Raw genomic sequence first — 71,425 nt, 5'->3', positions numbered from 1 at the left:
GAAAACCCCTTTGGGCAGCAACTGCTAATAACACACGTAGAGTTTCACTTCTAGAAGTAGGCGCATACACTTCAGTATAGTGCAGCCCTTTTCTCTGTGTGAAACCTCTAGCTACTAGCCTAGCCTTGTACTGTGATTCTCCAGTTGCTGTGGGCTTAATCCTGTACACCCAACGACAGCTCACGGCCTGCTTGCCTTCTGGCAGCGTTGTGCTGGAGAACACACCTAGAGACCTCATTGAGTTCAACTCCTTCTCCATTGCCTCATGTCACTTCCTGGCTTCTGCCTGAGGTAACTGTTGAACCTCCTCAAAACTCTCTGGTTCGCATGGAGCCAAACCAACCCACACACTAGTGACTGAAAACCTTTCAGGTGGTTTTCCTTTTGTGGTGAGCACAGAGCGCCTTGGCACCACGTCAGTGTTAGGATATTTCTGTTCCACCTTAAGAAGGGAGCAGGTTGTTGTGTCACAGCCTGCGTATTTCCTGTTCACAGGATGTTTCTGTTTTGTCTATAGCTGTTGTTTTCTCTCTCCGTGCTGGAGACATCGAAGCAGGCAGTCATGTTTTCTTTGTTCTGACCAACGCTGAATAAAGTTGTAAATAATGCTCTCCTGAGTGCATCTTTCGCTGTGCGAACTCTGCTGAAAGAGCGTGCACCAGCCTTGGAATGTGGCATGTTATTTCTGAGGCTCGTGTCGCTAATTGACTGATACTGTATCTACGGGAGATCGATGGATCGTCCGGAGACGGCATGGGGGCATGATGGCCTTTGTCTCCCTGGCAGTATCCCAACAGTCAGATGCCCCCTCTGACCCAGAAGTATGTTAGGATATTTCCGTTCCACCTAAAAAGGGAGCAGGCTTTGTGAGTCACACAGCCTGCGTATTTCCTGTTTCACAGGATGTTTCTGTTGTGTCTTTTGTTTTCGCTCTCTGTGTCCGAGACACTGAAGCTGGCAGTCATGTTTTCTTTGTTCTGATCAACGCTGAATAAAACTTGTAAATAATGCTCTTCTGCGTGCAACTTTTGCTGTGCATTATCTGCTGATAGAGCGTGCATCGGCTCGAGAAGATGGCAGGCTATTTCTGGAGCTCATGTCGCTAATTGCTGATACTGCGTGCCTACGGGAGATCGATGGACGTCCGGAGGCGACTTGGGGGCCATGATGGACTCTGTCTCCCTGGCAGTATCCCAACAAAGTACTGGGTCCAGCTAGTGTGTCCTTGTCATCAGAAGACTCCCCCTCTGATTTACTGCGTCTTCTAAACTTAACTGGACTGGCTTTGGGAGATGTGGGTGCACTCCTAGGCTCTTGCTTCACAGCCTTTGGAGAGGCCCTTTCCTGCTCCTGGTCAGGGACCTGATCCTGAGCAGGTTCAGTTACTAACTCTCCCTCCTCAGCAGAGTCAACCAAACTCTCTGAGAGAACGTCAGGATTCCCATGGAAGTGTGTCCACCTGTTTTGCTCACAGAACTCAGCACTCCTGCTGACTAGAACCCTTGACTGATTGCCCCCTGGATAGGCAAATCTCTACCCCTTTGTCCCTGGCTCATACCCACAAAAGATCATTTTCCGGGACCTGAGGCCACCCTTCCTGCATTGGGGCTTTGACACAAGAACCCACGCCTCACACCCAAACACACGGAAGAAATGTAGCTTTGGCTTCTTGGTTGGCCTTTGAGCTGATGCCAACAACTGGGCTCAACATCTGGTTCTGCCCTGACTGGGCTAGGCGAACTGGAGCACTTCCAGAGACCTTCCACTTCTGGAAAGCAGGTCTAAGTGCACTGGACCCACAACTGTCTGTTGTGAGCACCAAACATAGCAGAGTATAAACAACATGGAAGAAAGCTGTGAAGCATAACTTCTTTATTTTCTAATAGCTACTGTAAATATTGCACCCTGAAGGTCCCCCCTCATTGTGGGGACCTTACGTTTCTGGAAGTCCCTGAGGGTGAATGAGGCTGGCTTGAGTTTGGGACCCCCGTTAGGGCACAGCTCCCTTAAGGTCCATGCCAAGGTTATGGATAGAGTTGAACCCATGTCAAACTCCATTCAGCACGGGGCCCCATCTATCTGTACCTCTACGTAAATTTTCTCTGTGTTGGAATGGGGCAACTGGTATACCTGGCAGTCCGTGATCTCCATTGAGTTGCCTTGGTGCGTTGGGCCCTGGGACCTGGGGCTCTTGGGTCAGTCATCTGATGCCTGGCGTCGGGCGGGCCGAGCCTGACACACATGGGCGATGTGTCCCGATTTTCTGCACTGCCTGCACTCTGCATTGCGGAAACGGCAGGTCCTCCTCTCGTGGCTCTCCCCTCAGCTTGTGCAGTTCCCTCCCCAGGCAGCTGTGGTGTGTGGGCTGCTTGAGTGTGCCGCTGCACTCAGTGCACCTCCTCCCTGTCGGATTCTGAGTCGTTGGTGAGGTCTTCATGGTGGATCCTCGGTTGGGACGGCAGGCTCGGCTGTGCCTCTCGTGCCAACCTCTTGGGGGCTTCGGTTGCTAGGGCCTCCTCCAGTGACCTGAAACGTTAGGTCCTTCTTGGCGTAGAGGCATCGTTGCAGCTTTTCATCCCTCAGGCCACCGACGAGGTGGTCACGAAGCATGTTTTCCAGCTCTGAGAAGTTGCAGAGCCAGGTGGCTTGGCAGAGGGAGGTCACAAACCCGGTTATGGTTTCCCCGGGGGCTTGCCGCTTTGCGTAGAAGGCATTTCAGCAAGCTACCACTGAGGGCTGCAGCGAGAAGTGCCCCTTCAGCCTTTCCATTATTGTTTTGTAAGAAACGGTAGCGACGACTTCAGGCGCAAGGAGAGCCTGGGCGATTTCAAACGTCTCCTCTTCGCAAACGCTGAAGAATGTTGCCCTCTTCTTGGCATCATTGGTGACCTCTTTAGTTTCTAGGAGGAAGTTGAAACAGGTGGCGTACCCTTCCCGGTCTCCTAATGCTGGGTTGAACGGCGAGAAGCTGCTGTCAGTTGCCATTCTGAGTTCGCTGGGTCCTGGAGCTGAAGCCTGGATGCACGGTGCAATGCAGCGGTGCGGCAGGCGGCAGTGCTGTGGTGCTGTGCATGGCAGTTACTTCAGCGGAATCCCACCTTCATCGCCAGTGAAATATACTCGGAGTCGAGTGTGAATTTCATGCTCTTTATTCAGCTCATAGTAGCAATGAATGAAACTTTCCACAAAACGTCTAGCTGTTGTTGTTTAGTCGTTTAGTCGCGTCCGACTCTTCATGACCTCATGGACCAGAGCACGCCAGACACTCCTGTCTTCCACTGCCTCCTGCAGTTTGGTCAAACTCATTTTCGTAGCTTCGAGAACACTGTCCAACCTTCTTGTCCTCTGTCGTCCCCTTCTCCTTGTGCCCTCAATTTTTCCCAACATCAGGGTCTTTTCCAGGGAGTCTTCTCTTCTCATGAGGTGGCCCTAGCTTCATGATCTGTCCTTCCAGTGAGCACTCAGGGCTGATTTCCTTCAGAATGGATAGGTTTGATCTTCTTGCAGTCCATGGGACTCTCAGGAGTCTCCTCCAGCACCATAATTCAAAAGCATCAATTCTTCGGCAATCAGCCTTCTTTATGGTCCAGCTCTCGCTTCTATACATCACTAATGGGAAAACCATGGCTTTAACTATACGGACCTTTGTTGGCAAGGTGATGTCTCTGCTTTTTAAGATGCTGTCTAGGTTTCTCATTGCTTTTCTCCCAAGAAGCAGGCGTCTTTTCATTTTGTGACTGCTGTCACCATCTGCAGTGATCATGGAGCCCAAGAAAGTAAAATCTCTCACTGCCTCCATTTCTTCCCCTTCTATTTGCCAGGAGGTGATGGGACCAGTGGCCATGATCTTTGTTTTTTTGATGTTGAGCTTCAGACCATATTTTGTGCTCTTCTCTTTCACCCTCATTAAAAGGTTCTTTAATTCCTCCTCACTTTCTGCCATGAAGGTTGTGTCATCTGCATATATGAGGTTGTTGATATTTCTTCCGGCAATCTTAATTCCGGCTTGGGATTCATCCAGCCCAGCCTTTCGCATGATGAATTCTGTATATAAGTTAAATAAGCAGGAAGACAATATGCAGCCTTGGAGTACTCCTTTCCCAATTTTGAACCAATCAGTTGTTCCATATCCAGTTCTAACTGTAGCTTCTTGTCCCACAAAGAGATTTCTCAGGAGACAGATGAGGTGATCAGGCACTCCCATTTCTTTAAGAACTTGCCATAGTTTGCTGTGGTCAACACAGTCAAAGGCTTTTGCATAGTCAATGAACCAGAAGTAGATGTCTTTCTGGCACTCTCTATCTTTCTCTATAATCAGCTCGTGTGTGTGCTAGTGTGTGAAATGAGTGCAATTGTGTGGTAGTTGGAGCATTCTTTGGCACTGCCCTTCTTTGGGATTGGGATGTAGACTGATTTACTCCAATCCTCTGGGCACTGCTGAGTTTTCCAAACTTGCTGGCATATTGAGTGTAGCACCTCAACAGCATCATCTAAAACTAAAAATTTAAATAGTTCAGATGGAATGTCATCACTTCCACTGGCCTTGTTATTAGCAGTGCTTTCTAAGGCCCATTTGACTTCACTCTCCAGGATGTCTGGCTCAAGGTCAGCAACCACACTACCTGGGGTGTACGAGACATTCATATCTTTCTGGTATAATTCCTCTGTGTACTCCTGCCACCTCTTCTTGATGTCTTTTGCTTCTGCTAGGTCCTTACCACTTTTGTCCTTTATTATGGTAATCTTTGTACGAAATGTTCCTTTCATATCTCCAATTTTCTTGAACAGATCTCTGGTTTTTTCCATTCTATTGTTTTCCTCTATTTCTTTGCATTGCTCGTTTAAAAAGGCCTTCTTGTCTCTCCTTGCTATTTTTTGGAAATCTGCATTCAATTTCTTGTATCTTTCACCATCTCCCTCGCATTTTGCTTGCCTTCTCTCCCTCGCTATTTGTAAGGCCTCGTTGGACAGCCACTTTGCTTTCTTGCATTTCCTTTTCATTGGGATGGTTTTTGTTGCTGCCTTCTGTATAATGTTACGAGCCTCCATCCATAGTTCTTCAGGCACTCTGTCCACCAAATCTACCGTATTTTTTGCACCATAGGGCGTACCGGACCATAGGGCGCACCTAGTTTTTAGATGGAGAAATCAATTTAAAAAATCTTCCCCCCCCCCCAGCCCCAAAGAGCAGTGTACAGGCTGCGCACAACCTCTCTCTGCCAGAGGGGTTGCGCGCGGCTATGGCACAAGCCAAGGCAGCCAGCGGGATGGATCCCTCTGGCTGCTTTGGCTTCCTCTTTAGCTCCGCGCAATCTCTCCCTGCCGGGAGAGGCTGCGCAGGGCTAAAGAAGCCATAGCCCCGTGCAGCCTCTCCCTGCCGGAGGGGTTGCACGCAGCTATGAAACAAGCCAAGGCAGCGAGCGGGATGGATCCCGCTGGCTTCCTCTTTAGCCCCGTGCAATCTCTCCCTGCCAGGAGAGGCTGCATGGAGCTAAAGAAGCCATAGCCCTGTGCAGCCTCTCCCTGCCGGAGGGGTTGCGCCCGGCTATGGAACAAGCCTGCATTCGCTCCATAGGACGCACACACATTGCCCCTCAATTTTTGGAGGGGAAAAACTGCGTCCAATGGAGCGAAAAATATGGCAAATCCTTAAACCTGTTCCTTACTTCCACTGTGTATTCATAAGGGATTTGATTTAGATTGTATCTTACCGGCCCAGTGGTTTTTCCTACTTTCTTCAGTATAAGCTTGAATTTTGCTATAAGAAGCTGATGATCTGAGCCACAGTCAGCTCCAGGTCTTGTTTTTGCTGACTGTATAGAGCTTCTCCATCTTTGGCTGCAGAGAATATAACCAATCTGATTTCGATGCTGCCCATCTGGTGATGTCCATGTGTAGAGTCGTCTCTTGTGTTGTTGGAAAAGAGTGTTTGTGATGACCAGCTTGTTCTCTTGGCAGAACTCTATTAGCCTTTGCCCTGCTTTGTTCCTTTTATCTCTTGACTCCCTACTTTAGCATTCCAATCCCCTATAATGAGAAAAACATCCTTCTTTGGTGTCATTTCTAGAAGGTGTTGTAAGTCTTCATAGAATTGGTCAATTTCTTTTTCTTTTTTTAAAAATGATTTTTATTGAAATTTACAATCACCAATCAACCCCCATCACCCAACACCAAAACATCACATCTTGTTACATGTATCCTACTTTGTGTTTCATAGATCCATTAGCTTCTGTCCTTCCCTTCCACCAGTTTTCCTATTCCATTCTATAATTTACAGATTCTTTAATTATAAATTATACCATGACATGAGATTTATTTCAATCCTGCCAACATTTTCATATTTGTACAATTCTCACTTATATAAACCATAAATTTACTCCATTCTTTTTGGTACTTTGTCTCCTCCTGATTGTGAATTCTGTGTGTCAATTTAGCCATCTCAGCATACTCAACCAACTTTATCTGCCATTCTCTTATCGTCGGCATCTCCTGTTGCTTCCACTTTAGAGCTATCAGAACTCTGGCTGCAGTTGTTGCATATAAATATAATCTTTGATCTATCTTTTTAATCCCTTCTCCCACCAAACCTAGCAAAAATTATTCCGGCTTTTGGGGAAAACTGTACTTAAACATCTTTTTTAACTCATTGTAAACCACATCCCAAAACTCTTTTATTTTATTGCAAGACCACCACATATGATAGAAATCACCATCTTTTTCCTTGCACTTCCAGCAGGTTTTACTACTTGTTCTATACATTTTTGCCAATTTGGTGGGAGTGAGATACCAACGATGAACCATCTTCATAACATTTTTTTTTAAGGCAGAACAAGCAGTGAATTTTATGCTCTCATTCCACAGTTTGGCCCATACATCATATTCTATGTTATGTCCTAAATCAATAGCCCATTTTATCATAGCCTCTTTTATAAATTCATCTTTTGTGTTCCATTCTAGTAAGAGATTGTACATTTTTGATAATAGCTTGGATTTACTCTCTAAAATATCTATTTGAAATTTTGATTTTTTTGTCCTCAAATTCTATTTTTTTATCCTCTTTAAAGACATCATTGACTTGATGGTATTGCAACCATCCTGTCAATTTTTCAGCAATACACTCATAGGGCTTTAATTTCCAACCTTTTTCGGCCTTCATCAAAATTTCCTCATATGTGGCCCCTCTCCCTGGTATGTTCAGTTTTTTAACTGTTAATATATCAATTGGTGACAGCCACCACGGTGTTTTCTTTTCCAAGAAATTCTTGTTTCTTTCCCAGACTTCAAATAAGGCACCTCTTATCACATGATTTGTAAACCCCTTATGCACTTTTGCCTTACCACACCAAAGATAAGAGTGCCATCCAAATCTATTGTTGAACCCCTCCAAATCTAACAAGTCTAGGTTCTCCTGAATTATCCAATCCTTTGTCCAACATAAACATGCCGCTTCATAATAGAGTTTCAGATCAGGTACTGCAAACCCCCCTCTTTCCTTCTTATCTGTCAATATTTTAAATTTAATTCTTGGTCTTTTCCCTTGCCATATAAAACGCAAGAGGGTTTTTTGCCACTCTTTGAATTGTCTTAAACCTCTTATTATTGGAATTGTCTGGAACAAAAACAACATTTTCGGTAGTAAATTCATTTTAATCGCAGACATTCTTCCCATCATTGATAGCTTTAATCTGCCCCATATTTCTAATTCTCTTTTAATCTCCTTCCAGACTGGTTGATAATTGTCATTAAAAAGATTTATATTCTTTGCCGACATCCAAATTCCCAGATACTTGACTTTTTTGACCACCTTGATTTCACTTTCTTGTTCCAACCTTTCTATCTCACTTTTTCCCTAGCACTTTTGCCTTTATCTTCAGTTTAAACCCAGCCAATTGCCCAAATTTTCCCATTTCTTCCAGTGCTATTTTAACACTTTCTTGAGGTTCTTCAAGGGTTATTACCAAATCATCCGCGTAGCCCTTAAGTTTGAACTCCTTGGCACCTATTTTGACCCCTTTTATCTCTGTTTTTCCTCTCAGGCAATTTAATAATACTTCTAATACTATAATAAACAACAATGGAGATAATGGGCACCCTTGTCTGGTGCCCTTTGTGATATCAAATGAGTCTGTTAAGATGTTGTTCACGATTAATTTCGCTTTCTGCTCTGAGTAAATTGGCTCAATTCCGTTTTAAAAGGTGCCGCAAATCCCCATCCTTTCTATACTCTTCTTCGTAAATGACCAGGATACATTATCAAATGCTTTTTCAGCATCAATGAACATCAGTACGGCTGGCTTATCATTTCTTACTTCTAGGTATTCCAGTGTATTGATAATATGTCTCACGTTATCCTTCAATTGCCTACCTGGCAAGAAACCTCTCTGATCTTTATGAATTAAAGCATTTAGTATTATCTTCAGTCTGTTGGCCAAGATGTCCGCGAAAAGTTTATAATCATTGTTTAGCAATGATATCGGCCTAAAATTTTTAACACTCTGATGATCCGTGTCTTGTTTGGGGATCAGCGTTATGTAGGCCTCCTTCCAGGAGTTTGGGATTTTTCCTTTCCCTTGTAAAATAGCATTCATTACTTCCCCCAGAACCGGTATTAGCTGCTCATCAAGTGATTTATAATACTTAGAGGTTAACCCATCCGGTCCTGGAGCTTTACCTTGTTTCATCTTTTTTATTGAGTTTTGGATTTCTTGATTTGTTATTGGGGCGTTTAATTGTTCTCTTTCCTCTGAAGATATCTGTTTTCCTTTATGAGTTTCCAAATATCTTTCTATCCTTTTTATATCTTCTTTTTCTTTCCTATAGAGTTCCTTGTAATATCCTTGAAAGGCTCTTCTTATTTCTTTTGGGTCTTCAGTCAACTGTTCCCCTAATTTTGACTTTGACGTTTTCTCAGCTGCCATGCCAATAACTTCCCAGTTTTGTTTGCTGATTCAAAAATTTTTTGTCTCATTAATTTTACTTTCCATTCCACTTCTTGATTAACCAACATAGAATACTGAATTTGTAGCATTTTAATAGTCTGTTTAATTTGTTCGTCTTTTGGTTTTATTGTCATTTTTTTCTCGTTTTCCATGAGTTGAACCAGAATTTCCTCTTTTTTCTTTTCCCTTCCTTTTTTTAAGACTATTTTGCTGAATTAGGAAGCCTCTCATGACAGCCTTACTCGCGTCCCACACAATATCTAAGTCAGTTTCTTTATGTAAATTCCATTTAAAATACTCCTTTATTGTCTCTTTCGCTTTCTCTACTGTTTTTGAGTTCTCAAGTAAAGTGTCATTCATCCTCCATCTAAATGAGGATAGTTCTTTCCCTTTTAATTCCATGTAAATCGAATTATGATCCGATAGAGTTCGCGGGGTAATCTCAATTTTGTTTACTCTGGAAATCAATTCTTTAGAAACCCAGATATAATCTATCCGGCTCAAACTTTGATGGGGCTCTGAAAAAAAAGGGAACTGTTTTGTGGTTGGGTATTTCCACCTCCAAATATCTATTAGACCAAAATTCTCAACCAATTCAAAAAAAGTCTTGGGGAGCTTACCCTCATTTATATTTTTTCTTTTTGAAATTCTGTCCATTTCTAGCCTTACCACTCCATTACAACCCCCCCATCAAAATCATCTTCTGATCCATAAACTCCATCAGTCTTTCCTCTAATCTTCCAAAAAATTCAGCTTTATTTCCATTAGGGGCATATATTCCCACAAGAATTATCTTCTCACCCTGTACTGTAATTTGCACCACAATCACTTTCCCCTCCTCATCTTTGGAAATCAATTTGGGATCTAATCTCTCCTTAATATATAGCACCACCCCTCTTTTTTTTAAACATCAGACGTTACAAACTCTTTTCCCAATCTTTTGTTAATCAAAATATGTCTATGTTTTTTTGCAACATGTGTTTCCTGTAAACAGATTACATCAACATTCTTTTTTTAAAAAACATTGTCAGGGCTGCCTCAAGTCTCAGCTCACAAAAGACCAACGCCTTTCTTTTCTTATATACAAAAGTGTTTATTGCAGTTCATTGTTTGCTTCAGATCCGAGGCGCGCAGCCCTACGTCTGCTAGGCTTAGACCGCTGAAGTCCCTTCTGAATCTGTCCCCGCCCTGCACCAGTTTAAGAGGCTTGCGCTGCTCCACCTCTTTCTCTCTTTCCTTTTCCGCAGGGTCTTTCTGCCCCCTGGGGTTTCGCCCCTCCTGGATTCCTCCGACGCGGAATCAGACTGCTCTTGCCCCCTCCTGCGGGCTTTGGGACCTGGCCCCTCCTCCGGGCTCCCTGTACTTCCGCGCGCCTCTACATTTGAACTTGGCGCGCGCCCCCAACCTCTAACTTTCCTTTTGACAGCTACGCTACTCCCTTCACTACTCCCCTCCCCTTCCGGGAGGGTGGCTTGCTCCGACCTCCCTCCTTTCTCTACTGCCGGAGCCGCCTCCCCTGATACACTGGAACCTCCACCCCCTTCGCTGCACTCTGGCGGGGAGGCTGGTCCTGACGCCCAGCTGCCACTTTGGGATCCCCCGCTGGCCCCCTGCTCCTGACAAGTCCCCCCTGGGGCTCCCCTGGCCTTGACCACCGGCGCCCCCTTCTGGGAATCCTCTGATTCGCTGGAAAGACTCATGGAATCTCTAGAGTCATTGTCATCCTCTTCCTCGCTGTCCTGGGATTCATCCCCATCGCTCTCCATCTCCTGCCTACCCTGTGCCTCTGTCCCTGAACCCCTGACATCCATCCCCCCCTCGAAGCCCCCCTTCCCCCCTCCCGCTGCTCGGGCGCAGGTTCCGGGAGCTCCGTTGTAGCGGGGGTAGACGCTGGATACAGTTCATCGACGTCGATCTCCTCTGCTTCCAGTTCAGTGTATGCGTGCTCGAAACCGGGGTCCTCCCCCAACACATCCAAACCCTTCCCTCCCCCTGTTACTTCAGGCGATGCTGCTTGCTAAGGCCCCCTTCGCCACCCCACTTCTGGTTGATCGTCCCACCAATAAGAGCGGTCCGTGTCCACCCCCGAGCATGATCCCCTTGGAGGGCTCGATTCCGGCGTGGTCTCCTCTGCGGAGGAGAACCCCCGGAAGGTGCTGCCTGAAAGTGTGGGCGTAAAAAGCCAGTCGTCAAAATACTCCTCTGGCATGGGCCTGTGTGGGAAGAGTGCATGGAACTCGTCTTTAAGAAGAGGTTCCTCCAGAGCATAATCTGGCACCCAACTGTTGGCGCTGGCCGGGGTACCTTCCCTGGCGAGGAGGTATTCCACTCCCTCCTCCCCCCATCTCGAGTCCAGAATTTCCGTGACCTCGTTGAGTGTCGGGGTCCTCGGTGACTCCCCCCCCGGTGATTCTCTACGTGGGTCTGGTGCCGTCCCTGGCTCCTGAAATCTGTGTGGGGCCTTGTAGGGTGTAAGCACCGACCTATGAAAGACCGGGTGCATTCGGGAACCTTCTGGGAGGGTCAACCGAAAAGCTACGGGATTGATCCTGCCCTCAACTTGGTATGGCCCTAGCTGTTTGTGTCCTAGCTTCTTCTTAGCTAACGACTTGGCCGGCACCGCCTGGGCTGCTAACCATACCCAGTCCCCCACCTGGATGTCTTCTCCTGCCCTCCTGTGCCTGTCTGCCTGCACTTTGTAGGCGTGTTTAGCTAGTTCCAAGTGCCGTCGTAGCTCCTCGTGGACCTCCTGCAATTCTGCTGCTAAATGCTCAGCTCCCTGCGACTCCCCCTGCGTCGTTGTCTCCAACGCCGGGAAGGTTCTGGGATGTCGCCCATTGTTGGCGAAGAACGGTGTCACCCCCGTTGACGCGTGCTTCGTGTTGTTGTAGGCAAACTCGGCCATCGGTAAGTAGTCCACCCAAGTTGCAGGCTTTTGATTGGCGTAACATCGCAGGTACTGCTGCATGATGGCGTTGACCCTCTCCGCTTGGCCGTTGGTTTGCGGGTGTCTCGCCGACGCTAAGTTGATCTTGACATTCAGGATGCCCAGGAGCTTCTGCCAGAAACTGGAAATGAATTGGCGACCCCGGTCGGACAGGATGGACCGCGGTAAGCCGTGCACCCGGAACACGTGGTCTATGAACAGCTTGGCGGTCTGTTCCGCTGTTGCCACCTTCGCGCAAGGAATGAAGTGCGCCATCTTGGTGAACAGGTCTACAACCACAAGCACCGCCGTCTTGCCCCGCGAACTGGGCAGATCAGTAACAAAGTCCAGCGCCACCCGTTCCCACGGCTGTAGTGGCGTCTCCAGCGGTTCCAGCAATCCCGCTGGCTTCTTGTGCACTGGCTTGGACCTCTGACAAATGTCACACCTGGCGACGTAATCTGCGACCTCTCCCCGCATCTGGGGCCACCAAAAGTCTCTGGCTACTAAGTCCGCCGTCTTTTCTTTGCCGAAGTGACCCGCGCTGGGTGCGTCGTGTAACTGCTGTAAAACCTTCGCGCGGAGATCGTCTCCGGGCACGTAGAGAGCACCTTTGCGGGTCAGCAGACCGTCGCGTATCTGGAATTCGCCGTCCTTTGCTGTCCCTCTTCGCACCTCCTCCATCTTGGATTGTGCGAACGGATCCGTCTGCAGCGCGCGTCGTACCGCGTCCAGGTCCACGGCGGCGGAAGCGCACGCCCACGCTTGCGGTGCGAAAATGTGCCTGGCTGCCACTGGTGCCGCTTCCTCGAGATACTGCGGTTTCCTGGAGAGCGCATCCGCTATGACGTTGTTGTCTCCCGGGATATACTCTATCCGGAAATCGAAATCCGCAAAGAACTCCGCCCATCTCATGTGCCTCTGGCTCTGGAGCTTCGCCGTGCACCAATACTCTAGGTTCTTGTGGTCCGTGCGGACCTGCACGGTGTGCTTGGCTCCGATAAGGAAGTGCCGCCACGCCTTGAAAGCCGTGTGGATGGCCAACAACTCCCTGTCCCAGATGGTGTAGTTCTGTTCCGACTTGCTGAGCTTCCGGGAATAGAAAGCGCAGGGCCTCCAGTTCCCTTGCGGATCTTCCTGCAAGAGGACGGCCCCCACTGCTCTGTCAGATGCGTCAGTCTCAACCCGCATGGGCCTGCCGGGATTCACGTGTAGCAGCTGGTCTTCGGACGCGAAGAGACTCTTAAGTTTCCTGAAGGACTGCTCCGCCTGGTCCGTCCAGGTGAACTTTTTCTTCTTGGAACTGAGGGTGTCCGTGATAGCTGCCGTCTCTTTCGCGAAACCCCTGATGAACTTGCGGTAAAAGTTGGCGAAACCGACGAACCTCTGGACCTCCTTCCGATTGCGCGGACTATTCCAGTCCAACACCGCGCGGACTTTGGCGCTGTCCATGGCTAGTCCCTTGTCTGACAGCCGGTAGCCCAGGAAATCCACCTCCGTCACGTCGAACTGGCACTTCTCCAGTTTGGCGTAGAGCCTGTGCTCCCGTAGCCTCTGCAGGACCTCCTTTACGTCTCTCTCGTGAGTCTCCTGCGATTCTGAGAAGATCAGAATGTCGTCGAGGAAGCATACGCACTTCTTGTAGAGGAGTCCTGCTAGCACGTGGCGCATGAATGCTTGGAAACAGTGGGAGCCATTTTGGAGACCAAACGGCATAACTCTGTATTCATAGGTGCCCAGCGGCGTGAACATGGCCGTCTTCCACTCGTCACCTTCCCTCATGCGTATTAGATTGTATGCTCCGCGTAGATCCAACTTGGTGAAGATCCTCCCCTTCCTCACCGTCGCGAGCAGGTCGTCAATCTTGGGCATGGGGAAGGCCTTGGGCTTTGTCATCGAGTTGATGGCCCTATAGTCCACAATGAGCCTTTTTTGGGGCGTGTCCTTCTTCTTCACGAAAAACACAGGACTGCCCCCCACGGCCTTGGATTCTCGGATGAATCCCCGCTTCAAATTGTGATCTATGAACTCCCGGAGTTCCTGCATTTCATCTTCAGACATGGAATACAGCTTCGCAGTCGGCAGCGTCGCCCCTGGTAAGAGGTCAATTGCACAGTCGTAGGGCCGGTGGGGTGGTAATTGGTCAGCTTCCTTTTCACAGAAGACCTCCAAAAACCCCTTGTACTTGTGGGGCACTGCCTGCACCATGCCTAGATGCAACTGCTGCCCTTCCTCCTGGCCCTCCTCCTCCTGGCCTGTCTGGATGCAATGTTGTGCGCAGTAGGACGAGCCAAAGGTGAGCTGCCGCTGGTACCACGCTAATGATGGGCTGTGTCTATCCAGCCAACTCATGCCTAACACTATAGGCGTGTCTGACAGTTGGGTGACATTGAAACTGATGACCTCGCGATGATTCCCAATTTTCAGCAGCATGGGTGGCGTCTGTTGTACCACTTGCCCACCCAGCAACTTTCTGCCATCTACCGTGACGACGTTCAGAGGCAGCGTGGCTGGTAGTAGCGCTATGCGATGCTGCTTGATGAACTGCATCCCCACGAAGTCTGCGTTGCTCCCTGAGTCAATCGTAATGGGGACTTCCAGGGTGAGTCCATTAGGTAGCTGGAGAGTAGCAGTGAGCTGCACCACTGGCTTGGGTGGTAAGGGGTCTGTAGGCTGCAAAAGCGCTGGGGACTGCTTCACTGACTTGCCTGGTGGAGCCCCAGCATCTCTGCTTCCATCCAGGCATTCTCGTTTCCCTGAAACTGTTCTCCTTGGAACTCTTCCCCTGTTACTGTTGCTAAGGCTGCAGTGTGCTTCTGGAGCCTCTGGGGACACTCTTTAGCCATGTGCTGTGGGCTGTCACAGATGTAACACTTCCTGGTCCCTCTAGGAGGCTTCGCCTTGACTGCTCCGGACGCTGAGGCTCCGGCAGCTGACTGAGCCTTTGCACGACCCAGCTCCATTGGCTCCTCCCCTCCCTTCAGCATAGGCGAGGGATTTGTACGTCCCAGGTCCCTGGGAAGAAGAAAAGGAGGCGCTCTAGCTGGTGGGCGGACGTGACGCCCCTCCTCACTGTGCCAAGGGCGTTCTTCGTGGCGCACCCCTATCGTGAGTGCCCTCTGGACGACGTCTGCTAGGGTTTGAGGTCTGTCTCCCCTAGCCAGCTCATCTTTTACTGAGCCATGAAGCCCCTCCCAAAACAAGTCTCTCACTGCCAGGGAGTCTTTTTCCCAGCCCAGCACATTCAGCAATGCAAAAAAGCGAGAATGGTACTGACGCACTGTAGCCTTGCCCTGCCGCAATCCATGCATCTCCTGGCGCGCCACATCAACGTCAACGGTAGATTGGAAGCAAGCGTCCATGGCTTTGATAAATTCGTCAGAGTCCCTGCGGGCAAGACCATCTTCGCGCCACAAATTGCGTAACCAGGTTCTAGCTTCCCCATGCAAATGCGACACAATAAAGCCTACTTTCTCCTCCTCATCTTTGAAGTCTTTTCGAAGCAAATGCAGCGCGTATAGGACGTCTGCTCTGAAATTGGGATAATGCTTCAGGTTCCCATCGAAGTGGGCTACTAAATTGCCTCCCCTTCGTCCGAGAGCGATTCCCTCTGATCTGGACCCCGGGAACCCCTGTGTGCACGCCTGATCCCACCTGGCTTGCAGATCCTGGCATCGTGCTTCTGCTTCGGCAACTGTCTTCTGAGAGACCCGTACTGCAACGGAGAGTTCAGCGACTGCGTTTTGCAGGGTCGTTATCTGCTCCTCAGTAGTCATGTCTGCCAAACTTCGTGAGCTTTGCAAAAAAAATTTTTTGCAGTTTTTTTGAGAAGGGACTTACTGTCAGGGCTGCCTCAAGTCTCAGCTCACAAAAGACCAACGCCTTTCTTTTCTTATATACAAAAGTGTTTATTGCAGTTCATTGTTTGCTTCAGATCCGAGGCGCGCAGCCCTACGTCTGCTAGGCTTAGACCGCTGAAGTCCCTTCTGAATCTGTCCCCGCCCTGCACCAGTTTAAGAGGCTTGCGCTGCTCCACCTCTTTCTCTCTTTCCTTTTCCGCAGGGTCTTTCTGCCCCCTGGGGTTTCGCCCCTCCTGGATTCCTCCGACGCGGAATCAGACTGCTCTTGCCCCCTCCTGCGGGCTTTGGGACCTGGCCCCTCCTCCGGGCTCCCTGTACTTCCGCGCGCCTCTACATTTGAACTTGGCGCGCGCCCCCAACCTCTAACTTTCCTTTTGACAGCTACGCTACTCCCTTCACTACTCCCCTCCCCTTCCGGGAGGGTGGCTTGCTCCGACCTCCCTCCTTTCTCTACTGCCGGAGCCGCCTCCCCTGATACACTGGAACCTCCACCCCCTTCGCTGCACTCTGGCGGGGAGGCTGGTCCTGACGCCCAGCTGCCACTTTGGGATCCCCCGCTGGCCCCCTGCTCCTGACAAGTCCCCCCTGGGGCTCCCCTGGCCTTGACCACCGGCGCCCCCTTCTGGGAATCCTCTGATTCGCTGGAAAGACTCATGGAATCTCTAGAGTCATTGTCATCCTCTTCCTCGCTGTCCTGGGATTCATCCCCATCGCTCTCCATCTCCTGCCTACCCTGTGCCTCTGTCCCTGAACCCCTGACAAACATGTTCAACTTTATTTCGTTTAGATTTTTCATTAAGTCCACAAATGTTCCAAGTAATCAATTTCAGCGTCATCTCTTTCTCTTATTTGTTACAGATAGAGAAAGTTAAATTTGGGTGGTTTTGCTAGTAACCTGTTCGTCCTCCCGTTCTTCCTCTTCCTCTTCTTCTCCTCCTCCTTCAGCTTCCCCTTCTTCTCCCTCTTCTTCTTCTTCTCCCTCTCCTCCTCCTTCTTCTTCTTTATTTTGTTCTTTCTTTTTCTTCTGTTTGTTTTCATCTTTCCCATAGAGGTCTGCTCCAGTGGCTCTGGACCCGACAAGGTTTCCTTCTATCTTGCCTAATTCTTTCTCATATCTTCTGGAGAATTTCTTTACCTCTTGCAGATCTGTTAATCTGAATTTTTTATCCTTATAGTAAAAAGAGATTCCTTCAGGAAACTCCCATCTATGTTGGATTCCGTTTCTCTTCAATAAAGTCACCAATTGTTTATATCCATCTCTTTTTTGTAGGAGTCTAATAGGAACCTCTTTAAAAATGATAATTGGTCTGCCATCAATTAATAACCTGTTGTTATAGCTCATCTTCAAAATTGCATTTTGCATCTCTAATGAATTAAAGATCATTAAACAGTCTCCAGGTAATTTTTTGGTTTTGGCCTTTACAGATCTCACCTTAATTCTGAAAACATTCTCTATTGTGTACTCAATTTCTTCTTCCTTCATGTCCATCCACCTTGTCAACTCCTCAATCATTTTTGTTTTAAGGTCCTCATTTGGCTCTTCAATAATCCCTCTAAATTTTAAGTTTTTCTGTTTCTGCCTCATCTCCATCAGAGCCATATTGTCCCAGATCTGTTCTTGCATTTTGCTGACCTCAACCAGATCCTCTTTTATTCTATCTGTCTCTTTTTTATTTTCCTTGACTTCTTTCTGAGTTCGTTTAGCTAATTCTTCTGTTGTTTTAGATCTAACCATCAAATCTTTGATTTTACTTGACAATTCCCCCACCACTCCCTCTATTTTCTTATCCAGGGTTTCTTGCACTTCTGCCAATTTTTTCTCCATGTATTGTTCATTTTGTTTAAATTCTTCCTTTATTTTTAGCCAAAGTATATCCAAATCCTTAATTTCGTCCTGTTTTGACTGTCTTCGGTCACCTGGGGTTCCTACAATTTTTTTTCCATTTTCCCCTGACATTTTTAAACAGATAACTCAATGTTATATACTTTCACCACTAGGGGGAGCAGTTACACCAGAGAGCTAGAAATTGTATTTATCACCAATTATAGTTTAAACAATGGCCCCTAGGGGTCCTTCTTTCCTTTCTCTTCCCAGTGACTTTTAGTTCTTGTCTTAACCACACACTTCAACATTCACCCCTTTAAACATATATCAACTGTATATCAAATATTTTTTTCAAACTGTATATCAAATATTCTTTCAAAGAAAAGGAAAAGGAGAAAAACAGGAAATGACACACATCAAAAATATATAGACATTGTCCCAAATAATATCGCAATTTAAATGTCCCCTTCTACACTTTCATCATTTATCAACTCAGTCCTAAATGTTTATTCCAGCATGGATTGACCATCTGGTAATAACTCAGATACTGTTTCAATTTAAGGATCCTCTTCTGTCCTCTTCTTTTCTTCCACCTCTTGTGGGCTCAATCCAACATATGAGTCCAAATAAAAATCCATACAAGTCCCTATAAATCCATATAAATCCAAATATAACTGTAATCCAATCAGGGGGCCAGAATGTTAATTTTCTAGCCACTTGAAGGCTTAATCCTCACAGAGTGTTTAAATATAGGAAGATTTTCCCCAGTTAATCTTTCTTTCTCCCTTCGTACTCCAATGGGGATATGAGAATAGTCACAATTTATTTTCAAGCCTCTTCTATATCCATTTAATCAAAGGGATGTGGAAAAACATAGGTATGGATGTTGCCAACTTCTCCCCCTTTGCATTATATAATGACTTATACAAAGTATCTAAATCTCTGGGCTGAGGATTAAAACGCTTTTTCTCCAGCCAAGTCACCAAGTTTTTGCAAAAGAGGAGGAAAAACAAAGTTCCTTTTGAACTCTTATCTCTCTTCCAGCATTGTAAAATGCCTCAGAACACTGCCTCTGAGGACTTTCAGCTTGCAATTACTCAGCAGTGAACTTTCACTTCCGTCTTGTTCTCATGTCTTTGTTCTCTGCGCCATCTTAACACCGTGGCCGGGACGGACTCCCTTCTTATGTCCCTCAGCTGACCAAAATCTTTGAACTCCTTCCAGTAGTCAGATTTCAAATATATCTTGTTTCTTGGAATTCAAGTTCCTCGTGGAAGTTTAGCACTTCTCATCAGAAGCCTGAGACTGCACAGCGTGAGTTAGGTGCTTCCCCTTTGTGCCTGCAGCTCTATCCCGTCCTCAGATTCTTACTAAAAACCCGAGAAGCAGGAGAGCAAGTTTTGGCACCACTGGGTGCTCCACCCCCCAAGGTATTCCCCTTGAGGTTTTGAGGTCTGTAGAGCCCTTACAAACCTCAAAAAAATCCCCATGCTGCTCGGAATTACCAGAGCGGTCATTCCGCGCTTCTCTTTGATGTCCGTGCTGAACCGGAAGTAACTTGGATTACTGTGATGTTAAAAGGTTTGCCTTGGATTCGTATCAAGATCATTCTATCATTTTTGAGATTGCACCCCAGTACAGCTTTCGCTACTCTTTTGTTGACTATGAGGGCCACTCCATTTCTTTTACGGGATTCTTGCCCACAGTAGTAGATATGATGGACAGCCGAACTAAATTCGCCCATTCCTGTCCATTTTAGTTCACTGATGCCCAGGATGTCAATATTTATTCTTGACATCTCATTTTTGACCACATCCAATTTACCAAGGTTCATGGTTCTTACATTCCAGGTTCCTATGCAATATTTTTCTTTACAGCATTGGACTTTCCTTTCGCTTCCAGGCATATCCGCAACTGAGCGACCTTTCGGCTTTGGCCCAGCCGCTTCATCAGCTCTGAATCTACTTGTACTTGTCCTCCGCTCTTCCTCAGTAGCATGTTGGACGCCTTCTGAACTGAGGGGCTCATTTTCCAGCGTCATAACTTTTATATGCCTGTTGTCTTTGTCCATGGAGTTTTCTTGGCAGGGATACTGGAGTGGCTTGCCGGTTCCTGCTCCAGGTGGATCACGTTTGGTCAAAACTCTCCACTATGACCTGTCCATCTTGGGTGGCCCTGCACGGCATAGTTCATAGCTTCTGCGAGTTATTCAAGCCCCTTCGCCACGGCAAAGCAGTGATCCATGAAGGGGAAAACATCTAGCTATATATACATTATTTACACAGTGGGCCCCATGTGATTGGCTAATTCCGGGCTGCTCCTGTAGGCCAATCAGGTCACTGATTCACTTCCACCTAGAGTTGGATTGGGTGGCTCCTGCAGACCAATCAGACTGCTGCATTCTGGATCCTATTGTTCTAGGATTCAGCTCAGTACATAACAATATCCCAAGTGTGAAAGGAAACAGCAGATGTGCAAATTGGGTAGATGCCAATCCAGGTAAAACTGAATGACATGACTTATGTTCTTAAAGGTACTGTGGGCTTCTGGGGTAGTCAATCAACCATTGTGAATGCCATGGGGCACCAGGGGTGCCAACTTGAATAAAATATTGGGCGGGCCCAGGGAAGCCGAGGCCTGCATAATCAATCACATGACACAGTGCACACAAACCATTTGAATGGATATGTCCATCAATTTTGGGGGCCCTTGCCCCCTCAAATATTTTATGGGGGGGACTAAAGCCCCCTTGGCCCCTAGAAGTTGGCTCCTATGTGGGGCATGATGTGGCATATTGTCAGAGACATGCTGACCTGTGGTAGGAATAGGACAACCTAGGGAACAAGAAGTCATTATGCAGTAAAAACAAATCATTTGTTGTCTTCTGATTTACAGTGTATAGAAACATACAAGTTTGGTACTAAGCTTTTTGTATCTTTATGAAGCTAGAAAACAGAAATGCTTTGGCAACTGAGCCATGAAATATTGTCAATGGATGTTCCCATTAAACATGCTATCTGTGGGAATGTTCAGGGATGCAGGAGAGGATATATTGTCTGATTATATCCTTATCCATCTTGTGTTAACAAGTTCCCCAATTTCAGCAGAGTAATACATTCCCCTTTATTTTAAGTTTGCAACGGCAGCATTTGCTCAGGCTCGCTAAAGCCTCTATAATAACTATTCTGGTAATTTCCCCTTATTCCCTTATAAAATAGAAGAGACGACACAGTCTTTCACAAAAGTATAAAAAGAGTTTACTCACATTCTGTTCACAATCAGATCCCAGAAGGCAGACTTAAGCTTAATGAAGTAACATACATTTGAAATCTATCTTATAAGAAGACAGTCCCTTTGTCCTCTCTTGGCTGGGAGCCAAGAGTGCATCTTTCACTCAGTAGATGTTGCTTCTTCGATGCATGTGGTGAAAGAGAGAGAGATGGCTGCCCTGCCCTGTGCTTTTGTCATTACCTGCACAGGTGAGGCCACACCCACCTCTAGTCACATGTAGAGGAAGTTTGTCCCAGCCCAGAGGGAAACAGGAAGTTTACCTGCTGGCTGGACAAACATCCCTCACCATGTCTAAACATGTTCATTCTAGGAATGTTGTACCTGACTGCTCTTGTGTTTCACATCCCACACTATCTTCCCGGAGACTCAAGTTTATAGTATGTTGTAATTTCTAAATGATGTCTCCACAGCTTTTTAAAATATGGAATCTGCAGACATAAAGCTTCCACATTTCCGAGTCTATTCTGTTTTCACTACTGACTACACATTGTACTTCTTGAATACTTGTAGGTTCTAGTGATTCCAACTTTAACTGCTGAAAATACTTTTCTCAATAATTGAATAATTAAAAAATAATTAGAAAGTGTATGTGTGTATTGATATGTGCATCTGATGCTTGTATGTATGTCTACATTGATGTGTGTGTAAATGTTTGTTTCTTCTCAATCTAGAAGAATCTCGAAGAATTCTTTTCAGTTACATTAAAACTTCAGTACCATCACCATCTATATTTGCATTTTCAACTTCAATCCAACATTTTATCAATTACATTGCAGGGGGTTGGACTAGATGTCCCTTGGAGTCCCTTCCAACTCTACAGTTCTATGATTCTATGAAAACACATTTAGAAAAAATGTAAGAGGAGAAGATGGGAGTTCGCATAGATGCCAAAAAACCCCACCCAAAACCAATAGGTTTGGATGCAATTGGGGAGACCAGAAAGGCTGCATGATGAGTAGGTCACATTTTCTACTGCATCACACTGTTTATTCATGTTAAGCTTGTGGTCTAGTAAGACCCCTAGATCCTTTTCACATATACTACTGGCAAGCCAGGTGCAGGGTCGCAGTGGGAGGGGGGGTGCAGCTGGGGTGATTGCCCCAGGTGCGTGGGGGGAAGAGCTGCTCACACCACCCTCCCCGAGCCAACCCTGCATGGCTTTGTGAAGCTGGCCTTGCAAAGCTGCTTGGTGAGGGTGGCATGATAAGGACCCCCAAGGGCACATGGCGGTGTAGCTCCAGCAGCTGGTGTCACTTTGGTTTCAAGGTCTGGTCTGGCACAGCAGGCTCCATTCACCCTCCGTGCCCCACCATGGAAACACTCCTTGCAAAGTGCCCTCCAACCCCACCCTTTGATCAAAGCCTGGGATTGAAGGACTCATGGCTGTTGCATCCTTCTCATTCTGCCCTCCCAGAGCGCTCCAGGGGTGTCGGGCGTGGGCACCTGTGCCTGCCCCGGGCACCGTTGGAACATGCTCTGCCGCTGACCAGGTGTCCTCCATCTTATACATTATCTGTGCAGTTGATTTTTCCTGCCGAAGTGCAGAACCTTACATTTGTCCCTATTGAAATTCATTTTGCTAGTTTCTGCCCAGTTCTCCCAATTGGTTTAAGGTCATTTTGAATCCTGATTCTGTTTTCTGCGGCATTAGCTGCTCCTCCCTGTCATCTGCAAATTTTATGAGCATCCCCTCAATTCTTTCATCCAAATCGTTTATAAAGATGATGAAAAACAATGGGCCCTGTGCCCCCAGGATGACAAGGAACCATAAGTGAGCACTCTTTGGGTTCTGTCAGTCAGCCAGCTACAAATCCACCTAACAGTTACCTCATCCAATGCTTGCTGAGGTCACTTGGATGATGATGTTGTGCATTCTAGCACTCCGGTGTCCAGCCCTTTAGAGTACTGGAAGAGTTCCCTAGTAACTCCTTACTTGGACTCTTCATTGGAGCAACATTTCTCAGAAGAGCATTTGCCTGCTTTTTCACTTTTTCACTTATACCCTATTATCATGTTGGAGATGACCATTCAATACTTCAAGATGAAAGTCAAGCAGTTCTCAAGTTTTTATAAGTTGCAAGACTTTGACTCCAAAGCTGAACTATGGCACAGCATGTGGAAGGAGAAGAAACTCAGCAAAGAGCAGTTAAAAGAGCTGAACATAGCAGACCTAGTAAAAGAGGCAGAAATCTTTTAACCTACCACAAGAAAGGCTCTGCTCATCTCTCTTGCTCAGCCACGCATCACTTGTACCGTAGAACGGTCATTCAGTACCTTGAGGCATGGGCATATCCAACTTGGGGGAGGGGGAATATGCCCATGCCTCAAGTAAATAAATAAATCAAGTAAATAAACATACTTAACTAACTGACCAATCGTGTTGGGGAGGGGGTTCTGCCCATCCCCAACAGTGATCCTGCTACCCCCAACATGAATCCTGGCTATGCCCATGCCTTGCAGAGAGTAAATACCTGATTAAGGTTGAGATGACAGGGGAGCGTCTCAATAGGCTATGCTTATTGTGTGTGCACAGAAAAACAGAATTGGAAAAAGGAGGAATTTAAGAAGGAAGTGCTGAAAAGGTTTTCAGCAAATCCAAGGAAACTTGTTTTAGTTTAGATTCTTTTAAAATAATATGAAAAAGGTGTGTTCTTTGTAGTTTTGTAAAATATATTCGTTAACCGCATGAAAGTGTTAATTTTTTAAAATCTAATATCCTAGTTTTCAAATTACTGAAGATTTTGACAGATTTTTCTGAGCACTTGGGGTCAAAAGAGAGTAATTTAAAACATCTATTGTTGAGACATGTCATTCTGAATCTGCTAGACAGAGGCAGACAGAGGATGGTGACAGGTGGGTGTCCTGCTTACTGCAATCAAGATACACTATATCCACAGTATCTCAGATCCACCAAGCTTGTAACTCCACAATCTCCTCTCCCCTTTCTTTCTTTCTCCAAAGTGGTTTGTGCGTTTGTGTGCTCCTTTTTTTGCTAGAGGGTGTTATTGTGAATGAATGACTTAACTACTTCTAACCAAATAGGCGTGGGGCTATGCTTAATATTCATAAGTCTTTAGGCCAGTGGCAGGGCGAGGAGGTTGTTTTAAACGGCAGAGCCCTACAGCCAATCAGGCCGCTCTCGTAGGCAGCCAACGCGAGGCTGAGCCGCAGCTACTAGCGCTGAGTCCTCTGCGTGCGCCTTGCTCATTTTCCTTGCTTATCGCCTAGGTTAAAGCGAACAATACAGGTAGGTTTCTGGAGCACTTTGCAACTGTTTTTGGGGCGGCTGCTCTGCTCGCCCTTTTAAATGCCCCCCTTTAAAGAAAAACAGTTTTAATTGTTCTTTTTTTTGGGGGGGGGGGGGAATCCTTTTGCTTAAAGAAGTTTCTCAGTTTTTAATTTTTGTCTGTATATATGTATTCCGATCAACTTTAACTTGGTTTTCCCAAACCTTCCTCTTAAGTAGGCGTGGGAAATCGAGACTTGTCCCGGATCCTGGTGTAAATGGAGCTAGGCTTATTTTTATATTTCTGATTAGGGGTGCGTGGGCGACGACGCCCAGATAGGCGCTTAAAAACACACACATACAGCCATTATCATTTAGGGGTGTCTCTTATTCTGCAGGGAAAATTAGTAAGTCCACACACATGGGTTTTCTGCTGCTACAGTAGAATATGGCTGGTACATTAACTTTCCCGCATGGGCGGGGGACCTCCCGCTTAACTGTCATGTCAGCCCCGTCTCCGCTTCTCCACGTGTGTTGCCTCTCACCTTGTCTCGCCTTCTTGGGGACAGCGGGCTGTTCTGGTGCCTGGTGTTTATTCTGCGTGAGTAATGGCTGCCGCTTTAGAATCTGAAAAGGATAATCTCTGCGCATCCAGGACATAAACACCCCGCCTCTCTTCTCCCTCTTTCTTCCCCACCATGTCTTCTCCTCGCCTTCTGATCCGCCCCAAGCCTTTCGTTTCCTCAATATTTTTATTTACCCTGTACATAAATGTGTCCCTCGTCCCCTTGTGACTGCCGCTAAGCCCTGAACCGTCCCCCCCCCTCGCCCTTTGCCATATGCTTGAGCTGAGGTCTTGTGTGCGTTAATATGGCTGGCGTTTTAGTGGTACGACTAAAGGAAGAAAAACATAAAGGCAACAGAGAGGCGGGAAACCTGAGCGACGCGGGGGGAAATGGGGGGGGGGGTGCAGAGACCCCCCCCACCCCTCCTTTCTATCAGTTCACGCCCGTGGTGGGGTGGTTGGGGGCCGGATTCGGCTTTCTTGCAGTTTTCCTCCTTCGGCGCGGCTGAGCGTTAGCCAGGGTTTGTAATGGCTTCATGACAGGCAGTCTTTGTTACAGACTACTGAGCTGAACAGGGAAATGGGGGTGGGAGGCTGCTTCAAAGCTGCCCCCCCCCATTTCCCGGACCCCGCCTCATAGGAAAGAGGACAGCTTTTTCTACGGGGCTGGTTGGTTTTCGGGAGCCCGGGTGCCTCGGCTTCCTTTCCTGCAGTTTTCATCCGAGCAGACGGGTGCCGGTGGCTTTGTTAGGGATACCAGTCTCGGTGCCTTGTAGAGAAGCCATTTTAGCGTATGGAGCTGGCTGGCTATGGGCGAGGGGGGAACCCTTCTCTCCATATCCCTGCCTTAGCAAAGCATCAAAACTATATAGCAAGGGCAAGTACCCCACAGCTTGCCCCAGCTCCAGCCAACTTTGACCCTTATGGCGAAAGGCGAGCCGAAGGGCTTATTTGCGGGGCACTTTCTTTCATGAGTAAGCATTACACAAAATGGAAGATGAATTATTGGTGTCTTTAGTGACCCGTCAGTTCTCCCCCACCCCGCCTTTTCACTCAGCTTCTCGGAGTCACTCCAGCAAATATATAGCGACCCCGGGCATATCCCAGCTGTATTTGTGAAGGCAATAAAAGGGCTTTTAAAAAACAAATTGCTCCAATGTAGTAAGGTGAAAAGGAAGGAAGATCCCTGCCACACACACCCCGTCACGCCTATTGAATCCTATTGAAATAGGATTATTGATTAGAAGAAAGGGGAATGTGAGGATTAGGTGTGATTTTTAAGAAAAGTGGGTGTTGATCTTTTTTTCCTGGAGAGGAAGAAATCAATAACAAAATTAATTAAAACTTTTAATGATATTTATTACCAATGTTCATTTAAATACATTTAAAAAAACATAATGAGCAAATTTCCCACCCCTGCTTTTAACCTCATAAATACTTGCTTTTTTCAGGAGATGAGGTGGGAAAGATGCTTTCATATCTGAAAAGTTAGCAGCCGTTCTGGGCATTAAAATTAATAAATAGTGACCACTCTGACATCAAAACTATAGATCCCTTGGTGGAGTAACATCAGTCTTATAAGTCATGCTTTTATTCAATAAACTCTTTGGTTTAAATACGTTTAATTTCAGAGACCTGGTTTTATAATGCTGAAGTAAAAGGTGTCCATATGAGATGCATGACAGATATTCTGACATGAAATGCATTTTTTAAGTCTTGAAGAAGTAGGAGAGTTTTCCTATTGAAGGCTAGCCAAAGACTACAAGTTACAACTATGTGTATTAGTTAACCCTTTAATACAGTTTTCAACCAATGTGCCGTGGCACTCTGGGGTGCCTTGAATGATAGTTTCCTTACCTCTGATGCCATCTTGTGTCTCTGCCTCCCAAAGGCTTGCACGACTGTTTGTTGCAGCAGCCTACAAGGCGAATGGTGCCTCTGGTTGCCAGGAGCTGAGGTGGCCTCAGAGTAAGGAAGTAAGTGGGTGAGGGAGCCCAGCTAGCCAGTCCACCAGCCCTTGCTGCTGGAAATGGACGGACAAGTGGGAGACCGGGCAGGCAGGTGCCACACTGGCCTTTCTTTTGCTTGCTGGCCTTTCCTTTCAATGCCTGCCTAGGAGCTGAGTGTCTGGTGTGGAAAGGAAGCCTTTTCACCATGCAGGCTTGGCGGTGCCCGCTGTTGCCACTGCTGCCTCCCAAGGTAAGGCACTGGCCTCATGTTCACCCTTGGCCAGTCTCTGCCGGGCCATCAAGGCTGGGAGCATCCTCTTCCCAGGCCCCTGTGGGGCATCATGAAGAGGCACCTCTCTTTGGGTTGGGGGGGAGGTGCTCAGAGACTGGGGAGATGGCAGCTGCTGCCCGGAGGACTTTCAAAGAGGGGAAAGGAGAGGAGGCTGAGGGAACACTCCACAAGGGAGGGTGATTGAAAAGGGGTGAGGGGCTGCCAGCTGTGCAGGAAAGGGGTAACATAACTGGGATTCTGAGGCCCAGAGTATGTTTCACCACAGGGGAGCAGCAGAAAGAATGTAGTTGGTCAAGGGAGCCTTGAACTCAAAAAGGTTGAAAACCTCCCTCTAGTATTATGGGCTGGTTCAAACATGTGCTTGACATTGGAACATAGAAAACTGCTTTTTACTGAGTCAAACCCATTGGTCCATCTAGCTCAGTATAGTCTACACTGACTGGCACAGGCTCTTCAGGGTTTCAGAGAGGAAGTCTCTCCCCAGCCATACCTGGAGATGCCACTGGGGACTGACTCTGGGACCTTCTGCATGTACAACAGATGCTCTAGCACTGAGCTACAGCCCTTGACCATCAAATGTAAGCAAATAAGCTCAGTCAAGGGAAAAACTATGCAATAATGCTGTGGACAGTGGCAGAAGAAGGGGGCGGGGGCGATCCACCCCGGGTGCCGTCTCTGAGCGGGGGTGATAAAAAGGAACCCCACAGGGGGCTCGCACCCCTTCGGGCACGGTGGTGCTAGCCACCGCCATCGTGCCACCGCCGCCACGTGCGGGGTATCCTCCACTCGTGGCTGCACCCTCCACCGCCGTTCGTATAGCACTCGAGCAGCGCTGTTGGCAAACCACCCAGTGGCACATGCACATGTGCCATACGTACCTTGCATGCACAGCAGCGCTCGAGTGCTGTATGGATGGCAGCGATATCTGCGCCGCTTACATACCACGCATATACGCGGCATATGGGTGGCGACGGGATACCGCCAAACAATCCCTCCACCGTCGCTGCAGCCGCGAGCAGAGGATCCCGCCAGGGTACGTATGGCGCATGCACTTTACGTAGCGGCACACACATGCGCGTTACGTAGCGGCGCACGCTCATACGCCGTACGTACGGCGCACGCGCATGCGCTGGTGGGAGGTTTGTCACCCTGGGTGCCGGTTCTCCTTCCTTTGCCACTGGCTGTGGCAGTAGAGAACTTGCACAATGTCCATGTCAGCTCAAGAAAAAAACCCAACATCCCAGTGGACAGAAATTATCTGGTTTTGGCTGATAAGATCTTAAGATGTATGCGAAAGTCAGTCTTACACTATGTCATTTTTAACCAACCGAAGGGTAGCCTGACTATAGGTTTGGTTGCCTAGTGTACACAGCATAAATTGCTTGTTGGAATGGTAAGTGGTGATCTTTTAAAATACCTTTCCAGAGAGTAAAAATGGCTAAAGGTGACCCGAAAAAGCCAAAGGGGAAGATGTCTGCTTATGCCTTCTTTGTTCAGACCTGCCGTGAAGAACACAAGAAGAAGAATCCAGAAGTTCCTGTCAACTTTGCAGAGTTCTCAAAGAAGTGCTCAGAGAGGTGGAAGGTATTGTCTCCCAGACCCAATTCCTCACACTTGCTATAAAGACAATGGCCTAGTGAGAGAAATCTATGTGTTCACTGCATGAACACACTTTCAACTTTAAAACAAAATCAACTGTCCTTAATTCTGTTAATTACTGTCCCCCTCTGCCATTTAAGCTTATTGCCATTATCTCAAATTACTGAATAGAGATTCACAGCCCAAGTCAAGGAGTTACAGAGCAATGAAGGAGTCTAAAACCCAGCTTGTGTCCCTTTTAGCATCTGAGAATTCACTGGGCATTGCCAGCACACTTTAAAGCATTTGTTGGAATCATAGGGACTACAAACTCTTGCTTTTTTTTTTTTTAAAAAAAAAAGAAAGTTCTTAGGAAGATGAATTCTGCACCATCTACTTCAGGGAAGCCATGACCCTCTATGGACCTTGGCCATGCTGATTGGAGCCGATGGCAGTTTGAGTCCAACAACATCTGGAGGGACACAGGTTCCCCACACCTAAAGTAGAGGATGCAGGATCTCTGAGTAGCCAACATGGCAGCTGAAGATGATGGGAATTGGAGTCCTAAACATTTGGTGGGCATCATGTTGCCTACCCATGCTGCTTTGTCTAGAACAGCCGTATTTGCACATGCAGGGTTCAAACAGAATAGGCGCTTTTTGAGACTCAATAGTCCCACCTTGTGACCAAGTTTAGATTTCCTGTCACAACCATTGTGACTAAAGTCTCCAGTGAGGGCAATGTCCCTAAGAGGGAGCACAAAAGCTGAAAACCTGTGATCAGGTTGTTGAGCTTAAGACACTCTGCAGGAAGAATAAATCTTACTCCATTGTGGTACCATTTGCATAAGCTGAAAAGCAAGTGGTCTGTCATAGCAAAAACACAGCCCCTCCTCCGCCCTGGTTCCTCAGGCTGAAGCAGCTGGTTTTTCAGCCCACCCCCACACCTCCAATCCAGAGCTGCTTGTGTTTAAGCCAGCAGTCTTTTGCTCCTCTTTTAAAGGGGCACCGTTTTCGGAGAAGGGGTGGATTGGTTTCTCTCTTCTTCTTCCTTCTTCTCCAGGCAGTTGACTCCCCCACCCCACTTTGCCACCCCCCCCCCTTTTGTCAGAAAAGAAGGGGTGTGTATGGGTGTGTGTTTTTTAAAGCAAAATGAGCTTTGCTTTGGGAGTTGGAGGGAGAGAGAGAGGCTGGCAAGTTCCTTTCATGTTTAAGTAAGGCTGGAAGGCTGCTTTGGAGAGATTTGAGACATCATCTGTTCCCCCAACCCCATTATTTAGGAGGAACTGCTCATAGAACTATATTTCTACTTCCGCTTCCTGCACATTTGTTTCATTTTCTCTCTCAAATTTCTTTCAAGTTCAGTAATAATAGTAGTAATAATTTATATGTTGCTTAATTGTCAAAGTTGGCCTCTATGTAGCTTAGAAGTATAAAACCAATTACGAAATAATATATATGCATGTAATAAATGTGCACAATAAAATAATTTCATTGAAACATTAAAATAAGCATCCACGTATAAAAAATAGAGTAAAGCAAGCACATTCAAACAATGCAACAGTTAAGAGTTAAAACAACAATTAAAAATTAAATATAGTAACAGTAATAAGTTTTTGCATTGTGTTCAAGTGTTCAGATACTACAAGTATGTATTCTTTTAATCCTTACAACTTCTCTGTCAAGTATGCCTCGCCTCACCTTGCCTTCCCTGCCCACCCCTTCCTTGGAGGTTTTTAAGCAGAGGTTGGATGACCATCTGGCATGGATGCTTTAGCTGATATTCCTGCATTGCAGGGGGTTGGACTAGATGACCCTTGGGTCCCTTTGAGCTCGTAAGTTTCTATGAGATTATGAGATTGCTGTTAGATCACTGGCTGCTGCCTTCCATGTGCTGCTTTGCCTCTCCTCCCCACCCAAAGCATGTTAGTTCAAATCTAGTGCAGTACTTTACATAACACATCACATATACACACAGAGAGAGACTGGTATTTGAACATATTAATTATTCAAATGACTTACGGTTTTTGCTGCTATTGCAGGAGTTGACCTATGTTTGTGGTTTCCAATAAAGAATTGCTATTAAAGTGTGATATTAACAATGTATCACTGATATGAATTGTGAATCAGTTCATGTGTTTGAAAAAATAAATAGAAGGTGCTGCTGTATTGGGGGGGGGATGGCAACTAGCCATTCTGTTTTTGCGCCTGTAACCCATGTTCCAGGGGCCATTTGGCTCCTAGCTTTTCTATCTCAGTTTCTAACACTGTGTGCAGGTATAGCTATAGTTGATCTGTCAAGAATATGCTCTTAAAATTTGCTTTTATCTTTATCTGGGAAGCTTGGGAGTAACATACAGAAGACGGAAGATACAAGCCACTGTATCTGGTCTTAATTTTGAGTCTGTTTCCCTTGGAACTAAAGCATGCAAGGGTGAACCAATGGCCTTACAGACTTGGGCTTTGGCAGGGAGTGCTTGGTTATATTTCAGATGGTTGAGAGCATCTCAGCTGTATTTTTGGAACATAGGTCTGGTGTTGCCTACCTGGGCAGGCAGCATCTCCACAAGGTCTCTGGTAGAAGTCTGTCTCCTCAAAAAGAATTTTATTTGGGACCTTTTGCCTGCAAAGCCTTTTTTCTACCTCTTAAGCTATGGTCCTTTCCTCGTGCCTTAGTTTGTGGCTTGTGTACTCTTTTTGGGAAGGTGCATGAGTAACTGTTTGCCTTTCAGACCATGTCAAACAAAGAGAAGGGTAAATTTGATGAAATGGCTAAAGCTGATAAAGTACGGTATGAGAGAGAAATGAAGGATTATGGACCAGCAAAGGGTGGTAAGAAGAAGAAGGATCCCAATGCCCCCAAACGGCCACCGTAAGTAACTTCCCTACATAACTGTGTACATAAACTTATTCGCATATTTGTTAGGTGGAACATTGCAAGCCTGCATTTAAACAAAGTAAGTAAGAAAGAAGTAGATCTGACAGTGAGAAGTTGCCTTAAACCAAATCAGACCATTGCCCCATCTAGGTTAGTATTGTATTCTGACTGGCAGTGGCTCTCCAGGTTTCAGGCAGGTGTCTTTCCCAGACCTACCTAGAGATGCTAAGAATTGAACCTGGGACCTTCTGCATGCTAAACAACTGAAGAAAGCACTTTTAAACAAACCTCTTCAGAGTCTCAGTCTGCTGCATTGGGTGAGAGTTAACCTATTAACAAACTATTGGAAAGACTTGATTGTTTTCAAGATAGCAGTACAACTGTTAATAAAAAAAAGTTAATGCTTTTGAAGGCTACTAATACCTGATCACCTAAATCTTGGCACTGAGTAGTTGATTGAGAGTGGCACCATTTGCCACTTCTGTGAGTATCCTGGAGGTGGGAGAAAGAAGCTTGAAATTTGTCTTCACTTAATGACCCTGATCTCCTAATTCTGTTATTTATTTAATAGCACTCTGGCGTGTTTGGTGTTTCACATAACATTAATACTTACAACTGTCCTGGAAGATGAGCCAGAAGTTGAACTGAAAGTATCTTCATAAGACAGCTTGGAGGTGGGGGTGCTGATGCTGAGGGCTAGTGGCTTGCCAAGGTCCCCCAATGAGTTTTGAGTTGAATTTAAATTGGGGAATTACTAGCTCATGCCTAGGTTATATTTTCTAACTGGTTTCACATCAGTCAAACTGTTGTGGTTTTCTGCCACTCTATCCCCCACCGAGAGTCCTTGGATCTGTAACACTGGAAAAATTTGAATCCCTAGTGCTACCTTCACACTGAGCTCATTTGAATGCAATGTTAAAATGGTTTAGCTGGCAGCCTTCCCCAACTTGGTGCCAACCAAAGGTTGCTGGGCTGTAACTCCTATCAGCCCCACCCCGTGTGACTGGTAGTCAGGAATGATGGGAGTTGTAGTCCAGCAACATTTGGAGTGCACCAGGCTGGAGAAAGCTGTTTTAGTACTATTTGTACAAGCCTCATTCTCATTAACTCCCCACTTCTCTGCTGGTATGGCATGCAAGGAGGAGATAGTTGAAATCTTGAAAGCTTTTGCTTCTAACAGCAGTGTCTTGTTATGTCTGAGCCCAGATAAACTGTGGTTTGGAGCTTCCAATGGTCTGGCGGCCACGCCAGGAGAGCATTCAAGTCCAAGACTTGTGCATGTAACACTAAACTGTAGTGTGGCATCTGAACCAAATAACTATTGTTTATTGGGGAGAGGAAGCTACTGTTTAAAAACTAGTTTGCTTGTAGTATAGGTAATAAACCCCTGGCCACCATGCCAGCTCTCAACTGCAGTTTGTCTTCTCCCTCCCATCCTTCACAAGGTCTGGATTCTTCCTGTTCTGTTCAGAATTCCGTCCCAATATCAAATCCACTAATCCTGGCATCTCCATTGGAGACGTGGCAAAGAAATTGGGTGAAATGTGGAACAACCTCAGTGATGGGGAGAAACAGCCTTACAACAACAAGGCTGCGAAACTGAAGGAGAAGTATGAGAAGGTAAGGCTCAGGTGGCTTCTGTCCATATGCTGCAAATTCTTGCTTACATTTGCTCCAAAAATGAAACAGTCTCATGACAGACACTTTAAAGCAGACTTTTTTTAACCTGGTGCACTTTCCAGATCTTTTGTTGAACTACCAGTTCCCATCAGCACTAGCTAGCGCAGCTGGCTGATGGGAGTTGGGAGTTCTGACAGCATTTGGAGGGTGCACCAGGTTGGTGAAGCCTGCTTTAAATGTAAACTGTGCTAACACATGTGGTGTTCCCAAATCAGTGGAGTACTTCCCAGCTAAGAGGGCATTCCAAGCCTACTGATAGTTCCTTCACTGGAAACAAATTCCAGTAACATCGGTGAGTGCATGTTTATCAGGAAACTGTGCTTAACAATTTACTTAAAGGGATTTCAGCTGACTCCAAGGCCTTTTAACTATTAACACTGACAAGATATGGCATGTTTATCTTGCTGTCTTTATGTCACTGGAGGAAACCTTGGCATACCTTCCTTTTGCTAGATCGGAAGTGTATTATCCCACCTCATCCCAGAGTTTCAGAGCAGATAACTGAAACGAAATACTGTAATACTCTCGGTACTGAAATATGTAAAGCTTTCCTGCCATTTCCAAACTTGTCCCTGTCTCAGAAGCCAGCCCAAGCAGGAATATTGTATTAATTTATGTGTTTTTATGTTGTAAAGATGCAACTTCTTTTTCTCTCTCTCTCCTCTGGCATCAGCCATTGCAAATTAGCAGTGATGGGCTCTGCTAAAAGGCATAAAAAGCTCATAATTTGAACTAAGAATGTAAGAAAAGCCCTGTTGGATCAGGCCAAATGTGCATCTAGTCCAGCATCCTGTGGTCCAACCAGATACAAATAAGAAGCCCACAAGCAGAACCTGAGCGCAACAGAACTCTCTCCACCTATGATTCCCAATAGCTGGTCTCCACTGCCTCCTGCAGTGGAAGTAGAACATAGCCACCATAGCTTGTAGACATACATAGGATTAGACAAAATCATGAAGGATAAGACTCTTTTAAATCCATCCATCTTGGCTGGTGTCACTGCCTCTTGTGGAGTGAAGTCCCTAGTTTAACTATGCAGTGTGAAGAAGTGCTTCCTTTTGTCTGTCCTGAAATACAAAGAAATTCTAGAGAGGTAGCTGGGCTGTATCCTATGGCATAATATTTTAATTTTAAAAAAATTATACTCCAGCAACAAAGGAGTTGCTCATAGCAGCTTACAAATATAAAAGCAAGCATACAGATTGCAGTGCTTCCACCTTTAAAATGCAAATTATCAAAACTAAAAATAGCAGTAAAAGATACAAGTACTAGCATTTGTTGTAAATCAATACATTTAAGCATCAGCACATAATCAAAAGTTTGTTTTTAAAAGGAATGTTTTCAATTGCTGGACAAACACAAATAAATGAGAAAGATAACCTTGCCTCTTGTGGCAGGGAATTCCACATATGGGATGCCTTACTTCAGAAGCCAATGGTGCATGCAAGAGATATGTAAAACCCAAACTTGGAGGATGGGCAGATTCACGTGAGAGAGCCCTATGGGTAATAACACCATCTTGAATTGCACTTGGAAAGCCAATTCAGTGGGAGACTACTGAGCAGGGTACAAATAATTTGAAACCAGTTCTGCTGGTATAGATTGGGGGGATGGGGTGGAACTGATAATACAGAGTTCTGATCTCACAAACTAATCTCATTTCCCAAAAAACTATAAAGGGCTTTTTAGGGACAAACCTTTAAAAGTAGCATACGTCCATGTATAGGAGGAATGGTATAAGATTATTTAGGCACATCAGTTAGGTGTAAAAATTACTACAGGAGAGGTGTTTGAAATCACACAAGTGTATAAACAAGCATAGGTTAATTGGAAGGGGCCACCTCTTGTGTGTACCTTGCCTGTCAAAGCAAGACCGCCAAAGCAGATCTCGGTGTATAGGCAAGGCCATATGGGTAAAGCGACGGTCTTAAAGTAACCCAGTTAGCACCAGCATGTTGAAGTGGGTTGGGAAACATACCAGGAACTAAGCTCCACAGGAAATTGTTTCTGTGGCGCTTATGCTAAACTCAAGTTTGAAAGTTGGCGGTGCCTTCTGTAAGCAAAGGGGCAAAGGGTGAAGATGTTACGGGGTTGAGAGTTCCAGGACCCCTTTGCTCTTTTTCCTAGCTATTAGGGCTGGAGAGCATGCAACTTTCCTTAGCTTGTGTAAGCCTGTATGGTAGGAATGAGAAACCTGTGGCCACCCAGATTATTATTATTATTATCATTTATCATTTATTAATTTTTATACCACCCTATACCTGCAGGTCTCAGGGTGGTTCACAGGATAAGATCACAATATAAAAACACACACACACACATACACACAATTTGTGTGTATATGTATATACACACACACATATACATACATATAAACAAAAACAACCCAATAACACCACCCCCAAACACATTTTAAAAGGGCATTGGGTGTGAATCAGCCAAAGACCTAGTTAAAGAGGAACGTTTTTTCCTGCCGTATAATGAAGGCACCAAGCAAAACTCCCTGAGGAGAGCATTCCAGAGACGGGGAGCCACAGCAGAGAAGGCCCCGCTCTCGTGTTGCCACCCTCCGGACCTCTCGAGGAGGATGCACACTAAGGAGGGCATCAGAAGATGACCTCAGGGTCTGGGTAGGTTCATATGGAAAGAGGCGGTCCTTAAGGTACTGGGGTCCTGAGCTGTTTAAGGCTTCATAGGTCAAAACCAGCACTTTGAATTGAGCCCAGAGACTAATTGGTAGCCAGTGCAATCGGGTCAGGATTGGTGTAATATGCTCAAACCGTTTTGCCCCGGTGAGCAACCTGGCCACTGAATTCTGCACTAGCTGGAGTTTCCGAACAGTCTTCAGAGGCAGCCCTACATATAACGCATGGCAGTAATTAACCTCAAGGTTAACAGCATAGACAACAATACTTGGGCTATCCCTGTCCTGATAGGGTCATAGCTGGGCCACCAGCTGAAGCTGATAGAAGGCACTCCATGCCACTGAGACCACCTGAGCCTCAAGTGACAGCGAAGCATCCAGGAGTACCCTCAAGCTACGAACCTGCTCCTTCAGAGGAAGTGAAACCTCATCAAGAGCAGGCGACCCCCCCCCCATCTGGTCTAGGGAACCACCCACCAACAGTGCCTCAGTCTTACCTGGATTGAGTTTCAGTTTGTTGGTTCTCATCCAGTCCATTATCAAGGCAAGACCATGGTCCAGCACTTCCACTGCCTCACCTGCAGATGTAAAGGAGAAGTAGGGCAGAGTATCATCAGCATACAGCTGACAATGTACTTCAAACCTCCGAATAACCCCACCCAGCGGTTTCATGTAGATGTTGAACAGCATAGGGGATTGGATCGAGCCCTGCAGAACCCCACATTGAAGGCTCCACAGGACTGAAAAGCACTCCCCAAGCAACACCCCCTGGGAATGACTATCCGAGCAGGACTGGAACCACTGCATAGCAGTACCACCCACCCCTGACTCGGACAGCCTCTCCAGAAGGATACCATGGTTGATAATATTGAAAGCCATCAATAGGTCAAGGAGAATTAACAGGGGCACCTTTCCCCGTCTCTCTCATGACACAGCTCATCATAAAGGGCGTTCCAAGCAGTTTCTGGGCCTAAACCCTGGCTGAAATGGCTCTACAAAACCAGTGTCTTCCAACAGTGCCTGGATCTGGTACACAACCACCCGCTCCAGAACCTTGCTCAGGAAAAGGAGATTAGCAACTGGCTGGTAGTTAGTTAGATTTTCTAAGTCCATGGAAGGTTTCTTAAGGAGTGGTTTTACCACTGCCTCCTTCAAACAGGCAGGGACCATCCCATCTTGCAAAGAGGCATTGATTACCTCCCTGGCCCAGCCAGCTGTTCCCTCCCTGCTGGTTTATATCAGCAAGAGGGGCAAGGGTTTGGAGCACAAGTGGTTGCCCTGACCTATCAAAGCACCTTGTCCACATCCTTGAGGCTTACCAATACCATGGCTCCGAAGCATCCTCTCCGATTGCATGGAGCCCGGACAGCCCCATGGTTTCCCCTGGAGCTGATGGTGATGAAACAATCGCTGAGATGGCTAGAACGCCGGTGGTGGAAAACTCACTCTGAATTGGACCGAACACAGGTTAGAGCTCAACGTCAAGCCTACCAAGTGGCGATGGCGACAGCAAAGAGGACCTTCTTTGCCGCCTCTATTGCATCTGCAGAAAACAGCAGGAGGAGACTCTTTCAGGTGGTTCGCAATCTATCAGAACCACCTTCATCATCGGGGCCGGGTAGGGACCCCAAGATCTCATGCAATGCTTTTGCAAAGTTTTTTGCAGATAAAGTTACTCAGATTCGGAAGGAGGTAGACTCCACTGTGGGAGCAGGGCTAGGGCGGGAGAGTGCTAGAGTCCTGTCTAGTCATATTGTTGTTGTTGTTTAGTCGTTTAGTCGTGTCCGACTCTTCATGACCCCATGGACCAGAGCACGCCAGGCACTCCTGTCTTCCGCTGCCTCCCGCAGTTTGGTCAGGCTCATGTTTGTAGCTTCGAGAACACTGTCTAACCATCTCATCCTCTGTCGTCCCCTTCTTCTTGTGCCCTCAATCTTTCCCAACATCAGGGTCTTTTCAAGGGAGTCTTCTCTTCTCATGAGGTGGCCAAAGTATTGGAGCCTCAGCTTCACGATCTGTCCTTCCAGTGAGCACTCAGGGCTGATTTCCTTAAGAACGGATACGTTTGATCTTCTTGCAGTCCATGGGACTCTCAAGAGTCTCCTCCAGCACCATAGTTCAAAAGCATCAATTCTTCGGCAATCAGCCTTCTTTATGGTCCAGCTCTCGCTTCCATACAACACTACTGGGAAAACCATGGCTTTTACAATACGGACCTTTGTTGGCAAGGTGATATCTCTGCTTTTTACGATGTTGTCTAGGTTTGCCATCGCCTTTCTCCCAAGGAGCAGGCGTTTTTTAATTTCGTGGCTGCTGTCACCATCTGCAGTGATCATGGAGCCCAAGAAAGTAAAATCTCTCACTGCCTCCATTTCTTCCCCTTCTATTTGCCAGGAGGTGATGGGACCAGTGGCCATGATCTTTGTTTTTTTGATGTTGAGCTTCAGACCATATTTTGCCCTCTCCTCTTTCACCCTCATTAAAAGGTTCTTTAATTCCTCCTCACTTTCTGCCATCAAGGTTGTGTCATCTGCATATCTGAGGTTGTTGATATTTCTTCTGTTGGGAGCCCTTTACCCATCAGAGGGGGTGCAGGAAAACGTCCTGGAGGCCCCGTGAGCAGTGGGGGGGGGGGGCAGTGAGCAGTGAAAGCTCAGAGACGCCTCTTTCTCCAAAGAGAAAGTGGTGCCTCAAACTCGTTGGTGCCATTGTCGATTATTACAGCGAGAAAGTGTTGTTGTTGACATTCCTGGGTCGCCAGGGCAACAATCTCCTCGCTACCCCCCTCCTTGGGGCTTCTGCAGATGTCCTCTCTGGTTGTCATGGCAACATCTTCCGGCGATCTTAATTCCAGCTTGGGATTCATCCAGCCCAGCCTTTCGCATGATGAATTCTGCATATAAGTTAAATAAGCAGGGAGACAATATACAGCCTTGCCGTACTCCTTTCCCAATTTTGAACCAATCAGTTGTTCCATATCCAGTTCTAACTGTAGCTTCTTGTCCCACAAAGAGATTTCTCAGGAGACAGATGAGGTGATCAGACACTCCCATTTCTTTAAGAACTTGCCATAGTTTTCTGTGGTCGACACAGTCAAAGGCTTTTGCATAGTCAATGAAGCAGAAGTAGATGTCTTTCTGGAACTCTCTAGCTTTCTCCATAATCCAGCGCATGTTTGCAATTTGGTCTCTGGTTCCTCTGCCCCTTTGAAATCCAGCTTGCACTTCTGGGAGTTCTCGGTCCACATACTGCTTAAGCCTGCCTTGTAGAATTTTAAGCATAACCTTGCTAGCGTGTGAAATGAGTGCAATTGTGCGGTAGTTGGAGCATTCTTTGGCACTGCCCTTCTTTGGGATTGGGATGTAGACTGATCTTCTCCAATCCTCTGGCCACTGCTGAGTTTTCCAAATTTGCTTGCATATTGAGTGTAGCACCTTAACAGCCTCATCTTTTAAAATTTTAAATAGTTCAGCTGGAATATCATCACTTCCACTGGCCTTGTTATTAGCAGTGCTTTCTAAAGCCCATTTGACTTCACTCTCCAGGATGTCTGGCTCAAGGTCGGCAACCACACTACCTGGGGTATACAAGACATCCATTTCTTTCTGGTATTATATGGGATCAATTTCAATCTGTTACCCCCGAGGATGTGGACAGGCTGCTTGGACGAATGAAACCAACCACCTGTCTCCTTGATCCTTGTCCATCCTGGCTGATAAAAGTAAGCTGGGAAGGGCTGGGCGATGGGCTCTGTGGGGTGGTGAATGCTTCCTTCTGTGAAGGAGCCTTCCCAGTCCCACTGAAAGAGGCGGTCATTAAACCGCTTCTTAAAAAAACATCTTTAGACCTCACCACGGGACTGAAACTGTCTTGGTCGCACTGGTCGATGATCTCCGGCGGGCTAGTGACAAAGGTGAGATCTGTTTCCTATTTCTGCTGGATCTCTCAGCGGCTTTTGATACCATCGACCATAACATCCTTCTGGACTGTCTTGAGGGGCTGGGAGCTGGGGGCACTGTTATACAGTGGTTCCGCTCCTTTCTCCTGGGCTGTGTCCAGAAAGTGGTGTGGGGGATGAGTGTACAGACCCCTGGGCTCTCACTTGTGGGGTGCCTCAGGGTTCCGCCCTCTCCCCCATGCTTTTTCACATTTACATGCAGCCGCTGGGAGAGATCATCAGCTCTACCTCTCTTTTAAATCAGAACCAGTGAAGGCGGTGAAGGTCCTGTGTGAGTGTCTGGAGGTGCTTGGAGGATGGATGGCAGCTAACAGATTGAGGATGAATCCTGACAAGACAGAAGTACTGTTCTTGGGGGATGGGGGGGCGGGCTGGTGTGGAGGACGCACTGATCCTGAATGGGGTAACTGGGCCCCTGAAGGACCAGGTGCACAGCCTGGGAGTCATTTTGGACTCACAGCTGTCCATGGAGGTGCAGGTTAATTCTGTGTCCAGGGCAGCTGTTTACCAGCTCCATCTGGTACGCAGGTTGAGACCCTACCTGCCCGCAGACTGTCTTGCTAGAGTGGTGCATGCTTTAGTTATCTCCCGCTTGGACTACTGCAATGTGTTCTACGTGGGGCTACCTTTGAAGGTGATTCGGAAACTGTAGTTAATCCAGAATGCAGCAGCTAGACTGGTGACTGGGAGTGGCCGCCGAGACCATATAACACCGGTCCTGAAAGATCTTCATTGGCTCCCAGTACATTTCCAAGCACAATTCAAAGTGTTGGCGCTGACCTTTAAAGCCCTAAATGGCCTCGGTCCTGTATACCTGAAGGAGTGTCTCCACCCCCATCATCCAGCCCGGACACTGAGGTCCAGCACCGAGGGCCTTCTGGCAGTTCCCTCACTGCGAGAACTGAGGTTACAGGGAACCAGGCAGAGGGCCTTCTCGGTAGTGGTTCCTGCCCTGTGGAACGCCCTCCCATCAGATGTCAAGGTAATAATAAACTATTTTACTTTTAAAAGACAACTGTTTGGGGAGGTTTTTAATGTCTGATGCTGTATTGTTTTTAATATTCAGTTGGAAGCTGCCCAGAGTAGCTGGGGAAACCCAGCCACATGGGCGGGGTATAAATAAATTATTATTATTATTTATTATTAGAAATTCAACCAAAACAACAGGACTAGACTGTGCTCTGGACACCCCATGAGATTCCTCTGCTATAACAACAGAGTCAAGATCTTTGTGGATGCAAATGATTTTATCCTCCAAATGCTTTGCAAACAAGTCACAGCAAGCTACCATTGGTTCCACCACCTCCTTTGGGCCAGCCTGTAAAAGGCCCCCATACTACCTGGAATAGCTCTGCCAGACAGCATAATGAGGATGCAATGGAGGCAGCAAAGTATGTCTTCCTTTCTGCCTTCCCTGCCACTAGGTAGGCTTGATAATGAGCCCTTACCAGTGTTTGGTTGCATTCATTCAGATCTTTTCTCCACTTGCATTCAAGCCGTCTCCCAGCTTGTTTCCTCGCTCTAAGCTATGGGGGCTTACAGGGGGCCAAAGGGGCTCCACAAAGTGGGAGAGGATACTCAGGGGTGATCGTGTCAATGACCTGAGCTATTTGGAATCCCACTGGATCTATCAGCCTCCAAGGGCGGACCTTCCTAATAGGTACCCCACCTCTGTGGAGGGGAAATGGTGATGACAGCCTAAATCTCAACAGGAGATCTGACCATGAAAGGGGACAGATGTCAATGTCCCCCACTTTCAAATCACCCTCTTCCCGCCCAGTTGAGAAAGCAAGGTCCAGAGTGTGGCCTGCCACATGCATTGGGTCGGTGACATGTTGGGAGAGCCCCATAGTTGTCATGGCAGCCAAGAAGTCCTGAGCCGCCCTAAAGCCAATTGCCTTGGCATGGATGTTGAAGTCCCCCAACACCAACAGTCTGGGAATCCTCAACACCACCTCTGAGACCAGCTCTGTCAGCTCAGGCAGGAGGACTGCTGGGCAACAAGGTGGGCAATAAACCAGCAGAATCCCTAATCTGTCCTGATTGCCCAATGCCAGGAACACACTCTAGATTACACACACACACACACACCCCGACTCAACAGAGAGCCTGGAGAGAGAGAGATTGAATCTCTATAGACCACAGCAACTCCCCCTCTCCGACTCTCGAGTCTGGCCTGATGCTGCACTGAGTACCCAGGTGGGCACAGCTGGATGAGACCAACTCCACCCTGTTCACCCACCCAGGTTTCAGTGATACATGCCAGATCAGCCTCCTCATCCATAATCAAATCATGGATGAGGGAGATTTTATTCTGGGCTGACCTGGCATTCAACAGCAGCATTCTCAGACCTGAGGGCTGACTGATACGACAACCACAGTTCCCCAGGTTGGAGGAGGGGCTGGCATACGGCACAGTCACTAGCTGCCTGTGCCGTGTGCTCCTAACCTGGTCTACCCCTCCTCCCACACCATACCTCCCCCTATCCAGAACCGCTGTAACTGGGCCTCCCCCTGCTCTCCCACGCTCCTCTCCTCTCAGGCACATGTTTTGAAAATATAAGAAAAACAAAAACAGGGGAAAAAATCCAAATGGGAAAAAAAAATCACGAACTGCCTGGGCCGCGTGCCCCATACATGACATGCCCCTCTTCCCACACCATACCTCCCCCTACCCTCAAACCACTGTAATTGCCACCCTCCCCTGCTCCTCTCCTCCCAGGCACATCCCACAAAGAGCCCTTACAAAACTAGTTAAAAATCATTAAAATTGTTAAAACAATTACAAGCAGTTTACCAGTGTAAACAGTGTTCTCTGCTGGGCAACCCCAGTGCTTTGTAGTCTGTCAGGGTCCCACCCTAGGCCTGGTGGAAAGAGGCAGGTCCCATGGAACTTGCAGCAGATGTTGTTGGATCCCAACTCCCATCAGCCCTGACTAGCACAGTCCATTTTCAGGGCTGATGGTTAGTTCTTAGTTCAACTACATCCAAGAGGGGCTACTCCTACTTTTGGGGGGGAACAGAGTTTTGGCTACTTTGGCACTGAATTTTTACTTTTAAAAAGCACAGAATGAGTATGATATCACTTGCTTAATGCATAGAGCTGCTTGTGTGAATGGGAGGGGGTTTCTCGTGCAGGTGGGTCTTCCCTCCTGTGTTGCATTATGTACAGCTCCATGGGAAGTGGAATTTTGCGGGGTGCAAGAGACTGGAGGCCCATTGTTCAAGTAACACCACACCTACAGTTCTATGTATCTAAGTCATTGTTTTGCAAGTGTTAATAGTTGCAGTTTGCTAACAACCACCACCAGTTTCCAACTGAGAAAGTGGCAATGTAATAAAATAACCCTCCTTACTGGCTTAAAAATAAATAAATCAGTCTAATCCTGCGTATCTCCCCACCTCCCCCAAGGTGTTCAATAGTGATAAGTGAAATAGTGCCTTTAGCTTATTTCATGTGAAATAGGCTATTTTGAAAGCCCCCCCAAACAAGGCAAATAGGTTGATAACACAAAGGCCAGTGAAACTCATCCTCTTGCTCTTGCAGGATGTCGCAGACTACAAGTCTAAAGGCAAGTTTGATGGTGCAAAGAGTGCAGTGGCCAAAGCGGCTGTTGCAGCTCGGAAAAAGGTAGAGGAGGAGGAGGATGACGAAGACGAGGAGGAGGAAGACGAGGAGGAGGAGGAGGAGGAGGAGGAGGAGGAATGAGAAACTGTATAATACTTGTCTCCATGTGAATACCATAGAGTAGGGGAAACACCATTTGGAAAAGAGAAAATAAACAGGCACTTCTTATTTAAGAGGGTGTCTTATTTGCCCTTTTTATTAGGTTTAATAAAATAATTTAGATTTTGACCACACCAGCGGTGGGAGCTTAAATTAAATAAAGTTGCTGTAGGAAAATCCAGGAAAGAAAAACTAAATATAACCAAACCATGGTTTATATTAAGTGTCCATAGGCACTCTGAAATTGTAACAAAGTTGTACATATTTCCAAGTATTTTTAAAACAAAAAGGTGGAAGCAAGACACTCTTGTGTTCTCCTCAACTCTGTGCACTTTTCCTGTTGGTGTAACAAAGCATTTATAAATGTTTCTCAAGCATCTTATTTTTTAATTTGTAAGGTGGTGTTTAACTATATGGTTATTGGTTAGAAAATCCTGGGTTATAAAACTGTACATATCTATAGTTTGTAAAAACTAGACAGATTCTTGTGGTTCATGCTTTCAGTGGTGATGCCTCAGAGGGGGATGGGCAGTAACTCCCTGAAGGTTGTAACACTCTTCCACAGAGGGACAGAGGGGTCGTATCTCAAAGCACACTCTGCAAAATTAGATCTATTTACAGTACAGTGGGCATCCATTTAGCCTAAAGTTTTATTTCTGTATATAGTGAAACTAGCATTCTGCTGCCATTCTTAGTTGCAGAAGGGGAGGAGGAATTTCAGCTGGCATGAGAAATTGTATGGATACTTTTCTTTCCTTTTTTAATTAAGTGGGGTAATTTTTAAATGGAAACTGAAGATCTCTTCGTTTTCAGCTTAAAATGTGAAGAGAGGGCACAGAAAATTGAAGTTCAAAAACACCCTGTATTTAAAAAGATAAACAAAAATTTTCAAAAAACGTTATGTTGGGGTTTTTTGTATGTTTAGAATGCTGAAATGTTTTTGAAGCAAAAATAAATAGTATTACATTTTTAAAACTTCTTGACAATATTCTAAATCTTTCTGCTTTTAACAAGGTTCCCTGCAGCAGCAAAAACACACACACAAAAAAACAAAAAAAAACCAAAACAGAAAGTTCTTTCAGCGTCAACCCAGCCAGTGAACCATTTTAAAACTTTAGTAAAGCTTTACTTTTCCACTTCCCCAAGAAAGGAGCATGATGGTCTAGGAAAGGACTACTTGAGTTAAAGATGTTGTGCAAGATTGAGTCTTACTCCTTTGAAACTGGGACACTTGTGACCTTAAATGTGTGTATACCACTGTTTGGAAAGATAGGTAACTAAGAAGGAGCAAGTGTTTCTTTTTAGCTGTGTTGGGTACCTTTATAGCCCAAATTCTATGATTTGTAAATATTAAAATGTGCCTCTTTTTTGTCCTGTGTTGAAACTGCTTCAGACTTGTGTATTCCCACTCCTTGACCACCAGCAGTTCAGTTACTGGTAGGAAGAATATTACAGTTACAATCAAAATTATTCAACCCCCATTGCAAATCAGGTTTATTATCAAAAATTATAGACTTTCAGCTGTTTGCAATTGTTTTGCATCGTTTTGCAGTGCAAACCCCATGTTTTACAGCACCCCCCAAAAAGCACAGCAAGTCATACATCAAATTGGGGTTCCAGGATAATGATAATCATCCACCCAACCTGAAAAGAAAGTTGTTCTAAGTAAAGGGAAGCTACCAGAAACTTGGCAAAAAGCATTCATAACTCTAATACCTAAACAAGGTCTAGACCCAAAGTCGGTACAAAATTATAGACTAATATCGCTCCTGAACAATGGTTACAAATTATTTGCAGACATTCTAGCAACCAGATTAAAAAGGGTATTAAAGGTCATAATAAATGGAAGACCTAGTGGGGTTTTTTACCAGGCAGACAAATGAAGAACAATATAAGAATGAGAATTGATATTCTGGAATATTTGGAAATGAGAAGTGATAAGCAAGCAATATTAATGTTTGTTGATGCGGAGAAAGCATTCAATAATATATCTTGGGATTTCCTTAAAAATGATGGGGAAAATGGATCTAGGTGAAACCTTCAATAGAGGAATAAATGTGATATATCAGAATCAAAGAGCCAAACTAATTATAAACAACGGACTAATAGAAAATTTTAGGATAACAAAGGGTACAAGGCAGGGATGTCCATTGTCCACACTACAGTTCATCCTGATATTAGAAGTTTTGGTGAGCAAAATAAGAAAGGACAGTGAGATCAAAGGAATCGTAGTGGGAAACAATTCATTTAAATTGAAGGCATTTGCAGACGACTTAGTAATTACAACAGAAAATCCAATGGAAAGCCTATCCATAGTGTTAAGAAGAATTGCAGAATTTTGTCAGGTGGCAGGATTTAAACTTAACAAAACTAAAACTAAGATGTTAGTGAAGAACATGTCAGAACAAGTTAAAGAGGAGCTGCAAAAAACCTCAATTACCAAAAAAGTAAAATACCTCAGAATTTGGCTCACAATGAAAAATATAAACCTGTTTAAAGAGTTTGACCAAACTGCGGGAGGCAGTGGAAGACAGAACCTGGCATGCTCTGGTCCATGGGGTCACGAAGAGTCGGACATGACTAAACAACAACAACTTTAAAATGTGGTTAGAGATGTAAAAAGATCTAGAGATATAGAATAGGTTGAACCTCTCACTATGGGGGAGGATATCCGTAATAAAAATGATGGTACTACCCAAGATGTTACATCTTTTCCAATCAATTCCAGTGGTAGGAGGAGCAGGGAAATTTAAGGATTGGCAAAAGGACTTATTGAGACTTATCTGGCAAGGAAAAAAACTTAGAATAAAACATAAATTGCTGATTGACATTAGAGGGGGGGTTGCATTACCGAATTTAAAATTGTACTATGAAGTGGCTTGTCTCTGCTGGTTGAAAGACTGGATGAATTTACAGAATACTGATTTATTAACTCTTGAGGGATTTGATAACCTATATGGGTGGCATGCTTATTTGTGTTACAGGAAAGTGAAGGTCCACAAGGGGTTTTTAAATCATGTGATAATAAAAGCATTGTATGGCGTATGGGATAAATATAGGAATTTATTAGAACAGAAAACCCCCTGGTGGTTATCCCCACTTGAAGCCTTCTCAGTAAAGAAAAAATAAATAAATAAGAATTGGGCAACATATAAGGAACTGTTAGAGGAGGACAAAATCAATTAAAACTGAGAAAGTTTGAGGATATAAGACATCATCTCAGACTGGTTACAATACCACCAATTGAACGACATCTTTAAGGTAGATAAAAAATTGGTTTTGCTACGGAAATATCAGAATTAGAGAGAGGTCTATTAAAAAATAGAGACAAATTGCATTCCAAAATGTACAGACTATTACTAAACTGGGAAATAAAAGAAGAAGAGGTAAAGTCGGTTATGGTTAAGTGGGCGATGGACTTTGGATATAACATACAGATGGTGGAATGGGAAAATTTATGGAGAAGGGAGCTGAAATTTATGGCTTGTTTTACTATAAAAAAAGAAACCTTTATGAAGATGCTATACAGGTGGTACATCACCCCCAGCAAACTAGCTAAAATATAGAAAACCAACTCAAATTTATGCTGGAGGTGTAGAGAGTTAGAGGGAACAATGTACCACATGCGCTGGGCTTGCAAAAAAAAATAAAGAGCTTTTGGCAACTTATATAATGAATTTTTAAAAACTGTTCAAAATAACGTTTATCAAAAAACCTGAAGCCTTCCTCTTAGGCATTATGGCATCAGACATCTCAAGAGAGAAAAGGAGGGTCTTTTTGTATGCAACAACGTCAGTAAGGATGCTGATTGCCAAGGGTTGGAAAGGAGATAAAATTCCATCAAAAGAGGAGTCTGATCTCCGGGCAGACCTGAGCCCCACAGAGGTTAGAGGGGAGCGCGCCAAGGCGCCCCCCCCAAGCTCCGCAAAGGTGTGTGGAGTGTCAAGTGGTCCAGCGGAGTGCCAATCTCCCGCCCCCCCTGGAAAAACCGCTGCCGAAGGGCAAGCGGGGGGGGGAGCGGTTGAGAGCGCTCTCAGCTGTACTGTGACTCTCGAGCTGCCTGCTGTCAGCAGGAGATTCACAACTAAAAATATTCAAGCTGAAATAAAAGGGTAAGAAGAATTCTGCATCTTCTACAGTTTTGCTTGAAGAAAGAAATATAATCAGATTGGATTTAATTAGACTGAATTTGGCAATACATAAAGGGTTAAAACAGGAGGTCCACCCTTCACTTTCTGGGTAAATTACATTGCATGGAGAAAAGTTGCAAGTAGGATAACTTATTTTACTAAAAAGGTATGGGCAAGTGCCTGTTGATGAGCCACCAAAACCCATCCTTCACTGATTGTCAGTATCAGGAGATTTTAAAAGTGGCTACGATGCTGTATTGAGAGACAGAAAAGGGAAGGTAGTGCCAGACTTCTGGGAGCATCAGGGAGCCCTAACACCACTTTCTCAAACCTTTCGCTTATGGTTGTGGAAAGGAAAGTTCTTAGCAACTGAAATCTATTCATAATTGTGTATTATCACTATTGGATTATAAAATTGGGAATTTATTTTTGTACTGTGTTGAGGAACTTGGCAGAAGAGACTTTGATTAAATATATGAAGAGCTCTGCTGAGGATTATAAGATATCCTGCTGGGAGGAATAAAAGAAGGAAGAAGCTTGAAGTTGGCTCAACAAACACAACTGAGACTTTAAGGAACAGTTTGCAAGTGACTTTGTACCCCACTCTGAGACATTTTGGAAAAGTGGACAAGTGGTTTTAATATGCTTCCTCTGGAAAAGTACTGGATCTCCCTGGTGTTTACTGGGAAACTCTACTGAATAGCCTTGGACTTAATCAGGTCTGATAGAGGAATCTGGCTGCTCTGAAAACATTGGAAGGATGGGCAGGGCAGCCAGAGATGAACTCAGATGCTGAAATTATGGCATTCTTGTACCAATGGAGAAGAGAATTTATGGAAACCATGGCGAAGATATCTGAGACCATCAGTACCAGATTGGATCAGTATAACAACACAGCGGAAGAACCTGAAATGAGAATAGACACAGGGGAGACTCTTGGGCAAAGACAGGAGGGAAAGTTTGTAAAGGTGGAAAGGCTAATTGTTATGAAGAAAAACCGAAAGGAAAGAGCAGGGGGATTTGAAGGGCAGCATACACAGAAAACATTTGAGGAAGTATTGGTAAAATCACCAATGTTAAGACAAGAGGAGCTGAAATTGGAAATTGTCCTAACTGGTAGCAGCTTCTTTGTCAGGGAGCCTCCTGCCTTCCCTGACATGAGCCAAGATGAAAATTCTGAGCAGGAGGGAGAGACAGCTGCAGAGAGAGAAAATGAAAGTGAGGGGGAGGAAGGGGGGGGGAGAGAAACACTGTCAGTGAAAACAAGCAAGCAGAAGAAGGGCAGGAGTTAAGTTCTAGCAATGATACTGTTTATGAGTCCCCTCGTGCAGGTTGTTTAGGGAGAATAAGGGAAAAACGTGACACATGTTGCAAAGCAGGAAAAGGGTGGAGCTCTTTACGCTGGGGTCGTAAAAAGAGACTAATCGTGCCAACATCTAGCTCCAGTGAGGATTGATTACGAGTGTGGTGGAGTTCTTGTGTAAATAATAATAAAACTAAGACTATAAAACTGTCCAGAGTGTCCAGCCTTCTGTGTGAAGAGAGCTGCTTGTTAATCCTTGACATTCTTGAGGAGCTTTAAATATGAGTACAGACAGGAAATAGAGAAATTTTGGTGAAATCACAACCGTGGAGACAGAGAAATTTGGAAGGAAGGAGGGCTGAAATTGGGAATTGTCCTAATGGGAAGCCTCTTCCAGAGGAGATTTAAATATGCCAAAGTAAGAAAAAAGAATGGGTAACAGTCTGGGAAATGGTTTTTATTAAGGGGGCAGTGGTTGTAAATAAATCGGGACATCATCAGACATGGATTAAACGCTTGCAAAAAGTAACAATAAGCATAATTTTAAAAGCGGAAATCGTCCGTAAGCATAGATGTGTAATGTAGAAAGCGGTTTTAATGTTTAAAATATCTGTGCAGTATATCACAAGTTTAATTGTTTAGTAGTTGGAAAATTGGGTAAAGGTATCTGGAATGTAAGATGATTTGGTTTATTTAAAGAACCAGAAGAGGGGGTGGAGGGAAGTCTGGGGATTTGGGGGGTGTGTGTGTAAAAATGTTTTCTTTTTGGTTATTTTTTTAATGTTAATGAGAAATGTGTGGGGTAATCTGGTATTGATACAACATGGCATATATTGGATTTTTGTAATTGAAAACTAATAAAAATTATTTAACAAAAAAGAAGAAGAGGAGTGGCAAGTAAAACTGCTTGAATAATGGAACTAGCAAATATGATAGAAAAGACCAGGGATTGAGCAACCCAAAAGTTTAAAAAGGAATTGGAAATTTATAGGCAATATTTAAAAGAACATTGTACCCACATAAAAACTTTAGAATGCTTTGAATAACTCGTGGAATTACATAAGGTAAAAATAACACAAATAAGATTTAATAGAGGCTAAGTTTATTGAAAACAGAGGCAAGTAATAAGGAAACAAAGAACCCACACCAAGGAGGTCAGAAGTTGATGGCTGAAATATTTTTGTATTTTTGCATTGTATTGTTCTATTTTCTTTTTTATTTTTGAGTTATGTGCTGTGTTTTGTGTTTTTTAAAAAGTTTTCCTTGTGTGTCTGTGTCGATAATAAACCAATAAAGATTGAACTGCAAAAAAGAAAGTTGTCCAGTGTTTCAAGAGAGAGAGCTGTTAAAAAAATGGCAACTGAAAACCTGTCAGCAAGTGCTGTTCACCTTTATGCAGATGCCACAATAGTCTAAGGAGGTTGTTGTGGACATGTCCCCAGCTCTCATGTCTGCCTGTATCCAGGCATTCACACAGTTTCCATCCCTGTCAGGCTACCTGAATGAGTGTGCTAAGATTATGAATGAAAATCGGGGATTGATTGCCAAATTTGCCCTATTGCTACATCAGGAATGATGTAGCACACATGATTAATCTGATGGCAAAATGGCCTTATCTTTGAGGTCAGCATCATCTAACTCACTACTTCTACTTAAGGGGTATGGCTCAGGTTGTGCAAGCATATAATATATATAAAAAAGTGAAGTCTCTGCTGAGACACATCATCATGGTTGCTGTGAATGAAGCTGAGGGAGAGGGCAAGGATACAAGCCTACTAACAGATTGTGAGTTAAGCAAACATACTTCTGCAAATAATTGGAAGGTTTCATCCCCAAGGAGATGTAAAGACAGAAGAAGAATGCAATGAAGTATGTTTTCCTGCTGGTCCCATGGAAAGATGCAGGGGTAATGTTTTCACACTCATAGTAGAGGAAATAAAGCATACTGTTACCGTGAATGTTCTTGGAACTAGGGGTAACCAGCAAATGCTTCCAGCTTAGTTCTCGAATGTTTTGGCTCCTGAATGCCACCAACCCGGAAATGAGTGTTCCAGTTTGTGAATGTTCTTTGAAACCCGAATGTCTGACACGGCTTCCGATTGGCTGCAGAAGCTTCCTGCAGCCAATCGGAAGCCACACTTTGGTTTCTGAACATTTTGGAAGTTGAATGGACTTCCAGAATGGATTCCCTTCGACTTCTGAGGTACAACTGTACTACCATATGTGGAACACATCTGTGTGTATAGGTTACTCAACCAAATGACACGAATCTGCTTCAGTATATTGTGCAAACTGGGAAGATACCAATCCAGGTAAAACTGAGTGACATGATTTATGTTCTGAGAGGTGCTGTGGGTTTCTAGAGGAGCCAGTCAAAGACCTGATGACACATGGGAGTAACTGTTAGTATTTGTACTGTATTAATTAGAAAATGTATTTTACAAATAATTGTACTGGGGAAAAGAAAACATATATACTGTAACCTCTGCAAAGCCGGTGACTCCAATCAAGGTCACAGACATGCTGAATTAAGTTAAGTGGCTTTAAAAATGTGTGTGTGTGTGTGTGTGTGTGTGTGTGTGTTAGTGTTAGAACAAAATCTGGGAGTTGAGGGTTGGCTGGTTGTTTTGCCATTGCTTTGTTGACTGAGAACATGGGAGTATGAAGACTTCAAGTAGACTCTGTCTGAAAGAGTTTATGAAAACAGGCAAGCTATGGACTAATTATTTATGCATTGCTACAAAAGACTGTGTTGTTGGAGCAAGAAGACTAAACCCTCTCTTGGGCTCATGGGACAGAAACAAATTGTGTTGAACTTGATATATAAATAATACAGCTTGTTACATTGTTGCCATCCTGACAAGTAAAGATTCATCTCAAACAACTCTATGCAATTCTATAGAAATTCCCAATGACAAAATACAAGAATAAGACATTTATATTCCACCAAGTGTCCATTTCTTTAAATATATACTTTACATAACATATACAGTACCACAATCATGTTCAAGTGAAATATGAGATGTCCCGAAACCAAAATTCAGTCCAAATATTCCATCCAAATAGTCCAAACATCATAGCTTTACCATCGCTGATGTGATAGTATGATAGCTCACAGGGAAGGGAGGCCCCTTTGCCACTTTATTATTTATTGCACAGCAATTTGAGCTTGACATATATTATGCCTGTTTTTTACACTGACCCTCTATTTTAGTTCTTCTGGGGGGAAAAATCGGCTCATCTAATAGTTCTCAGGTTTTCTCTACGAAGGGGGGGGGGGGAGCTTTGCCTGATGGAAGGAGAGGGGGGGAAAGATGCAAGAGGTGGAAAGAGGATCTTTCGATGCTCCAAACAGCTTTATGCCAATTCCCCTGCACCTTCCTCCACACTTCCAAACACCTGATTCACCCAGCAGTGTGGCAGCACAAAAAAGAAAAGAAAAAAGACTTCTTTTGCTGACTGCAGCCAGGCAGATGGAGAGACACCAGGCGCAGAGATGGCTGCCAGACATCTTCATCCAGCTGGAAACGGTGGGTTGCCTGTATGGGCTCTGCTATTTTTATTTTTATTCCCCGGCCAAGACCGGCCTTTGGGCAGCAAACATCAGGTATAAAAACAATTGATTAAAATACTACTTAAAATGCAGCCTCATTTCAGTGGAAGCCCAGATCAAAAACTGTTTGGGGGGAGAAAACATCAAATCTTCACCAAGGCTGGTTCTACGTGGGCCAGAAAAACCAGGGAAGTCCCCAAATAGGGGTTCCATAACAGAAGGAAAAGGAAAGAGGGGAAGGGGATCAGGCTTGTTCCAAGCCAAAGGCCAGGTGGAACAACTCTGTCTTACAGGCCCTGCGGAAAGAAATCAGATCCCACAGGGCCCTGGTCTCATGAGACAGAGTGTTCCACCAGTGTTGAAAAGGCCCTGGCCCTGGTTGAGGCTAATCTGACTTCCATAGGACCCGGGACCTCAGATGCTACGTATGCCTAAGTCTACTTCCATTGGGACTTCCGGTCTGTTGTGGGAGCAGAATGGCAGCTTGTTCTGTGTTGTCTGAGTAAAAAGACAACCGGTTCAAGCTGTTCGGGCTACAGAGGAGAGTATCCGGGCTAGATACCACCCTAAAAAAACCCATGGAAGAGTGGGGTCTTGAGGGGACCATCAGAGTGGGAGAACTCGCTGCGACCTCTCTGCAGCCCATGGCTGCCTCGGCAGCGAGTGGGGGGGGGGAGGGAGGAAAAGCGGCTTGAGTCTGCTCATGGCTCCAACACACCCATCAGCTGTAGCCACAAGCCGCCACTGGTAAGCAACAGATCTTCCAATTAAGATAATCAATTGCCAAAATTCAGCTGAGAAGAATTTGGACTTTAAAAGTTTAATTTGGCAAAAAAGGAGTGAAACAGGAAGTCAACTTCCATTTTCTGAATGACAGGCTCTGCAAGCTGCAATTTGTGAATGAGAGAGGAGCGTTCTTTTTTTCGTAGCCTTTGGAGTGACTTTAACATCTTAACTGCATTTTAGGAATATTACTGTTTCTCCCTCCTGTTGGAATTGGATGAATATATTTGAACTTGAACTATTTTTCTCTGTTTGTGCATTGGAACCAAACAGCTCTGTTAACAGAAAGGTTGAGAAAGCAAAAATAGAAAGCAAACAGCAGTGAAATATATTTTGGCATATAGTGGAATTCTGCTGATTTAAAGGACTCTGGAACTTCACAATTGGAACTGAAGCTTGGCAGGAGAACACTCAGCTAACTTTGGGGGTTAACCCAGAGGAAGCAGAGTGCCTGGAATAGCTGGAGTTAGATTGGCTTTTAATCTTATACGATTACTGAAGACCAGGGTATATTAATTGGTATATTGATATTTGCTACTCATTGAGGGAAAGCAATATTTGGATTACAACTACATCTGTGGAAATTTTGGATTTACAAAATAAAGCAAATGCAGTAAAACTGAAGAAAAGAAAAGACTGGATTATAATTTGTTTAGAGATTTGGAATAGGAGGGACCTTCTCATCGCATTATCTACACCAGCCATACAGGAGAAGAAGCCATTAACAAGGTTAACAGCTTTCAATAATTTTGATGACTTTGAGCAATCACAGGTATATTTAGTACTCTTAAGTATTTTTAGCATCTTCCTATGGTTTATTATTTTTTGCCTTTACTCTTGCCTTTACTCTTGCTCATAATTCCTTCAGCAAAGTATAAGTCTCTTGAGTTTTTATGTTGATATGTATTAATTTTTTGTATTTTGGGGGATTCATTTTTCATAGTGTATTGTTTTAAGCGTAGGTTCTGTGAGGGAGGGGGTGATTATGTATAGAAATGTACAACTGGTTGGCCTAGGAGTGGAATTTTCCGTTGCTGAGCTAATCAGTGAATTTGCAACTGTGACCTTGAGTACAGTTAAACTGAAGCATTTGTTTTGAGAACAGACATGGATAAAAATAAACCAGAAATGTCAGTGGCAACAAGAAAAGCTGTGGCTGTGGGTGAAGCGAAAAGGGGGGCTTCTGTTCAAGAGGAAACCTCTTCAGAAAAAATGGGTAAGGCTGATTTTGCTGAACTTCTTTCACTTCAATTTGCAGAATTCCGGAAGGAGATGGCACAGACCCTGCATGGGTTGTCCCAGCAAGTAAAAACTGATATTGAGAATAGTATGAATATACTCTCCCAGAAAATTGAAATTGAAAAATTAGATGGAAGAATAAAAAATTTGGAATCAAAAACAGGAAAATTTGAAAAAACAGTTGAGGAAGTGGAACAATTAAAAGAAGATCAGGGAGCTGCTATGGGGGCTATTGGAGGTATCTCTAATAGACAGAATGACCTAGAGTACCAAATTTTGATGTTACAACTTAAACAAAATGCAAATATGGTGAGACGACGAAAGACTTTCGAGAGACTTCCGCTTTTACCACAGCTGCAACAGTGTGAGCTCTGATCGCAGTAAGCAAGTACACCGGTACTGTGAGGGGCAACGTTTGGCTAAACGACCCCTGAAAAGGCTTGGAAGGAAGCTCAAGCCAAAGGAACTTTGGCAGTGTCTTTTTGGAGTCCCGGCACCCCTCGCCAAAAGGAAAAAAAAGGCTGAGGTGGGGGGAATCCAGGCACAGAGAATAACATCAAACAGACCGGTGAAAAGCCTCACATCACTGAAGCAGCGACAAGATGGTAAAATCTCTATTTCTATATTAAAATAAACGTAAAGTGGTAGCAGCAGCAATAAAACCTAAAAGGAAATAAGACAAGGGGGGGGGGGAGGGAACTCAGGGGCGGAAAACCCCTCACGGAGTGAGTAAACCCAAAACAAAATAAAGAGTAAAAATAGCGGAGGGGAAGTAATGCTACCACAAAAGTAAATGGAAGACAGAACAAAAAAAATACAAAGAGAGTGTAAAGAAATCACTCACATTGCAATTAAACCATTTGAAAAGCATACTATCTGAAACGGACTTACTACAAAGTGCAAAGCGGTGCAGGCTGCCTGTTGTTGGAGCTGGGTGGAGTAAAGCAGCCGCTTTGAAACTGAAGGTCCTTGAAGGAAAGACAAAGACAAAGGAATAAGGAACGTTGTGGGGAAAAGGAGGGGAATTTAACAGATAAGATGGCGATGAGGGTCTGAAGACGCTGAGTAATCACCAAGAAGGAGGAAGTGACGAAGACAAAATATTGAAAGAGCGGGTTAAAGGAGGACAGAAGCTGGCAAGCTGAGTAAATAAGAACACAGTGACACCCAGTGGACAAACTAGGAAAAGCAACAATAAAGGAAAATTGAAGCAACAGAAGGACACCTGGTGGTTGAAAAAGAGAATGCAAAATGTCTCATGCAATTAAAAAACAGACGACTGGAACTGGAAGTCAACAGCAACAATTAAGAAGAAACTCAGGCTTTGAAGAAATGGATTTGAGGGAGCTTATCATAAGTTTGAAGTTGGACATTGGAGGAATGAGAAGAGAGTTGGAGGAAAAAATCAATACAATTGACGGGAAATTAGAAAAATTAGAAAACACAATAAAAAAAATTAAAAAGAAAATGAAGAAATAAAGAAAAAAATAACAGAAGTCTTAGAAGGAATGAAGGAGACAGATAAGAAATTACAAGAAATAAAGAATACAAATCAACAAATGGAAGAGATGGTGAATAAAATTAGCAAAGAACAAAGGGAACAAAGAAAAGAAATGGACAAATCGAAAAAGGAGATGGAGGAACAAAAAGCAATCCAGGAAGCTACTGGGGATGCGCTAGCAATGATATAGATGCAGATTAAAGAGAAGACCTTGAGATTCAGAAATATTCCAGAAGAGGAGAGGGAGGATATTTGGAAGAAGATGATTGAAACTTTAGCAAAGTGGCTACATTTACAGGAAAAAGACATAATAGAACAGACAGAGAAAATCTTCAGAGTGAACTCAAGAAAAGCAAAAATGAACAAATGGCCGGCAGACTGCATCATTGTATTCACATCAAATTGGATGAAAGATAAGCTCCTCCAAGCAAAGAGTAAGAACAAGTTAACCATAGATGGAAAAGAAATAATAATTTTACGGGAAGTCCCACCCAGGTTGATAAAAAAGAGACAGCAATTCCAATTTCTAACACAAGCACTAAAGGCCAAATCAATATCCTCCAGATGGGAATACCCAGTGGGGATTTCCTTCAATTTCAAAGGAAAAAGAAGACGAATTGAGACATTTGAGGAAGCAGATATGTTTTGGAGGAAATATTGAGGAGAATTAGGAGGAGGGAAAAGCGAAGTAAGAAATGAGGAAGGAAAAAAGGGAGAGCTATCGGATGAGGTGGAAGAAGAAAGAGCTCAGCAAAGGGTGGAAGGATAAAGAACTACACCAGTGGTAAATAATCAGACCAATAACTATTACAAAACTCTTCTCCTTTACCACCGCAGATAACTTAAACACTTTCTACTAACTTTATATTTTTTTTAACTAACAAAGAATGAAATTTAAATTGTTATCTTGGAACGTAAATGGTTTAAACAATAGGAGGGAAAGGCAGAAAATAGAACGTATCCTAGAGAGGCAGAAGTGGGACCTTGCTTGTTTACAAGAAACCCACATCAGTACTAAGCATAAAAGATTATTGGTAAAACCAAAGTTAGGGGAAGAATTCATCGCATCTGATGTAAGAAAAAAGAGGGGGGTTGTAATGTATGTTAAAAGCAAATACGAACCAGAATAGTTATATGAAGATAAAGAGGGGAGGATTGTAATAGTCAAAATATCACTAGAGGGGGAACCAATTGTGGTAGCGGGAATCTATGGATCAAATAAAAGAAAATCAGAATTCTATGTTAAAGTAAGATCATTATTAATGGAATATATAGATGCACGTAGATGGCCCCTTTACGGATGAGCAAACCATCTCGCAGCTGGAACTCGTCAGTCGCTGCCGTGCCCCTGTGCACCTCTGCCATCTTTGCTTGCGCGAAGGAGTCATCCTGCAACGCTCGTCGCATCGCATCCAGGTCAACTGTTGCCGCCGCGCACGCCCACACTGTCGGTGCGAAGATGTGCATGGCGGCCGCTGGCGTTGCCTCCTCCAGATACTGTGGCTTACGGGAGAGAGCATCCGCCATGATGTTGGTGTCCCCCGGGACATACTCTATTCGGAAGTCGAAATTCGCAAAGAACTCAGCCCAACGTATCTGCCTCTGGTTCAGGAACTGTGCCGTGCGCCAGTGCTCTAGATTCTTGTGGTCCGTGCAGACCTGCACCGTGTGCTTGGCGCCGATCAGGAAGTGCCTCCACGCTTTGAACGCTGCATGAATGGCCAGCAACTCCCTGTCCCAGATGGTGTAGTTCTGTTCGGACTTGCTGAGCTTCCTTGAGTAAAACGCTCCCGGCCTCCAAACCCCCTGCGGGTCTTTCTGCAGCAGGACTGCTCCCACGGCTCTGTCCGAAGCGTCTGTCTCCACCCTCATCGGCCTGCTGGGGTTGACATGAAGCAGCTGCTCTTCCGACGCGAAGAGACGCTTGAGTGCCTGAAAGGACTGCTCCGCCTGCTCTGTCCAGATGAACTTCTTTTTCTTGGAGCTGAGCGTGTCCGTGATGGCCGCTGTCTGCATCGCAAAGCCTTTGATAAACTTGCGATAGAAGTTCGCGAAGCCGACAAACCGTTGGACCTCCTTCCGGTTGCGTGGGCTTTTCCAATCCAACACTGCTCGGACCTTGGCGCTGTCCATGGCGAGCCCTTTATCAGACAACTTGTAGCCCAGGAAATCCACCTCCGTCACGTCGAATTGGCACTTCTCCAGCTTGGCGTAAAGCCTATGTTGCTGTAGCCTGCTCAGCACTTCCTTGACGTGTCTGTCATGCTCCTGCTGCGATTCCGAAAAGATCAGGATGTCATCCAAGAAACAGACGCACGTCTTGTAGAGGAGCCCCGCCAACACGTGATGCATGAAAGCTTGAAAAACGTGGGAGCCATTTTGCAATCCAAAAGGCATAACTCTATATTCGTAGGTGCCCAGGGGCGTGAACATGGCTGTCTTCCACTCATCTCCTTCCCGCATGTGAATGAGGTTGTACGCCCCTCGCAGGTCCAACTTGGTGAACACGCTGCCCTTCCGTACCTTTGCGAGGAGGTCGTCGATTCGGGGCATGGGGAAGTCCGATGGCTTGGTCACACTGTTCAAGATGCGATAGTCCACTACAAGTCTTTTTTGGGGCGTGTCCCGCTTCTTAACAAAGAATACCGGACTGCCCCCCGCTGCCTTGGACTCTCGGATGAAACCGCGCTCCAAATTATGATCTATGAACTCCTTGAGTTCCTGCAGTTCGTCCTCAGACATGGAATACAGCTTCCCTTTGGGCAGCGCCGCCCCCGGCAGCAGGTCAATTTTGCAGTCATATGGTCTGTGGGGGGGTAGCCTGTCTGCCTCCTTCTCGCAGAAAACCTCCAAAAATTCTGCGTACTTGTGGGGAACCGCTTGCAGCGTGCCTAGCTGCCGCTGTGACTCCTCTTCCTCCCCTTCCTGCCTGGTCACGATGCAGTGTTCAGCGCAAAAGGAAGAGCCGAAGGTCAGCTGCCTCTGGTACCAAGCCAGCGTCGGGCTGTGCTTGTCCAGCCAACTCATGCCCAATACAATGGGCGTGTCCGATAGTTGAGTGACATTGAAGCTGATGATTTCCCTGTGATTCCCAAGTCGCATCACCATTGGTGGCGTCTGCTTCACCACTTGCCCCCCTAGCAGCTCCCTGCCATCCACCGTGACAACCTGCAGGGGCAGCGTGGCAGGCAGCAACTGTATAGCGTGCCGGTCGACAAAGTCCTGCCCTATAAAGTCCGCATTGCTTCCGGAGTCAATGGTGATTGGCACGTCCATGGTGATTCCATTGGGCAGCTGGAGCGACGCGGTGAGCCTCACTACTGGTTTGGGCGGGAGGGGGTCCATGGGCTGTAAAATCTCTGGGGACTGCTTCACTGACACGTCTGGCTGGGCCCCAGTGCCTCTTCCTCCAACCAGACTCCGTCGTTTCCCTGCTGTGGTTGTCCTTGCTGCGTTGCTGCAGTTACCTTTGCTGAGGCTGCAGTGTGCTTGTGGAGCCTCTGGGGACACTCTTTCGCCATATGCTGTGGATCATCGCAGATGTAACACTTCCTGTTCCCTCTAGGAGGCTTCGCTTTCACTGCTGCCGGTGCTAGGGCTCTGGCTGCTGACTGAGCCCTTGCACCTCCAACCTCCATAGGTTCCGCTCCTCCTCCTGGCGGAGGCGTGGATTGCGCACGCGCTGCTTCTCTGGGAAGGAAGGAGGAGCCCCTGACTGGTTCGCGCCCTCCACGCCCTTCGCCACTGCTCCACGGACGTTCTTCCAGCCGCACCCCCACCGCCAGCGCCCTCTGAACGATCTCCTGCGTGGTCCGGGGTCTCTCCCCCCTCGCAATTTCATCTTTAACCGAGCCGTGCAATCCCTCCCAAAACAGGTCTCTTACAGGAGCCGAATCTCTGTCCCATTCCAGAGCACTGACCAAAGCGAAAAAGCGGGCATGGTACTGCCTTACGCTGGCCCTCCCTTGCTTCAGTCCATGTATCTGCTGCCGAGCAAGATCCACGTCAATGCTTGATAAAAAGCACCCATCCATCGCTTTAATAAAGGCATCCGCATTTTGGAGCGCCGGATCCTTATCTCTCCACAAATTGCGCAGCCATGCTTTAGCATCTCCATGCAAATGGGACATGATGAATCCCACCTTCTCTTGCTCATCTCTAAAGTCTTTGTTCAGCAGTTGCAGTGCACACATTACATCTGCTCTAAAGTTGGGGTACTGTTGCAAATTCCCATCGAAGTGAGAGACCAGACCACCTGTTCGTCTCCCCAACCCAATCCCCTCCGGTTTGGGTGTCAGTTGCCCTTGCTTCGTAAGCACTTCCAACCTGACCTGGAGATCCCTGTAGGCGGCAGCTGCGTCCTCCTCCCTCTTCCTGGATGCAAGAGCCTCGGCATTCAGTCGCGACACTGCTTCTCTGAGTTCCGCTATCTGCTGTTCGGCCGTCATGTTGTCTGCCGTTCGTGAGCTCGCTAGTAGGCACCCGCTTTCTCTCCTCTCCGCGAGGCTGTAGATGCCCACAATTTAGGAGATGGAGCTTACTGTCAGAGTTGCTTCCAGATCCTAGCTCACAGAGGATCACGCTAGCCAGCGATCATTAAATAAAAGTCTTTATTGAGTTACAGTTTCCATTCTCAAGCTGCTGCGTGCAACCCTACGTCTAATGGTTAGATCGGCGAAGCTCCATCTGAGTCTCCGCCCCTTGTACACCAACTTAATATCCTAGCCTTGCTCCACCTTTTCCGCCTGACTGTTCTTCTCTGGGTCCCTCTGCCCCCCGGGGTCTCTTCCTTCCGGGATTCCTCTGACGCTGACGCTGACCCCCCTGACTCTTCTCCCTCCTTTCGGCGGGCTTTAGGACCTGGCTCCCTTTCCGGGCTGCCTACTGCGCCACCTTCCTGTGCATTTGAACTTGGCGCGCGCGCCCAACCTTCCACCTTCCGTCTGACCGTTTCTTCGCTCCCCGATGGAGGTGTGGCCACTCCTGACTCGTGCCCTCCCCCCTGTTGTGAGCTGCCAGCGCTTGATCCCTGGCGCCCTTCCTCTTCCCTGCTCTCTGGCGGTGACGCTGGTCCTGATTTCCAACTGCTCCCCTCTGAGTCCCCTCTGGCTCTATCTTCCTGGGGTGTCCCCCTAGGCTCCCCCCTTGCCCTGGCCACTGGTGCTCCTTTCTGTGAATCTTCTGATTCACTGGAAAGACTCGGAGATCTCGGGTCGTCGTCATCACTCATCTTTTCTTCTGCCTCCTCTCCCTCGCTCTCTGTTTCCTCCCTTGCCCTTGCCTCTGCTCCTGAACCCCTGACAATAGATATGAGAATTATTATGTTAGGAGATTTAAATGGAGTAATGGAACCAGAATTGGACAGATCGCAGAAGAAGAGAGGGGGAAATGAAGGGAAGCTGCCAAAAAGCTTTGTGGAAATGGTAAGGATTTTTGATTTAGTGGATATATGGAGATATAAATATCCTGTTGAAAAGGAGTTCACATATTTCTCAGAACCAAAAAATTCGTATAGTCGAATTGACAGTATATGGATTACTAAGGATACGACAATTAAAGCAGAGAATGCCGAAATATTACCAAAAACACTCACAGATCACAATCCAGTATCATTAACTCTTAAAGGAAAAGAGGAGAAAGGGGGGAAAAGGTGGAGAATGAATGTTTTCCTATTAAAAAACCAAAAAGTAATACAAGGAGCCAGAAAGCTGATGAAGGAATATTTTGAAAACAATTGGAGGAAAGGGATGCTGGGAAGGCAGTTGTTAGGGGATATTTCATACAACAAAACTCAATAGCATATAAGAATAAAGAAAAAAAGAAAAGGGAGCTTTTAGAAGAAATTAAAAGGAAGGAAAAATTGGCCTATGCAAGCAAAAATAAAGAGAGATTAAATCAAGAAATTAAATTATTTAGAGTAGAATACAAAAAAAATATAGAACAGGAGGTGGAACAACAAATCAAATTTTGGAAATATAAAAATTTTGAATGGGCAAATAAACCAGGCAAGGTCCTTGCCTGGCAAGTAAGGAAACAAAGAAATGAAAAATTAATAAATAAGATAAAAGTAGAAGAGAGGACGGACGCGGGTGGTGCTGTGGGTAAAACCTCAGTGCCTAGGACTTGCCGATCGTATGGTCGGCGGTTCAAATCCCCGCGGCGGGGTGAGCTCCCGTCTTTCGGTCCCAGCTCCTGCCCACCTAGCAGTTCGAAAGCACCCCTAAGTGCAAGTAGATAAATAGGTACCGCTTTATAGCGGGAAGGTAAACAGTGTTTCCGTGTGCTGCGCTGGTGCTGGCTCGCCAGAGCAGCTTCGTCACGCTGGCCACGTGACCCGGAAGTGTCTGCGGACAGCGCTGGCTCCCGGCCTCTTAAGTGAGATGAGTGCACAACCCTAGAGTCGGACACGACTGGCCCGTATGGGCAGGGGTACCTTAGAAGAGAGGACAATAGGGGATATTACAGAAATTTAAAAAATTTTTGAAAAATATTATTAAAAAATATATCAAAAAGATGAAGTGTCAATAGAAGAAATAGAGGAATATATAAAGAAAAATAAATTAATAGATATAGCAGAAGAAGACCATAAATTATTATTATTAGAAGAAGAGGAGTTTGGATTTGATATCCCGCCTTCAGGAGTCTCAAAGCGGCTAACAATCTCCTTTCCCTTCCTCCCCCACAACAAACACTCTGTGAGGTGAGTGGGGCTGAGAGACTTCAAAGAAGTGTGACTGGCCCAAGGTCACCCAGCAGCTGCATGTGGAGGAGCGGAGACGCGAACCCGGTTCCCCAGATTACGTGACTACCGCTCTTAACCACTACACCACACTGGCTCTCTTGATGAACCAATATCAACCGTAGAAATTAAGGAATCAATTCAAAAATTAAAAATAGGGAAATCCCCAGGTCCAGACGGCATACCAGCAGAATATTATAAAGAAATGTTAAATGAATTAATTGACCCACTAAAAGAAGTAATAGAGGAAGCGGTAGAGAAGGGGAATATTCCAGACTCTTGGACTCAAGCATATATAACGCTCCTGCCAAAACAAGGTACGGACTTGGAATCTGTCTCAAATTATAGACCCATTTCGTTGTTAAATTCAGATTATAAAATTTATGCAGGATTATTGGCTAACAGGTTGAAAAAAATAATAGGAAAAATAGTACATAAAAATCAGGCTGGATTTGTGGAAGGGAGACAAATAAAGGATAATATTAGAAATATAATAGACATAATTGAATATTTACAAGTAAGAAGAGATAAACAAGCAGCCCTGATTTCAATTGATGCGGAGAAGGCTTTCGATAAAATTTCATGGGAATTTATGAAAAAACTATTAAAAGAATTGTGTCTAGGTGAAAAATTCCAAAAAGTTATAAATGCAATATATAACCAACAGAAAGCAAAAATTATTATTAATGGAGAGTTTGGAGAAGAAATCAATATCTTTAAAGGTACAAGACAAGGATGCCCCCTATCCCCAATGTTGTTTATAATAGTATTAGAGGTTCTGTTAAATAAAATAAGGCAGGACAACCAAATAAGAGGAATAGTAGTTGGTGAAAAAAGTTATAAGTTAAGAGCCTTTGCAGATGATGTTATGATCACAACAGAAAATCCCTTACAATGCACACCTAGAATATTGGAATGTATAAACGAATATGGCAGATTAGCAGGATTCAAATTAAATTATGGGAAAACCAAAATACTAGTGAAAAATATGGAAGAAAAAGATAAAGTGAAATTACAAGAAATTACAGGATTGGAAATTTAAAAGAAAAGAAGGTATCTTGGAATAAATTTAACAACAAATACTATAGATTTAAGTAATGAGAGCTATGGGAAAACGTGGAATGAAATAAAAAAGGATTTGCAAGTATGGGGGAAATTAAATCTTTCCTTACTAGGGAAAATATTGGTAATAAAGATGAACATATTACCAAGGATGATGTTTTTATTTCTTTTTTTTTAATATAATTTTTATTAACAGGCCAATCATATCACATCAATTCCAAATCAAATTAGTTCCAAATTATACAGCCAAATTTTGTAAAAAATTTGTTGGGGGTACCCATACTTCAAGCTCCGAAAGGGGTCCAAACATCACTCTTGCTGCTGCTTTAATTAAACAGTTCTATCCAGTTCTGTCCAGACAGTCTCTTTGTTATTTTCTCATCATCTTGTTATTATCATATATTCCTTTCTTTGTGATCTCTGATAATCTTCACAAGCGGGTTGAAAAACAAACATTCCTGTGTGGATTTTACACTCTCCAAGAATCATATTTCATAAAGGACAGACGCCATTTCCACACCTCCGTAGAAAACATTCAAAGTCTGTCCGTTGATTTCCACAGGCTTGCCAATCTATATCTCAAAGGGCTCTGCCAGGTCAAGATCACATTCCGATCACCATACATACACATTCCGATGACGCTGGTCCTCCTCCCCCTCGTCCATCTATGCGCAAGCCTGTCTTATTTGTAACTGCGTCATAAAGCTTTCTTTCCATTCCTCCATGTTTCCACCAGTCCTGTCTTTAATCAGTAATTGCTTTCCACACAGTTCTTGTTCTCCTGCTTGTGATTAATAATTTGCAACGATTCTTCTCTCTGGAGGGGAGGGTTTTTAAATACTCACATAAGACAAAGAAAAGAAAAGTTTTTTCCTCCCCCCCCCCTTTCCGGTTCACTCCGACATACCGATCTTCTAATGTTGATTCTAAACTTGATTTATTGTCCAGCCCGTCGCTCCGCTCACAGAGATCCCATTATTCAGCAGTCATAGAATCATAGAATCATAGAGTTGGAAGAGACCACAAGGGCCATCGAGTCCAACCCCCGCCAAGCAGGAAACACCATCAGAGCACTCCTGACATATGGTTGTCAAGCCTCTGCTTAAAGACCTCCAAAGAAGGAGACTCCACCACACTCCTTGGCAGCAAATTCCACTGTCGAACAGCTCTTACTGTCAGGAAGTTCTTCCTAATGTTTAGGTGGAATCTTCTTTCTTGTAGTTTGGATCCATTGCTCCATGTCCGCTTCTCTGGAGCAGCAGAAAACAACCTTTCTCCCTCCTCTATGTGACATCCTTTTATATATTTGAACATGGCTATCATATCTCCCCTTAACCTCCTCTTCTCCAGGCTAAACATGCCCAGCTCCGTTAGCCGTTCCTCATAAGGCATCGTTTCCAGGCCTTTGACCATTTTGGTTGCCCTCCTCTGGACACGTTCCAGTTTGTCAGTGTCCTTCTTGAACTGTGGTGCCCAGAACTGGACACAGTACTCCAGGTGAGGTCTGACCAGAGCAGAATACAGTGGCACTATTACTTCCCTTGATCTAGATGCTATACTCCTATTGATGAGGCCCAGAATTGCATTGGCTTTTTTAGCTGCCGCGTCACACTGTTGGCTCATGTCAAGTTTGTGGTCAACCAAGACTCCTAGATCCTTTTCACATGTACTGCTCTCCAGCCAGGTGTCCCCCATCTTGTATTTGTGCCTCTCATTTTTTTTGCCCAAGTGCAATACTTTACATTTCTCCCTGTTAAAATTCATCTTGTTTGTTTTGGCCCGGTTCTCTAATCTGTCAAGGTCGTTTTGAAGTGTGATCCTGTCCTCTGGGGTGTTAGCCACCCCTCCCAGTTTGGTGTCATCTGCAAATTTGATCAGGATGCCCTTGAGTCCATCATCCAAGTCGTTGATAAAGATGTTGAATAAGACCGGGCCCAAGACAGAACCCTGTGGCACCCCACTAGTCACTCTTCTCCAGGATGAAGAGGAACCATTGATGAGCACCCTTTGGGTTCGGTCAGTCAGCCAGTTACAAATCCACTGAGTGGTAGCATAGTCAAGACCGCATTTTACCAGCTTCTTTACAAGAATATCATGGGGCACCTTGTCAAATGCCTTGCTGAAATCAAGGTAGGCTACATCCACTGAGTTCCCTTCATCTACCAGGCTTGTAATTCTGTCAAAAAACGAGATCAGGTTAGTCTGACATGACTTATTTTTCAGAAATCCATGCTGACTATTGGTGATCACAGCATTCCTTTCTAGGTGCTCACAGACTGTTTGCTTTAATGATCTGCTCCAGAATCTTCCCTGGTATTGATGTCAGACTGACTGGGCGGTAACTATTTGGGTCCTCTCTTTTCCCCTTTTTGAAAATAGGGACAACATTTGCCCTCCTCCAGTCTGCCGGGACTTCGCCTGTTCTCCAGGAATTCTCAAAGATGACTGCCAGTGGTTCTGAGATCACATCTGCCAGTTCTTTTAATACTCTTGGATGCAGTTCATCTGGCCCTGGAGACTTGAATACATCTAAACTAGCCAAGTATTCTTGTACTATCTCCTTAGTTATTCTGGGCTGTGTTTCCTCTGCTGAATCATTTGCTCCAAATTCTTCAGGTCGGGCATTGTTTTCTTTATCGGAGAAGACTGAGGCAAAGAAGGCATTGAGGAGTTCAGCCCTTTCTGTGTCTCCTGTTTGCATTTCACCATCTTCTCCTCTGAGTGACCCCACTGTTTCTTTATTCTTCCTTTTGCTACGAACATACCCATAAAAGCCTTTTTTGTTGCTTTTAACCTCTCTAGCAAGCCTGAGTTCATTCTGTGCTTTAGCTTTTCTGACTTTGTGTCTACACGTGCTGGCTATTTGTTTGAATTCCTCTTTGGTGGTTTCCCCCCTTTTCCATTTTTTGTACACATCCTTTTTTAATCTTAACTCAGTTAAAAGTTCTTTAGATAGCCACCCTGGCTTCTTTAGGCACCTTCCATGTTTCTGTCTCATTGGTATTGCCTGAAGTTGTGCTTTTACTATCTCCCTCTTAACAAACTCCCAGCCATCATGAACTCCCTTTCCTTTTAGTATTACTGTCCATGGGATCTCACCCAGCACTTCCCTAAGTTTTATGAAGTCGGCTTTCTTAAAGTCAAGAAATTGAGTCCTAGTATGCTTGGCTGCTCCTTTCCGCTGTATAGTAAACTTCAGAAGAGCACGATCACTCGCGCCTAATGATCCTTCCACTTCTACCCCACTAACCAGGTCATCAACATTGGTTAGGACCAGACCTAAAATGGCTGTTCCTCTTGTTGCTTCTCCCACTTTCTGGACAATGAAGATGTCTGCAAGGCCAGTGAGGAATCTGTTTGACCTTATGCTCTTGGCTGAGTTTGACATCCAACAAATATCCGGGTAATTGAAGTCCCCCATTACTACTATCTCCCTTCCTTTTGCATGCTTGGCCATCTGTTCCAGGAAGGCATCATCTATGTCCTCCGTTTGGCTTGGGGATCTATAGTAAACTCCCACAATGAGGTCACTGTTATTCTTCTCTCCCTTAATTTTGACCCAAATGCTCTCACTTTGGCTTTGAGGTTCTAAATCTTGGATCTCTTCACAGGTATACACATCCCTGACATATAACGCCACTCCTCCTCCTTTCTTGTCTGGTCTGTTTCTCTGAAATAGATTGTATCCCTCCATTATTACATTCCAATCGTGGGACTTATCCCACCAGGTTTCAGTGATGCCTATTATGTCATATTTAGTTTGCTGTACCAAGAGCTCAAGCTCATCTTGTTTATTTCCCATGCTTTGCGCATTAGTGTACAGACATTGAAGTCCATTAATCATTCCCCCGTGTCTCTTATTTAAGGATTTTTTCCTCCCACCACTAGGTCTGCGTGCTGTTTGCTCCATTTGGTCTATGACATTTGGATGATCATCTTCATCAATTGATAGACTCCTACCTTCAGGAGCACTGTCTCCCTCCCCCACATTAGTCAGTTTAAAGCCCTCCTGATGAGGTTTCTGAGATTTTTGGCGAAAACATTCCTCCCAACCGTTGTGAGGTGCAGCCCATCACTTGCCAGAAGTCCATCTTCAAGAAACTGCAGTCCGTGATCTAAGAGTCCAAACCGTTCCTGTTTACACCATTTGCGAAGCCAGTTAGTTAGTTTAGTTTATTACAGCCATAGGCCCACATTCAATACATCATACAGCAGAACAGGTATAACAAGATAAAATTAATAAATTAAATTACGTTTAAGTCAAGTACATCTCAATCCGTAAGTTTCTAAATTCCATTAAAATAAGAACAATATAGTGCTTAAAGTATCAGATTATCAGTATAAATCAATATTATTTAGGCAAAATCAATAATCATAGAGTAATCCATTTTTCCTTTTATAGGCTAATACTGTTATCAGAAATCTGGCAACAGAAAGGGACCTACTCGGATTAGAATCTTGCAATAAATGTATTAGCTGTGTTTCCAAGGAATCACCTGAGATTTCCAATAATAAAGGGGACAAAAATCTGCTCCGAGAAACTGAATGTAGTGAACAGCAGAATAGTATATGTTGTAAAGATTCTATAGATCTATTATCACATACACACACCGCTGAGATCCGACCATTGGAAAATCTATTATTCAAGACATTGGAAGGAAAGGCGTTAAATCTTGCCTTAATAAAGGCATATCTGTGGGCCGCTACAGACAAAGAGGTCAAATAAGATGGTATCTGCTGTGAGGGCACTATGCCAAGATTTAATGGTGAGCAAGTGCCACTACCCAAAATGGTGTTTTGTTGTAGGTCAATCTCCTCAAGTTTTTGAGTGAGGGTTTTTTTTTGCTGTGGCTAGGTCCAATTCCAATAATTCTGATGGAGACAATCCATAGGTCACTACTTTGGAATGGATCTCTTTTGCCCCTAGGACGGGAAAATTATCTCTCCAGAGGCATTGGATCAAATACAGATTCGGGAGCCTATGCCTTAAGGACAACCAGTAACAAAGGCTGCGCCTCCAAAGAGTATTTTCTAAAGATGTAGTTTTTAATTCTAAGCGAATAGCTGCGTTACTAACGCACTGAGGAAGTTTTAGCAGTCGTCTTAGAAATTGGTTTTGAATTACCTCCAAGGTCATCAAGTTTACTGCGGTCCCCCATAAAGGAACAGCATATGCCAATGTTGCAATTACTTTAGCTTTGAATACTTTCAAGGCAGATGGAACATGAAGAGCCCCGTCCGAAAAGAAAAAGCGCAAAAGCGCAAAGGATAGGGCCTTGGCCTTGTTTAAAATATGTGCAATATGCGCCTTCCAACCCAGATTATATTGGAGAAAAACTCCCAGGTATTGAAATTTATAGACTTGTTCAATAGGTTTTCCATCTAATTGCCACTTATAGGATTTCCGACTTTTTGAGAAAATTAGTACTTTGGATTTAGATTGATTTATAGTGAGGGAATTTGTTTTACAATATGAAACAAATAGTTTTAATGCTCTCCTGAGGCCAATTCTTGAGAAGGATAAAATCACAGCATCATCAGCATAGAGTAATAATGGGCAACGACAGTTTGCGAGACGGGGGGCATGGGTGATTTCCTGAGATTCAGCCAATGGTATCCTCATGTCACTAATGAATAAATTGAAAAGAAAAGGAGCTAGAATACATCCTTGCCGGACTCCTCTGTTGATGGGCACAGAATTTGTGAGATCGCCGGCTGGGGTTATTCTCACCCTAGCAGCCGACCCCTCATGCAGCTGGATTATTAACCATAAAAGTCTTCTATCAATTCCCCATCGGGCCAACTTTTCCCAGAGTAACCTTCTTGGGATGCTGTCAAATACAGCCTTAAGGTCGATAAAAGCCGCACAAAGTTGGCCTCGGTTTGAAGAGGAATATTTCCGGGCTAGATGGTGCAAGACTAAAACATGGTCCGTAGTTGACTGGTTCGGTCTGAATCCTGCTTGCTCGGGGCCTATCAGTTTCTTTTCTTCAACCCATTGGGTAAGTCTATTCAGCAGAAAATGTGCATATATCTTTCCAACTATTGACAGTAAACTAATATTCCTATAATTCTCCGGGTCGTCTGGGGAGCCTTTTTAATATATTGGGATTATAATAGCGTCCTTCCATATTTTTGGCACCCTTCCAGTTGCATTAATAGCATCGAAAGTAACAGCCAGGATTTTTGCCCACCAGTCGGAATGTAGTTTTATGGCTTCCGCCGGAACCAAATCTGGCCCAGGGGCTTTGCCGATTTTAAATTTAGAGATTAAATTCAAGATTTAATCGGGGTCAGTAGGGGGCCAGATGGGGAGATGGTCAAATATGTCATCAAGAGCGTTGGTATTGGAATCTGGTGACGCAAAATATTTCCTTAAAAAGGATTCCCAGACCGGGGCAGGAATTATTGTTAAGGGGTATCTCCTTGATCTTCTATTAACCAATTGCCAAAATTGCCGTGAGCTACATGGACTAGAGGCAACTATAAGCGCCTGCCAGCGATTTTGTTGCCACTCTTGCTTAGCCATTCTCTGGGCTTGCTTATATGCTGTTTTTGCTTGTTGGTAATTCCTAGGTAATACTAAAGCGCCAGAAGATTTATATTCATTGTAAATGGCACAGAGATGTCGTCTAGCTTGTTTGCATTTTAAGTTGAACCAAGGGGCACCGGTCTTAAAAAGGGCCCGATTTACTTGGATGGCTGGTACTGTAAAAAAGGACATAAGATCTTCTGTAAGCAGAGAAAATGAATTAATAATTTGTTCATGCCCATACAAATCTAAATCCAAAGCAGCATGAGTTTGAATTATCTCTTGTTGGCATAGAATAACTGAACAGGAAATAGAAGGTGCCATTCAAAACATGCAATTGGGTAAATCTCCAGGACCAGACGGCTTGACTTCTAGATACTACAGATCTTTAAAAGAATGGTTAATTCAACCTTTGAAAGAGGTCTGCAACGAAATAATGGAGGGGAAAAGAGCACCAGAGTCGTGGAAAGAAGCATATATTACACTTGTACCAAAAACAGAGACTGAAAAGACACAGCTTAAGAACTACCGCCCTATATCATTACTGAATGTGGATTACAAAATTTTTGCAGATATTTTGGCTAAGAGATTTAAAAAAGTGTTGATGGAAGAGATTCATAAAGACCAAGCGGGCTTTCTCCCAGGAAGACATTTGTCTGACAATTTGAGGAATATAATTGATATTTTGGAAAAATTAGAAGTGAATATAAATTCTAAAGCAGCTTTGATATTTGTAGACGCGGAGAAAGCCTTTGACAATATTTCTTGGAATTTTATGAAGAAGAATCTACAGGGTATGGGGGTAGGCCAAGGTTTTGAGAATGGTATAGGTGCAATTTATTCAGAACAAAAGGCTAAACTAATTGTAAATAATGTTGTGACGGAAGAACTTAAAATTGAAAAAGGGACACGACAAGGTTGCCCAATTTCCCCACTTCTTTTTATTTCGGTCCTGGAGGTTCTGCTGAATATGATTAGAAGGGACCAGTCGGTTAAAGGTATACAGGTCGGAACTAAACAGTACAAATTGAGAGCATTTGCAGATGACTTAGTATTGACGTTACAGGAGCCAGAATCTAGTACTAAAAGGGTTTTAGAACTGATTCAAGAATTTGGTCAAGTGGCAGGATTTAAATTGAACAAGTCAAAAACTAAGGTTTTAGAGAAAAATTTAACACCGTTTGAAAGAGAGAGGTTTCAGAATGAGACAGGTTTAACAGTGGTTAAGAAAGTTAAATACCTGGGG

At 44.9% G+C, this 71,425-nt stretch overlaps 1 protein-coding gene across 3 annotated transcripts; it reads left to right on the top strand.

Moving 5' to 3' along the window:
• Positions 1–23,976: 23,976 nt before the first annotated feature.
• Positions 23,977–48,980, top strand: LOC308467772 (high mobility group protein B3). Of its 3 annotated transcripts, none has more exons than XM_080989477.1 (5): positions 23,977–24,088; positions 28,299–28,457; positions 31,183–31,322; positions 32,774–32,948; positions 47,912–48,980. In XM_080989477.1, exons 2-5 carry the CDS (start codon positions 28,308–28,310, stop codon positions 47,936–47,938), a joined length of 492 nt encoding a protein of 163 aa, XP_080845603.1. In that variant the 5' UTR covers positions 23,977–24,088; positions 28,299–28,307; the 3' UTR covers positions 47,939–48,980. The 3 variants fall into 3 exon arrangements, with proteins under 3 accessions (XP_080845603.1, XP_080845601.1, XP_080845602.1); XM_080989475.1 differs by lacking the exon at positions 47,912–48,980 and adding an exon at positions 43,158–44,312; XM_080989476.1 differs by lacking the exon at positions 47,912–48,980 and adding an exon at positions 43,158–44,312 and having other exon boundaries at positions 23,991–24,092; positions 28,303–28,457.
• The last annotated feature ends 22,445 nt before the right edge of the window (positions 48,981–71,425 follow it).

Source organism: Podarcis pityusensis (assembly GCF_964106645.2).
Source record: "Podarcis pityusensis genome assembly, chromosome: W".
NCBI lineage: Eukaryota > Metazoa > Chordata > Lepidosauria > Squamata > Lacertidae > Podarcis > Podarcis pityusensis.
The sequence above is the reverse complement of the archived record's forward strand: the minus strand, read 5'-3'. Positions and strand labels throughout refer to the sequence as shown.

Bases quoted from the DNA above. Each gene is read 5' to 3' on its own strand.
- LOC308467772 (XM_080989475.1), top strand. From the start codon at position 28,308: ATGGCTAAAGGTGACCCGAAAAAGCCAAAGGGGAAGATGTCTGCTTAT. The intron at 28,458-31,182 runs GTATTGTCTCCC...TTTGCCTTTCAG, and splicing joins AGTGCTCAGAGAGGTGGAAG to ACCATGTCAAACAAAGAGAA. The intron at 31,323-32,773 runs GTAAGTAACTTC...ATCCTTCACAAG, and splicing joins AATGCCCCCAAACGGCCACC to GTCTGGATTCTTCCTGTTCT.